The sequence below is a fragment of the Leiobunum rupestre genome, chromosome 2, assembly GCF_980474605.1.
Source record: "Leiobunum rupestre chromosome 2, qqLeiRupe1.1.hap1, whole genome shotgun sequence".
In the NCBI taxonomy this organism is placed as follows: domain Eukaryota; kingdom Metazoa; phylum Arthropoda; class Arachnida; order Opiliones; family Sclerosomatidae; genus Leiobunum; species Leiobunum rupestre.
The window spans coordinates 48,758,653-48,818,964 of record NC_143385.1 but is presented as its reverse complement, the minus strand read 5'-3'; the positions used below and the strand labels follow the sequence as shown (position 1 = coordinate 48,818,964).

General features: G+C 36.4%; 2 protein-coding genes and 2 non-coding genes across 4 annotated transcripts; all 4 read left to right on the top strand.

Annotated features, from left to right (window-relative positions):
- Positions 1-29,349: 29,349 nt before the first annotated feature.
- Positions 29,350-31,881, top strand: LOC149957744 (uncharacterized). Its single transcript, XM_090167131.1, has one exon. The coding sequence runs from the start codon at positions 29,350-29,352 to the stop codon at positions 31,879-31,881; it is 2,532 nt and encodes an 843-aa protein (XP_090023257.1).
- A 311-nt stretch (positions 31,882-32,192) lies between these two features.
- On the top strand, positions 32,193-32,882 carry LOC149957743 (uncharacterized). Its single transcript, XM_090167130.1, has one exon. The coding sequence runs from the start codon at positions 32,193-32,195 to the stop codon at positions 32,880-32,882; it is 690 nt and encodes a 229-aa protein (XP_090023256.1).
- Positions 32,883-42,377: 9,495 nt separating this feature from the next.
- Positions 42,378-42,541, top strand: LOC149957742 (U1 spliceosomal RNA). The gene has a single exon (XR_016479380.1). It is a non-coding gene; the product is annotated as a U1 spliceosomal RNA (small nuclear RNA).
- Positions 42,542-58,160: 15,619 nt separating this feature from the next.
- Positions 58,161-58,324, top strand: LOC149957741 (U1 spliceosomal RNA). Its single transcript, XR_016479538.1, has one exon. It is a non-coding gene; the product is annotated as a U1 spliceosomal RNA (small nuclear RNA).
- The last annotated feature ends 1,988 nt before the right edge of the window (positions 58,325-60,312 follow it).

The window sequence follows — 60,312 nt, the reverse complement described above, 5'->3', positions numbered from 1 at the left end:
CAAAGGTTTTGCTATCATTAGCATAGAGCGAGATGAAGACTTCATAAGCAAAATGTGTGATACTTTAGTGAAATTTTTTGAAGATTATCTAAAGCCAGCTTTAAAAAATAAATATTTTTACCTGAACTAATCGTTTTAAATGTGATATTTACTTTAAACAAAAGAACTGTACAGTTAAAAATGGCATTCCTTTTTATAAATAAAATCTGAAGTTCCTACTAAATATAAATGTAAATTAAATAAAGAATTTCAAAACCAACTAATTTATTATATTTGTTATACAAATTTCATCGATACTGCTGTGTATAAGGAACATTTATTTCTTCGAAATGAAATAAAACAAACAATTTTTAAACTTTACTAAAATTAAATACTAAAAATATGAGATCTTAAACATAAATACGCAGATAAATATTACAGGCATGGTTGTATATGAATATTACCAAAAGTGAAAAGGACTTCAAGTATCGAAGTCTTATCCGCTTTTGATATTGTCATGAATTTATTCATACACAACCATAGTTATGTGAATAACACTTAAAAAAAGAAGCCACTTAAAGAGTGTGAAAGGCTTGTTCTTAATGACATGGCGAATCATATTTGACTTAAGCATGTTTACTAATAATACATTTTCTGAAATTACAAAGCATTGAGCAAACAAAACATATTTCTGAACCAAGCTGTGTTTGATATATTGTTAGTGGCCAGCCTAAAATCTTGTATGTTTTGCTTAAGCCTATTAATCGTTCAATATGAACCCGCTTACTCCCAATTTTACGGTCCTTAACAACATTAACGCCTGGAAGTTGGTTCATATTCTTAACCATTGTTGGCATATTAATTTTAATATTTATGTGAGCAAATAAATCTTGAACATTAAATCCTCGGTCACACATTATTTCATCATGTTCACTAACGATGTCTAATAGTTCACTTCGCTCTAAGATGCTTCGATCTGAAGCAGATCCACCATAGCAAGGAGACACATAACTAATAAGGCCTCCAGGACTAGCTCCTACAAGAATCTTTAGAGTGTTCCTGTTCTTATAAGTAGAAAAAGTAATTTGTTGGGCCAATGGAGCACCGGGTTTTTGTATAGGTATTTCAGTCCCATCAATGATAGTTCTAGTGTTAGGGAACGTTTTTTGGAAATCAGTCGGCATAAAAAATGAAATCATTTCTTTGGATGGCCAGATATTAATCTCCTTCCATTGATGAAACATAAAATTTAAACACGTGACTATTATATTTCCCACTGTTATTTCAGCTGTTCAAAAATTGAGAGCCAGTTCAAAGTCAGCAATATTTCTTCTCAATTTGATAAGTACCATAAAAAACTGGTCTTCAATAGAAAAAACATCACATAGCCCTCTTTTGTAATTCAAATGGTAAACAGCTGGAAGTAGAGTTTTCAAAATGAAACTAAACTTCCTGTAGGATTCCAAGCCAGTATAATAGTGAATTGCTGCATCGTGTTCCCTAAACTTCTTGATTCCAAAACTTGGTAATATATTAGTTTGGATGCCAATATTATTTGTATTTTAAGGATAAACTATATTTTCTGGGTTTGTGGGGTAAGTTTGATCACCACTCATTTCCATCTGTACAGTCTCGGTAGTATTTTGAATTTCAACCTCCATGGCACACCACTTATCCCTTATAATATTATCACTTTCAGCCAAATTGACTACCATCATATCAAAGCCAACTGATTTTGGTACTCCAGAATTTTGGTGGTTATCTCCCTTATCCCAATAATTGATCTGAAATAAATCGAAATTTTAAAATAATTTAAATACACAATAAAGGAGAACATTTAACGGCTGAATGTGAGGTTTTTTCAGCAATAAAACAACTATACCGTTAAACCTAATGACATATCTTGTGTAAGCCAGCCAACCCTGCAATTTGTTTTTGATAAAAATTTCACTGATAATTCCAGGTAGACAGTTGCATAATATAAGAGAAGCAGTTTGGGCTTCAATATAAGATTAGTGCAAACTTTCTCAACCCTGACCAATTTCCCTGATTTTTTGTCAATAATTTAATTTCCTGATTTTTCCCGAATTCCAGGTTTGTATAACCCCTGCCTAAATAACATATCTTTACCATTTTAAAAATCGCTACTACTCTCCAGCAAAATGCCGTAAACAGACAAATAGCGGAAAAGAAAAATTATAATTTTTATTTAAGCAAATAAATGAAGTGATGTCACAACTTCTTCTCTGCTGTCTCCCTGTAATAACTTAACCTAAAATACTGTCAATCTGGGAATTTCATAATTCATTAAAATAGAATTACATAGTTATCAGCAAATGATTAATTTAATAAAAAAAATACTGAAACTTTTACAATCGAAACAAGGCGCACATTTAGTCACTCCCGAAAAAAAGAAATAATTATCTTTTTAATTGCAACAGAAAATATATGTAAATTACCTTGTATGAGATTTCTCCAAGGATATGACAGTTAGTTTTTTTCTTTTTATTTTAGAAATATCTTCGTTAACATAATTTTCTTCGAAAGGAAAATTAGTAGGAACTACGTTCTTTTTCAATATTTGTCGCTCAGGCTTGCGATCTATTGAACACTGAGAGAAAAAACCGTAGTTTTAACAGAACATTTTTACATGAAAATATGATGCAACACGTTGACAGAATAGTCCTGTAAATATTACCGGGTTTTGGTATTTTTTAAAGAGAATATTTACAGGAATAACGTGTATTCTTTAAGAAAGGTATTTACCGTAAAAAGTACCGAAGAGGTACGTAAAAACCTTTAGCACACTTTAAATCTGTATAAATTACAGGGAAAATGTCTGTGAAATTGTCAGTGCACTTGCAAAATTAACATAAATATAATGCTTTCGCTAAGTAAGTTAGCTTACGTTAAAAGTACAGTTTGATGTCGTAAATACGTTTTATGGTATTGAAAACTGTAAGTTTTACATATATGGGAAGCTAAAATATACATGTTTGAAGGGAAAAATTCACAAGTTCATAACGAGAACTTTTAATGAAAAATCAATTTTAAATATTTTAGACCACATTTATTACATAACACCATAAGTTTATTTTCGCAACGCTATTTTTTAATGACAGTATGTTTTTCTAATAAAAATATATTTTAAAGGTAAAAGTATACTCTTACTTTTACCAATTAATAATAAACTATTCAGTTAGGGGGGCTCAGGTGGCACGTGTATATACAATTTATGTATTTTATTTGTTTCCATTGTGTGCCCCCTCCGAAATGAAATCCCGGCTACGCTACTGGTTGGAATGTTCCATTTATTATTCTAAGCGCTCACTTAAATCCCAAAATCGTCTGCTAAAACTCGTTCTTAGGTAACTAGCAAATAACACTCCTAGCTTTGTTAAACCTGGTGGTAGAAATGCGGAACTCGTTTATCCACCATAAACATGGAACTACGTACTCCCTTTATCGTACTAATTTTTATCTCTCCAAAGGTACATTCTTGTTACGCAGTATAAAAAAATCTCTAATATTTTATTCAATGACGTTTTCGTCACTCTTTAATCATCAATATTTGAATTATTGATGTGATACGCTAATGTTTTAAGTTGCTGAATTCCAGGCAAAAGAAGGAACTTATTGTACTTTTGTTGACCTTTTTGTACTGATCGACATAACGATTAATTTTCTTTTATTTTCGGCGTCGGACTCTACCGCATACGATGGTCGACGTTTGTTCTGTCTAGTTAGCGAAGCGTATTAATAGCTTTGCAGGAAAAATGTAGATTCTTAGATCGTAGAACTTCGTTTCTTCAAACTCTCGAACAATGTTGCCACTCCTTGGCATTTATCCAGGATCTTGGCATTTGGAGGTCGATCTTGCCATCAGGGTATATATTTTCAACACTTTGGCATTTCACCTAGGGGTTTTTTTTGGCCCAAAGATCATATATTATCCGTAGGATTTTCCTTTCGAAAACGTTACAAATTGGGATTTTACTATAATTTATCTTATTTAAGTTGGGCTTCTAGGTCACTACGAGGCCGTGCGAACAGGGTTGGCAACCTTGCGTACGAAGTATAAGTCAAACTATAACCATAGAAATCAAAAAGTAACTTCATGTAGAACGATTTTTGCAAAGGCGGAATGCCCACCGATAAGAACCGTAGCTTTGTCTTTAATAAAACAGCACGTCCAACTGTATATTTTACACATTCTTCTATATAAAAAACATGAGTACCCGTAAATTATACAATACTTCCAACTGTATATTTCACACATTCTTCAATATAATAAACATGAGTACCCGTAAATTATACAATACTTCCAACTGTATATTTCACACATTCTGAAATATAATAAACATGACTACCCGTCAAATATGCAGTACTTCCAACTGTATATTTTAAATATTGTTAAGATAAAAATAACATTTAGACCTTTTACCTGAAAATATAAATAACCTTTGTAAATATATTTTTTAATATATTGTGTGCCCTGTTCCGACCCCCCCCCCCCCCCCGCTGCGCTCTCACTCGATATAAATAGCCAGTGTAAATGGCGATAGAGCGCAGAGTACTGACGCCTTCGTGCTCAAACGATTCAATCCCTAGAGACAGGGCCTGATGTCCATGCCTAGGGTTGTTGATTAGTTTCACGGGTACGAGTGCGGTTGGGAACAAGATCACAGGGTTCTTCACAGTTAAACTTAGACACCATCTCATAATTTCTTAACAATATTCTGCAATGTAATAAACGTGACTACCCGTCAAATATGCAGTACTTCAACTGTATAATTTACATATTCTTCTATGTAATAAACGTGACTACCCGTAAATTATACAGCACTTCCAACAGTATATTTTACACATTCTTCAATATTATACACATACGAACCCGTAAATTATACAATACTTAAAACTATATATTTCACATATTCTGCAATGTAATAAACATGACTACCCGTCAAATATGCGGTACTTCAAACTGTATATTTTATATATTCTTCAATGTAATACACATACGTACCCGTAAAATATACAGTACCTTAGACTGTATATTTCACATATTCCTCGATATATTAAATATATCTTACTGTACAATATACGGTAATTTGAGCTGTATATTTTACAAATTCTTCAATATAATAAACATAACTTACGGTAAAATATACAGTACTTCAGACTGTATATTTCGCGTATTTTTCCATAAAATACAAATAACTGTAAAATATACTGAGGGGCGAACTGTAGTTTAAGCATTTTTAGCTAGAAACTGTACGGGTAGTCATGTTTATTACATTGCAGAATGTGTGAAATATACAGTTTTAAGTATTGTATAATTTACGGGTTCGTATGTGTATTATATTGAAAAATGTGTAAAATATACAGTTGGAAGTGCTGTATAATTGACGGGTAGTCACGTTTAATACATAGAAGAATATGTAAAATATACAGTTTGAAGTACTGCATATTTGACGGGTAGTCACGTTTATTACATTGCAGAATATTGTTAAGAAATTATGAGATGGTGTCTAAGTTTAACTGTGAAGAACCCTGTGATCTTGTTAGCAACCGCATTCGTACCCGTGAAACTAATCAACCTTAGGCATGGACATCAGGCCCTGTCTCTCGGGATTGAATCGTTTGAGCAAGAAGGCGTCGGTACTCTCCGCCCTATCGCTATTTACACTGGCAATTTATATCGAGTGAGAGCGCAGCGGGGGGGGGGGGGTCAGAACAGGGCACACAATTTATTAAAAAATATATTTACAAAGGTTATTTATATTTAAAGGTAAAAGGTCTAAATGTTATTTTTATCTTAACAATATATAAAATATACAGTTGGAAGTACTGCATATTTGACGGGTAGTCATGTTTATTATATTGGAGAATGTGTAAAATATACAGTTGGAAGTACTGTTTTAGTAAAGACAAAGCTACGGTTCTAATCGGCGGGCATTCCGCCTTTGCAAAAATCGTTCTACATGTAGTTACTTTCTGATTTCTATGTGTATAATTTGACTTATACTTCGTACGCAAGGTTGCCAACCCTGTTCGCACGGCCTCGTAGCGACATTAAAGCCCAACTTAAATAGGATAAATTATAGTAAAATCCCAATTTGTAACGTTTACGAAAGGAAAATCCTACGGATAATATAAGATCTTTGGGTCAAAAAAAACCCCTTAGGTGAAATGCCAAAGTGTTGAAAATATATACCCTGGTGGCAAAATCGACCTCAAAATGCCAAGATCCTGGATAAATGCCAAGAAGTGGCAACATTGTACGAGAGTTTGAAGAAACGAAGTTCTACGATCTAAGAATCTACATTTTTCCTGCAAAGACTATTAATACGCTTCGCTAACTAGACAGACGTCACCCTACAAAAAAATTGTTACCCCATTAGAAACACGGGAGAAGCTTCTGACCAGCCGTTAGAGGCGCCAGTAGTAGCACTGCTGAAGTGCAGAACAAACGTCGACCATCGTATGCGGTAGAGTCCGACGCCGAAAATAAAATAAAATTAATCGTTATGTCGATCAGTACAAAAAGGTCAACAAAAGTACAATAAGTTCCTTCTTTTGCCTGGAATTCAGCAACTTAAAACATTAGCGTATCACAGCAATAATTCAAATATTGATGATTAAAGAGTGACGAAAACGTCATTGAATAAAATATTAGAGATTTTTTTATACTGCGTAACAAGAATGTACCTTTGGAGAGATAAAAATTAGTACGATAAAGGGAGTACGTAGTTCCATGTTTATGGTGGCTCAACGAGTTTCGCATTTCTACCACCAGGTTTAACAAAGCTAGGAGTGTTTGGTGGTAGTTACCTAAGAACGAGTTTTAGCAGACGATTTTGGGATTTAAGTGAGCGCTTAGAATAATAAATGGAACGTTCCAACCAGTAGCGTAGCCGGGATTTCATTTCGGAGGGGGCACACAATGGAAACAAATAAAATACATAAATTGTATATACACGTGCCACCTGTGCCCCCCTAACTACGCCACTGGTTCCAACTGAATAGTTTATTATTATTTGGTAAAAGTAAGAGTATACTTTTACCTTTAAAATATATTTTTATTAGAAAAACATACTGTCATTAAAAAATAGCGTTGCGAAAATAAACTTGGTGTTATGTAATAAATGTGGTCTAAAATATTTAAAATTGATTTTTCATTAAAAGTTCTAATGAATTTTTCCCTTCAAACATGTATATTTTAGCTTCCCATATATGTAAAACATACAGATTTCAATTACATAAAACGTATTTACGACATCAAACTGTACTTTTAACGTAAGCTAACTTACTTAGCGAAAGCATTATATTTATGTTAATTTTGCAATGTGCACTGACCATTTCACAGACATTTTCCCTGTAATTTATACAGATTTAAAGTGTGCTAAAGGTTTTTACGTACCTCTTCGGTACTTTTTACGGTAAATACCTTTCTTAAAGAATACACGTTATTCCTGCAAATATTCTCTTTAAAAAATACCAAAACCCGGTAATATTTACAGGACTATTCTGTCAACGTGTTGCATCATATTTTCATGTAAAAATGTCCTGTTAAAACTACGGTTTTTTCTCTCAGTGTAGATACAGATATTTTTACCTTTAGATAAAAATCACTTTTTACTGGGTACTATCATGAATCTATTTAACCCATGAATATTCAACTGGAATAGCCTAGGTAACCTCTGGCGACGCGTGGGGCGGAGCCAATTTATAGCGACGGAGTCGAAGTAGAACTCAGCTGTGTCAGCTGTTATTTATAAGCAGTCGAAGCGTTAGTTCCTAAAATGACGCGCTATGGTTATGTTTCCTTTTTGCAGTACTTATCATTAATCTATTTAAATATATAGATCTATTTCATATTATTATTAGAATAGATTTTATTAGAATAAAATGATAACAGAGCATTTATTATTTAATAATAATATGGCAAAAATTGACTCAGGTTTTCTTCCAAAGTTTCACCGAGGCTTAGCTTTTCAGAGATAGTTTGTATGTTTAAATTGTTATAAATCTCACAGACACTCGATAGCGTAAGATTGCTTTCAAAATATCGGAGTAACATTCCTTTTTAATTTATATTTTTATACTAGAAAGAATTATAACTGTAAAGCTTATTTTGAACAAAATAACGTGAACCGTACCTGAGAAGTCATTTCGCGGCTATTCTGCTCTCCGAGCTCTCGTAAACTATCTGGCGCTAAAATGACATCATTTCCGAATTCGTTCTTATTGGCTTAAAGAGTAAATCACTCATATGGCGCGAAAATAGGCTCCGCCCCACGTTCCCTCAGAGTATACCGTGGCTAATGATAGAGTTGGATATTCATGGGTTAAATAGATTCATGGTACTATATTTTAAGTTAAAAGGTGTTCGAGGAAATATCCGATACGCGAATACAACTCTCGAATACGTATCGGAAGATAAACAGTATAGCACCTTTAGATAATTATAGCTGAACTAGATAAAAGTATCTTTCCACTAACAATCAACAGATACGCTAGATACTTTCACCTTAGGTACAAATATCTTTTACCTAGTATCTTTTATCTTTTACCTAGATACCAAATCGCTGAACACTGTTTACGAGTTAATAAATATTTTTTAGCTATGGCCCCGAAAACATGTTATTACGGTGATTGTCGAAGTGATACTAGGTTATTTAAAGGTGCAAACTTAAAATTTTATCGATATCCAAATCCCCAAAAGCAACAAATTAAGTTTGAGCAATGGTTAAGGGCCAGTGGTTGGGACTTGACATCATCTGAAGAATGTACTTATTCAAAATCGCCTCGATATATTTGCTCGAAACATTTTCTTGGTAGCAATGGGTCTTCGAAATTAAATTGAAATCAAATCCAGTTAAACTAAATCGAAAGGTAATCATATATTAAAATTATATTTGCTATACATATATACTTAAGGAATTAAAATATTATTTTCTGGAATGATCATAGAAAAGTTGTCCCGAAGGATTAAATAGGAACAATTCCAGTGATAATTAACCAAACAAGTTCCACTTCTAGTAATGATAACGAATCACCCGAGATGATCAATGTTGATCCTGAATATGATAATTCAAATGTACGTATTTCATCTTCCAAAATGTTACTTTTCAACAAAACTGATTAAGTTTATATTATAAGCAAAGGAGCGCCCAAACATTTCAACATCAGTGTCACTATAAAGAAGTGATACGTGTCAAGAAGAAACCAATATCATCAAGTAGAGTAAGCAAACTCACGACTTCTCAATACCAGTATGTTCCCAAACTTATAAGACTGAAATACCCCTTACGAAAATGACTTGATCCAATTTTGGACATTGGATCCAATTTGTATCAAGCTATATCCTGAAGGGATCAAATAAGGATCAACTATTTCTTGATCAAATAATCTTTATCAAATTTGGTTCCAAAAATATCTTTTAACTAAGAACTGGATCCAAGTTTGATCAAAATTGGTTTGATCCAATTGCATTGGATCTAAATTAATTTGATCAAATAAAATTGTTCAAATAAAATTGTATCAATTTTATATCCAAAAAATCTTAACTAAGAATTGGATCCAAGTAGGATCCAAATAAGATCCAAATTAATTGGATCAAATAAAATTGTATCAAATTTGGATCCAAATTAATTTGATCAAATAAAATTGTATCAAATTTGGATCCAAATTAATTTGATCAAATAAAATTGTATCAAATTTGGATACAAATTAATTTGATCAAATAAAATTGTATCAAATTTGGATCCAAAAAATCTTTTAAGTAAGAATTGGATACAAGTTTTATCCAAATCGGTTTGATCAAATAAAATTGTATCAAATTTAGATCCAAATAGGTTTGATCAAATAAAATTGTATCAAATTTAGATCCAAATAGGTTTGATCAAATAAAATTGTATCAAATTTAGATCCAAAAAACTTTAAACTAAGAAGTGGATCCAAGTTTCATCCAAATATATTTGATCAAATAAAACTATATCAAATTTGGATCAAAAAAATCTTTTCACTAAGAATTGGAACCAAGTTTGATCTATATTGTTTTGATCAAATAGCATTGGATAAAATTTGGATCCAAATTAATTTGATCAAATTAATTTATTCAAATAAAATTGTATCACTTTTAGATCCAAAAAATCTGGACTAAGAATTGGATCCAAGTAGGACCCGAAATAATTTTATCAAATTAATTTGTTCAAATAAAATTGTATCAATTTTAGATCCAAAAAAATCTGAACTAAGAATTGGATCCAAGTAGGATCCAAATTAATTTGATCAAATAAAATTGTATCAAATTTGGATCCAAAATCTTTTAACTAAGAATTGGATCCAAGTAGGACCCGAAATAATTTTATCAAATTAATTTGTTCAAATAAAATTGTATCAATTTTAGATCCAAAAAAATCTGAACTAAGAATTGGATCCAAGTAGGATCCAAATTAATTTGATCAAATAAAATTGTATCAAATTTGGATCCAAAATCTTTTAACTAAGAATTGGATCCAAGTAGGATCCAAATTAATTTGGTCAAGTAAAATTGTATCAAATTTGGATCCAAAATCTTTTAACTAAGAATTGAATCCAAGTAGGATCCAAATTAATTTGATCAAATAAAATTGTATCAAATTTGGATCCAAGATCTTTTAACTAAGAATTGAATCCAAGTTTGATCCAAATTAATTTGATCAAATAAAATTGTATCAAATTTGGATCCAAAAATCTTTTATCTAACAATTGAATCCAAGTTTGATCCAAATTAATTTGATCAAATAAAATTGTATCAAATTTGGATCCAAAATCTTTTAACTAAGAATTGAATCCAAGTTTGATCCAAATTAATTTGATCAAATAAAATTGTATCAAATTTGGATCCAAAATCTTTTAACTAAGAATTGAATCCAAGTTTGATCCAAATTAATTTGATCAAATAAAATTGTATCAAATTTGGATCCAATTGATATTTCGCCGGGACACTTTCTTGGAATCGGTGTACAAGCCTGTAGCTTTGACTGCACTAAAATTATTACGTAAGTGAGTACAGATTTAACACTACCAAAGGCTGTACTCATTTTTATATTTATGTAATCGGTGTACAGATTTTCAGAGAGTGGTTAACCCCTCAGACTTTTCTCAGGCTTTTTTAAATAACAATTATCAGCTATTAAGGTGACAAATAGTAGAGTGCGTAGGTGGCATCCCAGTATAATAAAGTGGTGCTTATTAATTCATAGTTAATCACCAAGTGCCTATGAATACTTGAGGAAAACTAAAGCTCTTACTTTACCATGTCAAAGAACGCTTTACAATTTTGCATTGCCCTTGACCGCAAAGCCAGATTTTCAAGCGGAATCTTTTACAATATTAAAAAACCAAGTGGAAGAATTGAAATGTTTCGACGAAGAGCGTACAAAATATGTCTCTATCTCTATAGATGAGATGAAAATTAAAAAACAACTAGTTTACAAACGTACAACACAACTGGTGATCTTCTAGATTTTGTTGACATGGGTGAAATATCTTTTTGTTTTTCAGATTCAAGATGGTAATTATTAAATAATTACTAAAAAAAGCTGTCCTATGAATCCTGCTGCTACCATACTAGAGTTCTTAAATTACCGTAATTTAGAAATCAGTAAATTACGCGGTAATTTACCGCGTAATTTACCGTGTTGAGGTAAATTACCGTAATTTTCTTTTTTTTTAAAGAGTTTTTTTACGATTAAAACAAGGAATACAAAGAAGAAACGCTTTTGTTTGGTATTATACATTTTATAAATTACCACAATAGGTTATAAATGCCCAAAAATGTTCAATTCTCTTCATTTTGAGATGCATTATCAGTATCATCATATTCCTCGGGGTACTCACTATCGTTTTCATCCTCGTCAGATTCATCGATAGTTAATTGAACCGGTATAAACAGGGGTAGACATAAGTATTCTTCCTATTAAACGTATCAAACTATTCTAACACGGCCTTCGACTCCTTGAAAATTCGCAACCAAAACGAATCTAGGTGGCGCAGCGGTGCCTAGCTCTTCGAGTTAGTGAGTTACGAGGTTTACGCCTATGAGTGAAATTACATTATTAAACGATGCAAAAATACACTAAAACGCGAATAACGTTAGGTTTTGAGTTTTGTAATCTTGTGCGACGTATTTTAGGTACATTTTAGCCCGAAAGATCAAAGAAAATTGAGAAACTGTGAAACACGAATACAATTGTAAATTACCATGTTAATTTACCACAGTAAATTACCCTGGTAATTACCAGGATAATTACCATTTTCGTAATTTACCTGAGAAAATTGTAAATTACTGTTACCAGGGTAATTTACCGATTCGTATCTCTATACCATACTGATTGTGCTCAAATCAAGGGGTGAAGTCTGAATTTTAAGAATGTTCGATGAAATAACTTTATTTATAATAAAAGTAATTGAAGAAACTTTTACCGTGCAATTTAAACAATTTTTTTTATATAACTTCACATTTGAAGATTATGATTTTGAAGAATAATGCCCATTTTCATTGAAAATTTAACTTTACCAGTAATTAATGGAGTTAATATTACGTCTCGAGCTCTACTCTTTACTTGCAAATATTCTATTGAATATTCATTCGACATTATGTAATTTAAGTTATTTAACAGCCTTTTAGAAGATTCATTACGAGGGCTATTTTGTGTATCCTCTAGTTTTTCAACCGTTTAGCAAAGAATAGATTGATATCTATTCTCAAGAATGTCTGATATTTAACAAGTTGGCAAGCCAAAATATACCTCGAGATAACCCTTAAAGATATATCTCCGCAATTTAGAGTTATTTGTTAAACATATTAACCCATTTCTATCCCGCCCGGTATAAAATTTTTATTATAATTAAAATAATTGGGACGAAACGACCAATTTTAATTTATTCAGAATATCATAAGTTAAGTAGTTACAACAGTAAGTTAGACGTACTATAACAATGCACAATTGAATTAAACCCTTTTACAGAACAAGTTTATCAGTTAAATATAATACGAAGCAAATTTTAATGAAATAAATATCTACAGAGGCTTTTTGGAATTACTCGCTTACGAAATACTTGCCGCATCTTTAACGCTCATTTTATTTCAACACTCGCCCTTGATGAAGATACCGTAGATATCTGGTAGTGGACGACTCGTTCACTTCCTGTTGACGTTGTGACGCATACCACATGAAAAAGACCAATGCCGTCCAATTTCCAATATCATATAATGACTCGCACACCCAAGAAATCATTGACTGCGTTAGAAATCGTAGATATCCAAATATCCACACCAAATGTATTTACAAGAAGCAAAAACCTTACCATCAACAAAGCACAGAGAGCCACTTGACTAACCGCCAGCTTTTAAAGCAATTAACGTTAAATTATCTCCTTTGAATTAACAGAACTATATATAGGTCGTTAAGAAAGTGGACCACCCACAGGGTCTACCCTTTAACCCTCTAATCTCGGCTGACTGCGCTAAAACAAGATTTAACCTTTAAAAAATACCAGATTAGGCCTTCATAAATTCATTAATAAAAAAAGACTTTATTACCTATTATGCTTACGATGCCTGTCTTAATTTCAGTGAATCTAAGCAGCTATCGGTGGTTCTGTGGTAGAGCGCTCGACTGCCAAGCCGAATGGTCTGGGTTCGAAACCTGGGTGGCGCATTTGTTTTTAATCAATAGAGAAACGCTAAATTAGAATTTCTTCGATGCAATAATTTCAATTTCAATTCTATTTCAATTAAACCAAAATTTCGTACTCTATTAAATACGCTTCCGCCTGTCAATCAGGAGGTCTCGGGTTCAAATCCCGCCCGATGCGATCGCAAATTGATACTAAGACGAATACCGTGTACAACTGGTGGAAACCCTGCCATTGGACGTTGAGAGGTAGCATTACACTCAGCACTCGGTCCGGCCCAAAGTCATTAAGAAGAAGTTGGAGAGAAAACGCCCATATAAACACAACAGACTCAACATGCACATCCATCAGAACACAAACACAACAAATTCAACACTCACAACCTACGCATAAACATTACAAAAACCGTAATACACCAAACCGTCACGACGGTGAGCGAAAAAACACCATCCAAACCAAACCGCAAATGCATCCGTTAACGCTCACCGTCACACGGTGGTTTTGCCAACCCTTTGAGAAACTGCGTACGCAGTGATTACACTTTGCGCCGAAAATGCGAACGCGTTCGCAGTCCTGACAGACAGACACACCCACAGACCCACCCACAGACCCACAGACAGACACGGTCGTTGTATAACCCCTCCTAGGGGACTTTGTCCCCTCGGAGAGGTAAAAATACGTATCATATTAGTTAATAAAATAGATTAGTATAACTTAACATGAAAAGTCAGCGTTAATTTTACCTTTCAATAATCTAATCTCCCACTCCATGGACGCTGCCATCCTGTCCCAAATTTTTTAATTCAAAGAACTTCACTAGGTGGCGCTGCCCATCACGTACAATTTCAACGCGACACTTGCAAGAAGAAGTTTTATAGGCTTACATTACGAGTCCTGTAGTAGTTTGCCCATGCTTGGTTGATCAATTGAGCCAGATGATTTTATTTTCTTTCTCTACAACTGAGCAAGCTCAAGATGAGCGTCAATTAGTTCACTCAGTCAGTGATTGTTCACGGCGTGGAGAGCGAAATCGGTTGATCAACGCACTATCCTGCTCAATTTTAAGCGCTGCGTCCTCTAGCTTCAGGATAATTCGTTCACTATTATATATATCGCCCATGAATAGCCGATATCTCGGCTGTACCCATATCGGTACATCTCCAATTTTCGGTTCCAATATTTATAAAATTTTAGAAAATTGTCTTATTTCGGAGGTATGTGTGCAATTTTGAACCAGGGTTACACACTTTATTCTTAGAGTATGGAGAAACATTTACAAAAAGGTCGTGTAGAAGTTTAAATTTTGTCTTCGACAATTGTCAATTCTAACAAGTTGGCAAGCTTGCCAAAATATACCTCTCCTCGGAAGAATTTGCCCTTGGGTTTATTAACTACTGGACTCGGTACGCAATGATGTTTCGCCATCAGAAGCGTCCTCCAAAATTTTTTATCCCGGTACTATCCCAACCAGTAGATTATTTTTTATTTTAATTATAAATATTACCAATGTTATTGCATTAAACAAATTTCCAAAAAAACCAACTTTGACCCAGAACGTTATTAAATTACCAAAGCAACAAAATGAGAAATAGAAAATACAAAATTTAAAATTATTAGAACGCTCACGAAACGTAAAATATACGTGCAAGAAACTATTTTATAGAGAAAAACTAACCCATTGTATTATAGGTCTTAAACAATCAAATTTATATGGAAAAACAAAAGTTAAAGCGAAAACCAAATCTATAAGTGAAAGCACTAATAAAAACTGCGTGGGCTCATGATGACAACCCAAAGAAGCCGATAAAAATCAATGCAAATAAAAAATCGTAGACATGGATTATCCCCAACATTATCAACAAACAAGAAAAATAACCAATAGAAAAATATATAATAATAACCCAATTAATCAACAAGGTAATTCAAATACTTAGAAATCCACAAAATGTCAATCCATATACCCACGGTAATGAAAATTGTAATAGAAAAACCAAAAACACCTTACCGTTAACAATTCCCGTCTTATAACGCACACAAAAAAAACCTTAATAGGCTAAACAACAGCGCATATCTCAAAATATAAAACCAACGTAACCACATTAATGAAAATGTATCACACATTTAATAAATGACCCTTAACGGTTCAAAAGTACCGATAGACAAAACACTAACTAACAAGGAGACATCCCGAAGTGTAACCCACCGATTTTGTTCAAACTCGGGGGATTGGTAGACCTTCATGTAACTTGAAAAATCCTAAATTGAATTTATTCAATGGGCAACCGTTTTTGAATGGCAACGAAAAATGTTTTTGACAACAAAAAATTGAAATTTTCCCATTGAAAATAACATGGGATTCTGACCGATTCCTAGGGCCCCCCTGTGAAAAATTTGAACAAATTTCAAAATTTCTAAAATGCCAAAAATAGAAAAAACCGATAAAAATTGCCAAAATAACATCAAAACTAATCAAATTTTTATCAATTTGAGTTCAACATCCCATGTTATTTTCAATGGGAAAATTTAATATTTTGTGTTGTGATACACATTTTTCGTTGCCATGGCAAAACGGTTGCCCATTGAATAAATTCCCTTTAAGATTTTTCTTGATACATGAAGGTCTACCAATCCCCCGAGTTTGAACAAAATCGGTGGGTTACGCTTCGGGATGTCTCCTTGTAAGTGGACCACCCACGGGTTCTACCCTTTAACCCTCAGTCTTATCTCTGCTGACTGCGCTAAAACAAGGTTTGACCTTTAAAATTTCATACGTAAAAAAAGGAGACTTTAATAAAAACTATTAATATACTCTTCCACTTAAGCTGAGCTTGTAATTTTCCATGACCCGAAACATGTATCGGTGGTTCTGTGGTAGAACAATCGCCTGTCATGCAGGAGGGGTCGTGTTCGAAACCCGACCGATGGGATCGCAAAATGATACTATGATGTATACCGTGAACATTTGGTGGAAACACTGTCATTTGGACGTTGAGACGTTTACTGTAACACTCACCACTCGGTTCGTCCCAAACGTCAAAGATTCTTCACGTATAAAATTTTGGGTAATAAAATATTAACCTAAAAAATGGGATATATTCAAAATAGCCCAAATTTTAAGGTTAAATTGTTAATTTAACACAAATATCGTGGTAGTTTAAAATACCAAATTTTATGGGGCGATTGAAAAAGTGGCCCAATTAAAAGAGCGAAATATATATTTGGCCCAAAGAAATGGGTTACTCTATTAGAAATCTTATATATATATTCACTCGTGAAGATAAAAATTCCACCATTCCCACTGTTACTAACCATCACTTCAAGAAAAAACCAAATATGGTTTCAAAATTCGATATATTATGTGATTCAATAAATTATGTTGTAGTTCTTCAAGAAATCTGATAAAAATTCCACTTTCCCCACTGTTACTAACTATTGTACCAGGAATCCATAACGCTACTTGGAATGAATAACGGCTTTGATTCCCCGCCGTTGTGGCGGAACATAGCAGGCGGAGTTTTTAAGCCGGGAGTGTTAGCTCCTCCTCTCATAAAACCACGTGATTAATGTGTCGTTTGCTTGCTAATTAGCAAGGTCATCGGAGATTCGCTAATATGGTCTTTGGTAGAGTTGATTATATAATGATATAAAGTTCTGATGGACATATTTTAGAGAACGGCATTTTTAATATTCCCTCCGCGCCGGTTTAAAGACTGTATAGAGTTCATGCCAGGAAAAGACCGAATGTTTTTAACACTTTGTGCCAAGCACTATGAAATACATGTTTGAAATCCTATCATGATAGGATCGCCTTTAATTTGTTGGATGTTATGATAACTCACAGGATTTTGATAGCAATTTGCTTCACTCCATGCTTCTATATTATTGCTCTTTTCTTTGAAGCTTGGTTACAAAATACTGTTTTTTTTCTTCTAAATCATGAATTGGTATTAACGACTCATCTATCGCGGATTCTAATACCGGAAAACATGTAAATAAACTATGCCATTTTTTCCCGAAGAAAAAACTAGCAGACGACTAACAAAAATCTGTATATTTTTAATAACGAATCAAACGCGAGAGCTTTCACATCTCCGAATTTTACGTCTTTTAAGGCGGTATAAGCGTTCTTGTCCCCACCCATAATGTTCCGCCACAAAAATATGGGCAGATATTCATTCCAAGTAGCGTTATGGATTCCTGATTGTACATCCAGGGTGCCCTGTAAGTGAGCAGTCCATTCAGTGGTGTAGTCGGGCCATGGCGTCGCCCCGGTGCGTTTTTCAAAGGCAGGGCCCCGCCGCGCCTTGGTTTTTCCATTTCTCCAGGGCGCGCCCTGTCTCTTTTTTTTCACATGGCCAGGGCGCGCCTTGTTTCTATTTCGTAAATCATTTTTCTCGAATAAAGGGTGTGTGAATTTATTATAAATTTTGCCCGCAGGAAAATACCATAACAATTTCAAATCGTTACCTAGGTACGGCCAGCTTCGATCACGTTAAAAATCGAAGTTGGCCGTACACAGGTTGAGCCCCGGTTCTTTTTTTTAGGACTACACAATTACAATTTATGGTGAAGTTATTCACCTATTATTGTATTGCGGTTGCTACATGGCAGACAAGTTTTATGCTCTGGCTTCCGTTTGATAATCCAACGTTAAGAATTGACGACTTGCAACGAGACCGGTAGCACTGCCAAATGCGCGCAAGGCATTATTGGTATTCGCTTTATATTAATTGATGGTAGCCCTGTTTGAAGAATTTTGTCGTCTGCTACATAAATAATAACATAAAATTATCCAAACAGGGCTATTAGCCCTCATACCAACGATTAGGATAAAGCGAATAACCATAATGCCTTGGGCCCATTAGTAGTGCTACCGGTGTCAAAATTTCAGCCAGAGATTCCAACAGTAAACCAATTTAGTCCCTTTAGGGCTCCTCAGAACAGTCTGGAAAGCTGCTGGTGGAGAGGTGGAAACTTGACAACAGCCTAGCAAATTAAATCAAATAATAATTAATTTATAAGTCGGATCTAATTCTAAAAGCAATCTTAAGTAGGTTAAATTAATTTACCCTTAAACAAAATCCTTCCAACGTCCGAAACCAATATTCGGAAAAGTGGGAAATCACTGTTATTTTAAGAACCAGAAAGTTGAGAAGACGACAAAATTTCTATTACTACTTTCTGGGCAGAAAATAACCCAAGTTGGGCTGGTGCTATAATCCATAAATAACCCAAAAGCCTTGGTGAAACCCAGCTACCCAAAAAAGGTGTAATAACCCGAATTGGGTCAAAAGTGACTCAAAATGGGTCAAACCATATTTTACCCAAACAAATTTTAGAGTGTATGCTATTCGGCTAAATTTATCAAAATTTTATTGTGTGAAAAATAACATTATAAGCAGTCAACCAAGTATTAAAATGAAAGAAAATATCAACACATTCACAAAAAGTCCAGAACAAATGTGCCTAGGGACTACGATCATCCGGCCCTGGTTTACCGATTTGCGTTTTACATTTCTAAATGTTTTTGCAAAATGAATATTAGTTACGCAGAAAGTAACTTCTGGCAAAATTTATCAACACAAATGCAACTCTTGTTGAAACAAATATCACAGTCTGTAATTTCATCAGAGATAAGGGCCGTGCTTAGAGGTCCCGCGGTCCTGGGTTTTCATGGGTGGAATTGAGCGAACTGGCAATATACGCTCGTATACGTCCCTACGGTAAACCTTTAGCGGGCCTCGGCGGTCCAGCTGGGCGCTTCTCAAGTAGGCACCCCAGGCGTTCGGCTGGCCCTTAAGCCACCTTTGGGTGGATCGCCAATAATTCAAAAGATAAGAACCGAGGTGACGTAAACCTAAAAGAGGGAGAAATATCGCCAAAAGACACAAACCAATGACGAACGTTTTCACTGATAACACCCCAACGTCTTGGGAGTTATTTTGAAAGCGGTGTTGAACTTCCTTGACGTCACGGGGATTGGCATTCAAGATGTCCAACAGCAAACGATTCGACATGGCTTCGGACAAATTCTTAAACTCTTCAGTCCGCACAACGTCGTCCTTGTAAGCGGTTACGTATTTCACGGCTTCCTTTTTCAAGTAACCCGCCGATAATTTTAACGAGAGTTCATAAAAGCAGACGGAATTCTCAACGTTTAATCGAGAAACTAGATGGCGTTCGCAAAGTTCCATTAAAAGGGGTAAATCGTATTTTTCAGAAGCGTACATCAACTTCAAACAAGTGTTGTCCAAATCGGGTGTCTGGCGGAGATATAAGTAGTGAAGCAAGTCGGAGACCGTTTCGGAATCGAACACGCCCCGTAAATCGACAACGTCGTCTAGCATTTCTTTGTCGAACATTTTGGACGTGGATGTCAGCACCGCTTTGTGGCAAGGGAAATCCCGCTCGCGGGTTTTAAGGACGCAGTCGGTGTGGTTCTTGGTTTGGTGCATTCGGCTCAGGACGTCGACATTCTGATCGCCTTTGCAAAAGTCGCGAGTGTTTGTTACAGTGTTGATATCGTCGATGACGGTTATGTCGAAACGAACTCGAAGATTCAGCTGAGAATCCTATTAATATTGGCAAAATATATTTATTTGAGATATAAAACATACAGTGACCAGAAATGAAAAAGACTTTTAAATAGTGTGTATAATTCGGTGCTTGCTCGTAGCGTCATAGGCGTACGTCGTAGCTAAGCCCCGCCTTAAAACAGCCGTCATGCATTGTACTACGTCAAGTAAGAATCTATTTTTCATTGTGAAAGTGTGTTTATTTTCATTAGGCCTTTTTAAGAATGTATTTATTTATGTTAAAGCAACAGTCGGCTATATGATAAGGCCCTAGTTATTAGAGATGGCAATGAATCTATCCGATTCTTCGAGAAAACTACTTTACTGGAAAGCGTGGTGCCATCTATTAATGGCAAAGGAAGCTAAATTTCAAAACAGCGAAACAACGTTGTCGTCAGAAAACCATTGTAGAGTATAACCATTAGACCACTTTCGTGGGCAAATACCCCCCCCCCCTTTATGAGCTACAAATGCACTAATAAAGCTATAGAGTTCCTTCCCCCTTTTGATTAGGTATGAAGATTGCCACCCTTTGAAAACTTTCTGCGGGCACCCCTGATTCCACTTTAACCTTAATTATATACCCAATATAAAAAACTACTATAATTTAAGTTATCGTCAAATTTAAAAACGAGGCAATTAACGCAAGGGGTACTTTTATGTCCCACCTTTTGGGTCCAAATGTAGCGTAAGCATCTTGTTTGGATTTCGACGCTAGCCACATCTGTTGGAAAAATAGCTACTTCGCCGCCTTTGCGTTGATTGACTCTTTTGTAAATTTGACGATAACTTAAAATATAGTAATATTTAACAATATATATTATATGGGCTATATAATTTAGGTTAAAGTCCATTAAGTAGAGTATAAGTTGTCTAATTATAATGGTTCTCTGACGACTTTATTGTTTCGCTATTTGGTGCTTCAATCGCGGTGGAAGACGTCAGTTTTCGGGATACCAGACTGATTTGGTGTTTTTTATTTTTTTATTAAAGGCGAATTAAACGATTTAAGTTTTCAATTATTCGTAAATGGCGAAATAGGTAGGTTCACAATTTTTGTGCCAAAAATATACGGTAAAGCAATTTACTGTTTCACGAGGGGCTAGCCACCAGATTTCTGATTTCCTAATATTTCCGATATTTCTAGATTTCCAGAAATATCGAAAATATTTCCGTTTATTTATCTAGATTTCCAGAAATATCGAAAATATTTCCTTTTATTTCTCTAGATCAGTGGCGTAGGAACGTTCTAGAAGTTGGAGGGGGCAAAGAGAAACGAAAAGGGGTCTAAGGAATGGTTTTGAATTTTTAATGGAGTGTAGGTTCTCCGAGTGCATGTGTAATTTTTACTTCTATGCGAATTGGTGGAAAAACAAACAAAATTAAACACAGTTGTGGTAATATAAGCTTTATATGCGTTTAAAATGAGCATTTGAGCCTTTTGAATATTTCAACAGACCAAAATTTGGAGGGGGCAATAACATAGGTTGCCCCTCCGAGCAAAATTCTAGGGAGGTGCATTGCCCCCCCTGGTTCCTACGCCCCTGGTCTAGATTTCCAATATTTCTTTGGATTTAACGAGATTTTCCATATTTCTCTTGTATTTCTAGATTTCCAAAAATATAAAAAATATTTCCGTGTATTTCTAGAAATATCGAAAATATTTCCGTTTATTTCCCTAGATTTCCAATATTTCTCATGTATTTCTTGATTTCCAGAAAAATAAAGAGTATTACCGTTTATTTCTAGATTTCTAATATTTTTGGGATTTACCGAGATTTCCAATATTTCTTCGAATTTATCGAGGTTTCCAATATTTCTTCGAATTTATCGAGGTTTCCAATATTTCTTTGGATTTCTCGAGATTTCTAATATTTAACCTGTATTTCTTTATTTCCAGAAATATCGACAATATTTCACTTATTTCTTCTAGATTTCCAATATTTATTCTAGATTTCCAATATTTATACTAGATTTCCAATATTTATACTAGATTTCCAATATTTATACTAGATTTCCAATATTTATCCTAGATTTCCAATATTTATCCTAGATTTCCAATATTTATCCTAGATTTCCAATATTTATCCTAGATTTCCAATGTTTCCTATATTTCTTGTGGATTTCTAGATTTTCGGAAATAATTATTTCGAATTATTACTGTTTGTACACCAGATTTCTTAAAGACGGAGAACAGAGCGAATTTCCACCCCTCTTATTCTGTACTTAATTTTTTGACGAGTGACAACTGATTGACATCTCTGACAACTTGATTGTCAGCTCTGGCAGCTTGAGTGACCCGCCTGGACAATTCCATGTATTGTAGCTTACCTCTTTTTTTGATGCTCATTGTATATATTCTATTCAAAAACAGTCAGAGCCGTCGGTCAAGCTGTCCACGCTGTCACTCAATTTTGCGGGGGTCTAAATTCGCGCACGAGAAAATGGAATCTCTGTTCTTGGCCTTTAAAGGGAATATAACCTCTGGTATTTCTGTCGCCCTCCAAAGGTTCCAATATTGTCCGCTGCCTCCCATGGCTTTTCACACCTGCGGCGCTGATAATCGCTGATTGTGAAGGGAATAAAGAAAATTTATGGGGTCTTCCATAAAGAATGCGTTGGAGGTTCTATTCCCTTTACGTGGCTAACCCCTTGGACTTTCAGTCTGACCTAGGTAGATTTTTGTTATGTAAATTCGTCGCCTTATACGTTCTCAGTAAATAGGTTCTTGGTACGCGTAATGATGTTACTTATGATAGGACACAATAACGAATAGAGTGTTAGCAGTTGATGCGTTTTTAAAAGTTAGTGACGTCACAGCCGTAGCTTCCGTAGTGGTTGTCATTTAAACTCGCGTTTTTTCTCAATAGACGTTTAACATTGGTGACGTCGGAGGGTTTCAAGCTGCTAGCACTCTATAATTTCAAGCATGAATAAAATTGGATCAAACCGATTAAATCCAGTTGGTTAAAAAAGGGCTAACGAATAGAGATGGCGCCACGTTTTCGGCTGCCATGCGCTAGTGACCACGACACGGTTATATCGACGTGTAGTTTTCGTCGATTATTATAAATAATTGTCGGAAAAGCAGCCGACAAGCTTAAATAAAACATTATGGTGGCTCAAAAGTTCGCCATTTTCGATATGGGAAAGAAACAGGGCTGCCAGGCAAGCGTTTCTACAATCCGTCTATCAAAACACGGCCAACTTCGATCGCGTGAGCGCGGTAAGCGCATAGATAGAAAAGAAATAGAGGCCCTATTGTATCCGGCGAAGTTGACCGCGAGTGCCGACCCCCTTTTCGCCAATGTAGGACGCCATGAGATGGGCAGATTACGTGGCGCCAACGACGCGCGGTGAAATGAAATACATTATGCCTTTTTGAAAATCAACTGTCGTTTGATGTAAACAAAGGAAGGATAGATGGCGTTGCAAATTCTGCCCATCTCCGCTTTCATGCATGCGCGGGGGGGATGAATTTTTCCGGTCAAAAACAGGGGTGCCTTAACGAGGTAATCTTCCCTCTATTTATTTTCTATCTCTATGGGTAAGCGTGATCGAAGTTGGCCGTGACCAAAAGGTACAAGTGTTGCCAGATTCAGATAATTATGATTGAAATTCAACGAAAATGACGGACTTTCTATGTTCCTGCGAAGTGGCCGAGAATAAAATGAAAATTTCGTGTAGTATCGACAAATAAAATTGTCTAAATTCGTTTTCAAAAAGCGTTTACCTTTTCAACAAGTGAATCAACTCTGAAGAAGTTTCTTCGAATGAAATAAGACGTCTTTGTAATCTTAATATCGGTAAACAGCTGCTTATCCTTTTCCAGAATGGTCAATTTGACGATGAACCGCTTGTCGTCTCCTTCCTCCGGTTCTACACGGTTGACCTCCGCCGACATGTAAGTCCCGAAAAGCGGGAAAGAGCGAAATTTCAGCACCGCGATCCATCCTTTCTCCCGGTCGTCGTTCAGGAAAACCGGACTTCGAACGCCGAACAGCCGCTCGCATTTTAAAAAGCCGTCGAAATTGGCAAGGCCTAGCTCCAACGTGACGAACCGTTGATTCAAAGAATACGTGACAGCCTCGTACAGAATCTTGCCAATTCTCACGTAATAAAACTCGACACGGAAGAAAACATCGTACACAAATATCAATGACAAAAATGTAACTGCGTCGTAAACAGTTCTATAACATAAAAATTCCGAATAGTCGGGTACTACACCTAATTGTGCCTCAGAATTGAAGCGATACATCTCGAAATCACGACGAATCTTCTGGCACCAGTACTGCGCGATTACGCGCCCGGAGTCTGGAGAGACAGCGTTGCCAGGCCCTCAAAACATAATTATCGTACTAAGGCCAGAAAATTATCGACTTCAGAAACAAATTATCGGACGACTGAAAATTACCGGTAAATTTCAGTTTGTGGGAAGATTTTCCCACCTGGGGCACCCTATATCCACCGATTTCGATGAAAACTTCTAATTAGGGTTATTTTGGTCGTGGAACCCAGATCCGCAATTTTCGCGACGATCTGGTGAGTAGTTACGGAGATACGGGATAGGCGATTTTATGAAAATGACCTTGACCCCTAATACGTTCATATAATTTTCTCAGTTTCCACTTATCGTAAAAATGTGTTTGAGGTCTCATTTTAAAGAAAACGGAGAGACAAATACGATAAAAAATACAGATTGAAACAGTAAGTATTGTTACCAAGAGAAAAAACGAGTTTAATTATTTGACCCTTGACCCTGAAAATAGCTATTTTTTATTATTTTTTTTTAAATTTGGTTTTCAACTTCTCCATACAAAATATAGAAGGAAACGAAAAATTGCGGGGGTAAAATGTTTTATTTTTGAGAAAATAATATATTTCTCTACCCCCTCCTCGGTTTTATTCCCATAACAAAATTAAGTTTTTAACTTAAATGTTTATATTTTAGACAGAAACATCAAAAAACACTGTTCTATTATCTTATCTGCATCTTTTATGATGTATTTACTTAGAGAATGGTTTATTAGTGAAGGGCATTGAATTTTGCATAATATATTTTCTATTGGAACCCAGCATGTATCAATTTTTTAGGCCAATTAAAATTATTTAACACGTTTGCAGGGTACATAAATGAAACAAGTACATCATCAAATTCTAACGATGAGTCCAAAACCTTTCCGATATAATATTCTTCATCGTACACAGCAGCCAAGAACTCCCCTTTCTTGAAATTTTCTGTTTCAGATGTTGGATTTTCATCATTTGGCTCTTTGAGACCTCCTTGGTGTACTTTGGCTTGACCAAAAGGAACTCACTCCGTTTGAGTGTGCACATACCACCAAAATATGAAGCTTATGTTAGCATCTTTTCCCAAAAGTGGAACGTTATTCTCCGTCACTGACTTGATGAGTTTGACTGTCTGCGATATTAATAGTCGGAACTGCAAAGACAGTCCTGGAAATGGAGTCACCCGAAACAACGATTTAGTTGCCGCATTTGATGACATTGAAAAGCATGAGCACAAACAGTGGATCTCAACCCATAAAACAAAGCTAGTAACACTATTGGACACGCCTGAAGATTTTTTGGGCTCCCTGGCTTCAAAATCTGAAGAGTTAACAAGCCATTATTTTACCGCGAAATCTCAATCTTCTTATCTTTAAAATCTTAAAGCAAACCTTGACACAGAAACCGCCATTATTTTAGGTTATTTCGCTTAGAACTTCTCGTTTGTCGTACAGGATGAGGTACAAGGATACCATTGGGACACCCCTTTGTGATTTATTATAGAAGCGCAATCGGAGAATGTTTGAAACACCTGTTACTAGCTTTGTTTTATGGGTTGAGATCCACTGTTTGTGCTCATGCCTTTCAATGCCATCAAATGCGGCAACTAAATCGTTGTTTCGGGTGACTCCATTTCCAGGACTGTCTTTGCAGTTCCGACTATTAATATCGCAGACAGTCAAACTCATCAAGTCAGTGACGGAGAATAACGTTCCACTTTTGGGAAAAGATGCTAACATAAGCTTCATATTTTGGTGGTATGTGCACACTCAAACGGAGTGAGTTCCTTTTGGTCAAGCCAAAGTACACCAAGGAGGTCTCAAAGAGCCAAATGATGAAAATCCAGATCGTCGCGAAAATTGCGGATCTGGGTTCCACGACCAAAATAACCCTAAATAGAAGTTTTCATCGAAATCGGTGAATATAGGGTGCCCCAGGTGGGAAAATCTTTCGTGGAATTACCCGAAGTTATGTGAATAATCATAAATTTTGAAAACGCTAGAATCAAATTAAGCGTATTGACAAAAATCTTGTCGAAAACAAAAAAGTAAAAGTTATACTTTTAACCGGTTTTCTGCCATATTCGAAAATTATCGTACGGTCAAGCCGAATTATCGAAAATAGCGTATTGTATAGTACGTCTTTGAAAATATCGTACAGCCCAAAAATTAGCTCAAAATTATCATCATGAACGATAATTATCGTACGTCTGCCAACGCGCCCGTAGACTGCCCGAATAAGTAGAAGTAAAAGTAAAACTAAAAACTAAATCATTCCCTCCGTACAAAAATATCTCAACTTATATGTTTTCACAATATAGAGATATATAGATAAGTATCGCTTCGAAACATATTTATTATTAAAATGCATTTGGCTATTGTATACAACTGTAAGTGCCACACTATTATTACCTAAGACCGCCAAATGTCAGTATACCATGTGGCCTTCCTTCATGATTTCCAACATCGAAATTATTAAGTACTACGCCTAAATTTAAATTTTCAAGCTACTATATTTTTTCATTTAATAACGAGGAACGCAATCTGTAGATATGTATGCTAGATACGATACAAGATTTTATTCCACACTTTCCCAAACGGATCTGTGGCTACTATTTTCAGCTCATACGTAGCCGTATGCGTCGCTTATTGCGCTAATTATGTTAAGGGTGATTGTGGTTTCATAGGTCTTTTAGAGCGCGTTTTAAATTAATATGCAGGTAATTGAAATTTCGTTCCTAATAACAGGGTGATTGAAGTCGCGTTTTACGATTCCGTATGGTAAGTCTCTTGGTTAATTCATGGACCAAGTAAAGGTATTCTAGAATACCCTTACTTGGTCCATGGTTAAATTAAAGAATTCTTCTTTAAACAATGGGCTGGGTGATCAAAAAATGTTCTCAATGGACAGGGTGTTTAAAACTGGTCCCAAATTGCATTGGAAGGGACGTGCAATTTTTGTTAGTGGGGGATTTTTTTTTAATTGAGTCTGAGAAGACCGCGAGCCCGGCGAAGACACCATCTGATTAAACAGGGCGAGATATGTGTAACGGCCACGCCAACGGGGTGTTGAAAATTATCGCGCATTAAACAGTATAATTAGTTTATTTTGTATTATTGATTTCAAAAATGTAACGCTGTCAAAATTTATTATGCAAAAAGAGCAAAAACTGTTGGTATAGAAAAAATATATAATTTTAACACATGTATACTTATATCAAATAGTGTTCGCGTATATATGTATAACAGAATATAGACCTATAACCAATGTAATATATATCCAAGGAAATTAACGGCGTCAGACGCGTGATTTGAAATTCACTCCTTTAAATCGCGCGCTCTTTCGAACGTTAATAAAAAGAAAACCCAACGATCTTTAGATTTGAAATATAATTAGAGTTTGTAAGTTCCCGAAAAGTGGAGCTCCGTTTGCAATAACCAAAAGTGTTATTAAATACCTGTTTGTTCTCAACAGATGCGTTTTTAGTAAATATAGTCATAATAGTACAGGGAACTCAAATGATTTTTCAGTCAGTCATTTGAGTTAAAGTCGGAACAGCTCTCCCGAAATTCACGTAGCGTCTTATACGATTCCGACATCTTATAATAACAGACGAAGACGCTACATTTTGGTGCCGAAACCCGGGATCAGGACCGTGGTGCAAGGACATAGTTGACGACAAGATCAACAGTTAACGGCGACGAGATGGCAGAGCTCGCCGCAGCAAAGACGTTCCGGAAAGTAATTCGAGAAAACGTAAAGAAAATAATAAATAAGTTGAAATCATTACTGGAATTACGACGAATTCGAAGATTAACTAACCCTACTTGATCAGAAAGAAAAAGCCCTTCTTAAGGTCGATGAGAAGGTAGCGGCGTTGATGACAACAGCGAATGAAGGAGATATCGAACTGGAGGTGAACGAGTGCCACGAGTGTTACGACCAAATCTCTCTTATCAAGAATAAGGTTCGGAGGTCGCTAAAGAGACGAGGAACTGTGGTATCCACTAGTTCGGATGACGATTCGGATGCAGAATCAGTCAGCTCAACAGCGTCAGCGTCGAGGAATCAACCAAGACTTCCTACTCTCGTTATCAGCAAGTTTAGCGGAGAGTTAACGGAATGGCCTGGTTTCTGGTCGCAGTTTCAGTCGACGATTGGTGAACGACCAACGCTAACTAAGGTAGAAAAGTTCAATTACCTACTTTCTTATTTGGAGAGAGAACCCAAAAGCGCGTTGGGAGGCATGAAGGCGTCTGCAGACAGCTACGATGTCGCTGTGAGAATTTTGAGAGAAAGATACGAACGTAAAGACATGATCGTCCACAAGCTCATGAAAAGACTTTACTCCATAGAGTCAGTGTATAATTGTAATGATTTGTCGGGTCTTAGAATGTTGTATGATACTTGCGAGTCTAATATTAGAAGTTTAATGGCTTTGGGAGTTGATATCGAAGCGAATGGAGTGTCCCTATGTCCCCTAATTCTCGGTCGATTACCAGACGAGATTCGTTTAAAATATGCCATGAAAAAAGGTAGAAATACCGAATGGGATGTAGGCGAGGTAATGTCATTTTTACGGAAAGAAGTTGAAGGCAGAGAAACATGCGCTATGTTAAAAGAAAGTACCAGACCACCTAAAGCTAACAAAACCCACGAATCGCAAAAGCATTCTTCAGCTAAGAAGCACGATAGAGAAGAACGATCGGAACCATCCATCGCCAGCGCAGAGACATTTCAAACTAACGTAACTTAGCGAGGTACTTATTGTATTTTCTGTAAAAATAACAGTCATTCTTCGATCAACTGTGCCAACATGACCCTGGAGAATAAGAAGACATATTTAAAAGATTCGAACCGATGCTATATTTGTATGAAGGTTGGCCATATAATGCGAAATTGTCGATCTGGATTCCACCCATGCAAAATTTGTAAGCAGAGACATAATGTCGCAATTTGTGAACAGAACGAAGCGAACAAGAAGTCGCGAGCGAACAATAACCAAGATGAAGCCGAAACTTCAGTCAAGCTGGTTTCCTCAGTAGACTGTCAAAAAACGGTGTTCCTGCAGACGGCTAAGGCTGTAGTGAAGAATCCTAATAACACGGAAGCGGAACAAGTAGTGAGATGTTTGTTAGACACGGGAAGTCAAGCGTCCTTTGTAAGAGAAGATGTAGCGAGAAAAATGAAATTGCCAGTGATAGGCCAGCAAGTTATAGAAATCCAGAACTTCGGCAACGAAAATCCTACGAAATCGAAGCGAAGAATTGTAAGAGTAAATTTACAGAACGTGAAAGATCCAAGAAAAGTTATCAGTATTGCGGTCATAGAAGTGCCCTATTTGTGTAACGCTCTTACGCTAGTGAAATCTGAAGAAATAAAGAACTTCGTGGAGTCCAAAGGATATCAACTTGCCGATGAACCAAGCGAAAGAACGCCAACTCTGTCAAGCATAGGGATTCTGATTGGCGCAGACTCGTACTATGAAGTAGTAACTGGAAGGTTTGAAAGATTGGCTAATTCGTTAGTCGCTATTGAAACCAAATTGGGATGGGCCGTACAGGGTCCCATGTCTTCAAGTCTGGTCGGAGTCAACGCAAACCGAATCACTGTCATGAAAATCAGCTTAGATGAATCTAAAGTATCTAAGACGTTGCAATCGTTTTGGGAAATTGAAACACTGGGTATTAAAGGTAATGAAGACCAGGCTCAAAGTGAAAACGAGGTCATGGAAAGGTTCCGAAATGAGACGACTTTCGAAGGAGGAAGATACGTAGTGAAATTCCCGTGGATCTTGCCAAAAGAGATGTTACCAGAAAACAAAATTATAGCCACCCGACGAATGAGGAATTTGGTGGAAAGATTTAAGAGGGATCCGATTTTCTTCCAAGATTACGAAAATGTTATAGAAGAACAAATTCAGCTAGGCATCGTCGAAGAAGCTGAACCGAGTGAATGTACCGCAGTCGGAACTTACTACATGCCTCATCAAGGTGTCAAACGAGAATCTAGTACGACGACGAAACTAAGGGTCGTACTTGACGGATCGTCGCACGTAAAGGGTGCGCCGTCTTTGAATGATTGCGTATCCAGAGGACCAAATCTAAACCCAAATATATTAAAGCTAATAATACGTTTTCGAAGCTATCAGGTTGCGGTGACAGCCGACATTGAAAAGGCTTTTCACCAGGTCAACTTGGCCAAGGAAGATAGGCGCTCAGTCAGATTTTTATGGGTGAAATCTGAAAATGGTAAAATTGAAGAAAACGAGTTTCGTACGTTACAGATGAACAGAGTTCCGTTCGGAGTATCGGCTAGTCCTTTTCTCCTCGCGGCCACAATCAAATTGCATATTGAAAAATACAGAGACGACGAAGCTGAAGTCGTTAGATCTCTAGATGAAGATTTGTACGTCGACGATAACGTTACAGGAGCCAAAAATGTTGAAGAAGCGTACGAATTGTCCCAGTCGGCTTCGAAGATAATGAAGGAGGCCAATATGACCCTTCGAAAATGGAAATCGAATTCTGCCGAGTTGCGTGAGAAATGGGGAAGTGATGCCGCCAAATCAAACGAAGTTGCTAAATTTGACTCAGAAAGCATTGACGAACAAAAGATTTTAGGATTGTTATGGAACCCTGAAAAAGATAGTTTTTCGTTTGACCTCTCTAAATTGTCAGAAATACTCAGAGATATTAAAGGAACCAAACGTCACGTTTTAAGCGCAGTTTCACAAATATTTGACCCACTTGGAATGCTAACGCCATACACCATCAGAGCCAAAGTACTATTCCAAGAACTATGGAATCCTTCTTTCGAGTGGGATCAACCACTAACTGATGATCTAAATGAAAGGTTTCAAGAGTGGTGCCAAGAAATCGCCACCATCCGTAAAGTTCAGCTCGACCGATATTATTTCAATGAAAACCAAGAAGAAATTACCAGTAAAGAGCTGCACGTTTTTTGTGACGCTAGTCAAAGGGCATACGCGAGCGTAGTCTACATTCGTTTTAAAGCAAGATCTGGAGCCGCAGGAGTAACATTTGCAACGTCAAATACCAGAGTGGCGCCACTGAAAAAAAAATTAACTCTACCCAGATTGGAATTGATGGGATGCCTTTTAGGAGCTCGCCTCGCTAAAAATGTAAAAGCCGCGTTGAAAAATGACGATATTCGGGTTGTGTATTGGACCGATTCTATGGTCGCACTGCATTGGTTAAAGAAACCACCTAGAACCTGGAAACCGTTTGTACAAAACCAAGTGGCAGAAATTCAGAATTTAACGAACGCTGAAGATTGGAGACACTGCCCCGGTCTGGATAATCCCGCGGATATTCCGACTCGATGAATCAAAGCGGATGAATTGGTTCAAAGCGAACGATGGTGGAAGGGAGCTCAATGGCTTGAAGAAGAAGAGTCTAAATGGCCCGTAGTTGAAGTCCTAGGAACCAGAATCAATCCAACTGAAGAGGTTGAATTGGAGCAACGCAAACCGTCCTCGCAGTTCAGTGCGAAAAGAAAAACGGAATTAATAATATTATTCAAATTGATAGGTACAGGGATATCAACAAAATATTCAGAATTACAGCGCTCGTAGTACGATTCGTAAATAAAACGAGGAAAATCGAGGTCGAAACGGGACCTATCGCCGCCACTGAAATGAGAAAGGCCGAATGTAGATGGATTTGGAATATTCAGAATTTGGATTACGGCTCTGAGACAGAATCTTTGAAGAGAAATCAAGCGATTCCGAAAGACTCGAAAATTCTCAAGCTCAGACCGATATTAAGAAATGGTCTTTTATGTGTGGGTGGACGTCTCGAGCAAGCTGATTTAAATGAAGATGAAAAACATCCGATAATTCTAAATAACAAGCGGCACTTATCCAAACTATTGATGAGTAGAAGTCACTTGGAAGTGCTTCATTCCGGAGTACAAAATACTCTAACACAAGCTATAGGCCGTTATTGGTTCATTTGTGGTCGACAATTGGCGAAATCTGTGGTCGGAAAATGCATGATTTGCAGAAAATTACGATCTAAACCAGGAGAAGCTCCGACTGCTCCGCTTCCTAGAGAACGAATTGAAGAATCTCCCCCATTTGAGGTTGTCGGTTTGGATTTTGCTGGGCCATTGTATGTAAAAATAAATGGAAAAATGGAAAAATGTTATATTTGCCTCTGCACATGCGCGGTAACGAGGGCTATCCATCTTGAACTTGTTCCACTACAAGATACAAACCAATTTATCCTGGCCTTCAGAAGAATCATCGCGCGAAGAGGAATTCCGCACATGGTATATTCAGACAACGCTAGCACCTTTCGACGTGCTGATAAAGAACTACGATAATTATGGAAAAACATAAATGGAAAAGAAGCTCGAGCATTCTTTGGAAACAAAGGAATTCAGTGGCGTTATATTGCAGAGAGAGCACCCTGGTGGGGTGGCTGGTGGGAGAGATTAGTGCGATCTACCAAAACGACCCTAAGAAAAGCTCTGCGTCGTGAAGCCTTGACTTATCAAGAAATGGAAACGATTCTCGTGGAAACCGAATCTATGATCAATTCGAGACAAATTACTTACGTGTCAAGTAACGTTGAAGATCCCTCGCCACTTACTCCAGCTCATTTCTTGATGGGAAAACGACTAACTTGTTTACCACCTCACGAAGTTAGGGTAACTGGAATACCAAATACGCAAGTACAAATGACTCGACGAGAGCAGCATCGAAATTCACTCATGGATAGACTATGGAAGCGTTGGAGAAAGGAATATTTATTAGAATTACGCTTCGCGCATTACGGTAATGGCCAGACTAAATAATCGTCGATAAAGGAAAATGACGTAGTACTGGTACACGAAGAGAAATATCCCAAACACACGTGGAAATTGGGAGTGATAACTGAAACACAAAGGGGTCGTGACGGGAAAATTAGACCATGTTTAGTCAGAGTCCTAAATGGAAACATTATAAGACGACCGATATCGCTCCTATACGCTTTAGAAATTAATTATTAATGCGCTACGGTGTTAAAAAAAAGGGTGTAAAATAATACTAATGTATAGCATTATTTTGGGGGGAGTGTTGAAAATTATCGCGCATTAAACAGTGCAATTAGTTTATTTTGTATTATTGATTTCAAAAATGTAACGCTGTCAAAATTTATTATGTAAAAAGAGCAAAAACTGTTGGTATAGAAAAATATATAATTTTAACACATGTATATTTATATCAAATAGTGTTCGCGTATATATGTATAACAGAATATAGACCTATAACCAATGTAATATATATCCAAGGAAATTAACGGCGTCAGACGCGTGATTTGAAATTCACTCCTTTAAATCGCGCGCTCTTTCGAACGTTAATAAAAAGAAAACCCAACGATCTTTAGATTTGAAATATAATTAGAGTTTGTAAGTTCCCGAAAAGTGGAGCTCCGTTTGCAATAACCAAAAGTGTTATTAAATACCTGTTTGTTCTTAACAGATGCGTTTTTAGTAAATATAGTCATAATAGTACAGGGAACTCAAATGATTTTTCAGTCAGTCATTTGAGTTAAAGTCGGAACAGCTCTCCCGAAATTCACGTAGCGTCTTATACGATTCCGACATCTTATAATAACAGACGAAGACGCTACACGGGGGGATACGTGGGGACACCCGTGGCGGAAGTATTCTGACCACCCGTTGGGGGATTGGTGGTCGTCCTCACACGGTCATCCACAAACTCTGCCTCCCGGACGCCTGGGATTACAGGAGTGAGCCACTACTCCCGGCTTAGTGGGGGTTCTGCGTACGCGCTCGACACCTATGCAACAAAATCTATCAACATAGTCCGTAGTATGGCGCTGATTAGGCGAGGCCACATAAATTTGTTTTCGATATCTGCTATTAAAACTCGTATATAGTTAGGTTTAATTTCGATATTTAATGAAATCTGATTTGAACCAATAATGTTTTAATATCCCTTAGAGATAGCTGATAGACCCTCTTACCTATTATTTGCGCATTAAAAAGATTTCTGAACTGATCTGTTTTTTATATTTTTTTAAAGGGATTTTTGGCTAATTAAATAAAGTCTTGGAATTTTTGAGCTATGGTCGGTATAGATGAAAGAACACCAGGTTTCTTTCAAAAAATAAGTGGTCGATAAATTGCCAAAAAATGTTGAGGTCAAGGTCGATTGACTGAATCTTATTAAAACCATATTCTAGATACCATTCGATAGTGCCACAGATACACGTGCTAGCGAGCAAATAGCGTAGACAATATTCAGATATAGATGTCAAGTTAAAAGGAACCACCTATGGACTGCATTGTAAAGGATGATAAAATTAGCGAATAAGTAGATTAGTCCATTATGAAAAGGGATAATATAATATTTCAGATATAGATGGCGATAGAATCACTACTTTTTACTTTTGTAACTCTCCCATGAACGGCCATAAGTGGCCCATGTTTTCCCTTTTTTATTATTAAACTTAAATAAAGTAGTAGTCCTTTAATAAGCCATCCTAACACAATGATTGAACGATTAACACGTATTAACACTCGCATAGTCAATCTGATTAATTAAAAATAACTTTTATCACGGATAGATATTGATCCGAAGACGATATCTGAACTGACTTACAAAAATCTGTTATCATCGGATCACAAATCAGATCTCTGATTTCGGCTTAAAGCACTAGGAGGTAGTTAAGGAAAATGCGTCGTTGTAAATATCGCGAACGAGGCCCCTCGGGTAGGGCATTCCAGCTTTGCTCGTCCACTGATAAATGCTTTTATGAAGATAAACTAACAAAATTTTGTTAGTTATAGGCATCACCCCGCCGCCCCCGCGAGAAAGCTATTTGGATCAAACGGCGCCAGTTAAGGTTAATAAAAAACGTGTTTCGGCAACAGTTTTTTTACTTATTCTAAAATAAAAGTAAGCGTCACTATCTTTATCCAACCAAGTTCGCCTATAATGAGTTCAATGTAATAAATTATTTTTGTGAAATACTGTTATAAAGTCCCGTAAAACGCTTTTGTCGAAAAACGATGAGCAGTTTATCAAATAACAAAATACTAGAGCGGCGACTAGACGTGATCTTAAGAGATACTAACTCAGGTGCTTTACTAAAAAAATATTCTTGATAAAATTCAGTTAATTGATGTTGATAATCTATTTGTATAAATTATTATAATTAATAACATACGCTAATTTTAACAGATTTGCTCAACTTAACTAATGATTAACTATTTTTAAATAGTTTATATTATATTATATTAAACTAAACATTTAGTCTACCCGACACAAGCGGTGCTTAATGGGTGGGCCTGAAATATTACTTATCTAACTTTTTCTGTCAAACCAAAAAATAACAAGTTGGCAAGCCAAAATATACCTCTCCTCGGAAGAGTTTTTAATTTTCAGTGAAGCGTAACTGTATCCGATGGTTCTGCGGTAGAACGCTCACCTGTCGTTCAAGAGGGCTCGATCAAAAAATTGTACTACACCCAATGACAAAAAGAGGGCGCTTTTGTAAAAACCTTTTCCCTGATTCTAAGAAACTGGGTACGCAGTGATTACGCTTTGCCCGAAAATGCGAACGCGTTCGCAGGCCTGACAGACAGACAGACACGGTGGTTGTATAACCCCTCCTAGGGTACAAAGTCCCCTCGGAGAGGTAAAAATACAAAAATTAAATAAAGTTTCTGTACATAAATTTAAGGTAAACGTAATTTAATTTTATGTTATAAAACGGATTGGAAGAATATGTAGGATTGTGCAATCACGGTCAGATGAAAAACTTTAGTATTGCACTAGTTTTAAATAGCGTTAGTAAAATACGAAATATCACACGTTGAAATTACAATTGTACCCTTTTCCCGCAACAGTAAAGGATCAGAATTAAAAAAGCTTTTTAAATGTATACATTTCTAACTGATAAATATGAATATCAGTTTGCGAAAAAGAGATACTCAGATGCTTTTATTTTCGAACATGTATAGAATATATTTTTTTCATTTACATTTATATAAACAGTTTAATATTTTACTTTCATTTCATCTAGGAAGGTTTCTTCTAAAACTGCGGTAGTTTTGATTTTTCCCAGAATTTTTTCAAATTTAGTCTTGATTTATGAGACATTCTTTCCCATTTTTGTAATATCATTTGAAGTCCAATACATTTTGGTAGAATTCGAGTATTTCCTGGTCTGATTAATTCTGATCTTCACGTTAATATCAGTTTTCTATTTGACATTAAGGAAAGGTTTTTCCATTTCCATATTCAGTGTAACCCAAAATTATATTTGGAGCCCAATCCCGATTTCCTTGGTCTCGCATTTCGGCAGGCTCTCCTACAAGAAATATTTGTAATCTTAGCATTTTTTACTCTGATATCAAAGCTAGCTTTAATTATTAAACTAACTCGTGGCCAAACGAACACTCTCGAATTTTAATCTTTTCTTTCAATACCTATATCCACCCAGTGGCGTCGCCAGAAATTCGTCAAGGGGAGGGAGCCGAAGTATGTGAATGTTAAGAGGGGGGTTGAAATTTAGTACAGTCAAAGGTACCCGGAAACTCCCCCTTGTCTACGCTACTGTCTACACCTTTACCTCATTATTTTTAAAAATGTAATTATACCTCGGTTTTATTATTTAATGATGGAACGCGATAAAAAGATGCTTTGCTTCCATCTCGATTTCCCGTTAAATTTTGACAATTTTCTGGGAAATAAGTATGATAGTAACTACTTTTATTCCAAGCTGCACGCCGTAAAATCCAATTTCCAAAACTGTTTGTCCTCGGAGGCAAGTTATAAAATTTAGGGAATGACGTCACACACACGTTAATTGCTTAGTCTCAATAGAGGTATTTCAATGCGAAATTATGAAACGTCACACTTGGGGGGGGGGGGGTTAAAAACCTATGCTACTGCCATCTAAGTAAGCCTTCCAATTCCAGTTTATTTTTCTCAGGGGAGCGGCGCTGCTTCGTTGCGAGTTGGTCACAGTTTTTCGCTCTCCGTTTTGTAAGTTTTGTTTTTCGGTTCTTTTGTTTTTTTAGCCCCAGTTTTTTTTTGTTCCTTGTCCCTTTTGTTTTCTGTCTCCCTCCCCTTTCCTTCCCTTTCGCATTGCCGTTTTTGTTTAAGTTGGCTACCGCCAAGTCCTTCGAAGTGGCCGGGCCACGTGTGGACGAGGGGTCGGCCATGTTGATGAGCTCGGGCGAGGAGGATTTCCCAGAATTGGGCTTTACGACGGTAGAGAGAGGCAGAAAAAAGGCGCGCACACACGAACGGCAGGAGGGAGCGACTATCCCCTCAATTCGGACGAAGGACTTCCCGTTCAAATTGCGCCCCGCTGTGGGATCAAAAAAATTCCACGAACTTGGGACTAAGGCCTTGCATCGTTTGGTAGAGTCCACTTTCGGGAGGGGGGTGGAAGCGAAAGCACTGAAAAGCGGTGAATTAATGGTCTCCGCTGCCACGGAGGAGCAACGACAAAATATCCTGCAGACTCCCGCTCTCGGTGACGTCACCTACACGGTGGTGACGGGTAACTCCGCTACGTCAACGGTGTTCAAGAAGATTATCGGAGTACCGCAAGATATTACACGGGATGACATTTTGGAGGTTTTACGTGCCACTGGTGTGGCGATCTCCAGTATTCGTCGCTTGGGGGGCCGTAGCTCGGCGTTTGTTTTGGGATTTCCTGGACAGGCCCCCCACCGAGTTATGTTCTACAGCGCCTCTTACCGGCTGTTCGATTATGAGGCGGGTCCTAGCCAATGTTACAGGTGTCACCGTTTCGGCCATTTTGCCCGGGAGTGTTAAGCCTCGGTGCAATTCGAAATCTGTGCCCAATGTGGCCAGGACCATGTTTATGACAAAACGACCCCGTGTACGAATCCACCAAAATGCGTTAACTGCAAGAGTGCGCACAACTGCAAGGATGGTCGCTGCCCGAAGTTACGTTTGGAGAAAATGGTGGTCACCTTACAGCGCACGGAGCACCTTCCGTTTCCGGAGGCCCGCGAGTTGGCCAAATCACGGAGCTATGCTCAGGTCTCCCGTCAGACCAGGTCTCGAGCTCCCGGACCCCAGCTTGTCCAGCAACGGACCTCTCCTCCCCAAATTACGCCGGCTCGCATTACTTCCTCGGAGAATTCGCAACAGCCGCCCTCCTACCAGCCCCAGGGGGATAACACCACATACTTGGGCGTGGTGGAATTTCGCGACTTGCTGGAGATCCTTATCCGAGGGGTGGCGCAACTTCTCACGGGGGCACCAGCTATTCCTCAACAATTGGATGCTGCTCTCTCCGTCTTGGTGGATCAAGTTGTGGGCCGTTTTGGCAACTCTTCAGGCGTCACCGTTAGTCCCCAGAGCTATGTCGCTGTCTCCGCCCCCACCGATAGGCGTTCCGCTCCCCCTCCCGCACACCAAGATGGGGCTACATAACTTCGCCCTTCTTCAGTGGAACACGAAAAGCGTTAACGCCCGCCTTGGAGAACTGTTTAATCTCATCCGCATCCATCAGCCGTCTGTTATCGCGCTTCAAGAGACATGGCTTCAACCCCATGACCTTCTTCGTTTAGACTTTAGTATTTACGAGGTCTTCCGTGTTGACCGTCCGCACCAACCGCTCGGGAGGGCGCTTCTCAAGTAGGCACCCCAGGCGGTCGGCTGGCCCTTAAGCCACCTTTGGGTGGATCGCCAATAATTCAAAAGATAAGAACCGAGGTGACGTAAACCTAAAAGAGGGAGAAATATCGCCAAAAGACACAAACCAATGACGAACGTTTTCACTGATAACACCCCAACGTCTTGGGAGTTATTTTGAAAGCGGTGTTGAACTTCCTTGACGTCACGGGGATTGGCATTCAAGATGTCCAACAGCAAACGATTCGACATGGCTTCGGACAAATTCTTAAACTCTTCAGTCCGCACAACGTCGTCCTTGTAAGCGGTTACGTATTTCACGGCTTCCTTTTTCAAGTAACCCGCCGATAATTTTAACGAGAGTTCATAAAAGCAGACGGAATTCTCAACGTTTAATCGAGAAACTAGATGGCGTTCGCAAAGTTCCATTAAAAGGGGTAAATCGTATTTTTCAGAAGCGTACATCAACTTCAAACAAGTGTTGTCCAAATCGGGTGTCTGGCGGAGATATAAGTAGTGAAGCAAGTCGGAGACCGTTTCGGAATCGAACACGCCCCGTAAATCGACAACGTCGTCTAGCATTTCTTTGTCGAACATTTTGGACGTGGATGTCAGCACCGCTTTGTGGCAAGGGAAATCCCGCTCGCTGGTTTTAAGGACGCAGTCGGTGTGGTTCTTGGTTTGGTGCATTCGGCTCAGGACGTCGACATTCTGATCGCCTTTGCAAAAGTCGCGAGTGTTTGTTACAGTGTTGATATCGTCGATGACGGTTATGTCGAAACGAACTCGAAGATTCAGCTGAGAATCCTATTAATATTGGCAAAATATATTTATTTGAGATATAAAACATACAGTGACCAGAAATGAAAAAGACTTTTAAATAGTGTGTATAATTCGGTGCTTGCTCGTAGCGTCATAGGCGTACGTCGTAGCTAAGCCCCGCCTTAAAACAGCCGTCATGCATTGTACTACGTCAAGTAAGCATCTATTTTTTTTTGTGAAAGTGTGTTTATTTTCATTAGGCCTGTAAGGTATATTACTCTCCCTGAACATATAACGCTACCTCGGGCGTATGGTGTCGACAAAAACTTTCCTCGCTCCGGGAAGGAGGTTGCCACCGATTTCGCAATACCCATCGTAGGGGTTAAACCTCCGACCCGAGCGAGGAAAAGACAGAATTGAGATCGCGACTAAGAAGACGCGATGTGGTTTTGAGATGTGTGTGCGCGCCGTGACTTTGGCCCTCTCGGACAAACTTCCGCGAGACGGACATGTTTTTGTAAATATACTTTCTTTGTGTTCGTGTAAATATATTTCTTGTTGTACATACTTTTGATTTGCTTCTTATGTTTATTCATTATTTTATTATAGTAACCATTTAACTCCCTATTTTATTCATTTAATGTAACACTTAATCCTAATCCTAATTAATTACCCCTAGACAACTTAACCATAATTTAAAATCCCATTTACTTTACCATAATATTTGTCCCCTCGGAGAGGTAAAACGTTCTGCGGAAAAAACGGAGAAAGATAAAATGCTAATAATAAGGTTAGCTGGTAGTGCTCGAAAAGGCTCGAGGAAGGTGAATTTTCTGTTGGAAATCGTAGAGAGTCCGACGAAGTAACCCCTCGAATGAAAAGATGTGGAGAAAAAGAAAATGGAAAACAGTTACCTAGTAGTGTCGCACTTACAGGTTCAAATCACACAGAGCGGTATCGGCTAACTTGAATTAGACGGCTCGTCCAATGAAATATGTACAAACACTGGGATAGCGTGTTTAAAGGCCTGGTGTGGAACTTTCTTATCGAAGTCGTGTATGGCCAGAAGAAATAAAAAAGTGTGGCACTTACTTATCGAAGCCGTGTTTGGCCAGAAGTAATAAATAAGTGTGGCACTTACTTGTCGAAGCCGTGTTTGGCCAGAAGTAATAAATAAGTGTGGCACTTTCTTATCGAAGTTGTGTATGGCCAGAAGTAATATTTCACTCAAATTTAAAGTTTATTACCAATTCATGACTTTCTGCTACCTACTTAACGGGAATAATGGCAAGAATAATATTATCGCCTTCTTGGCGAACTTGTTTTCGTATCACAAGAACCCAAACCTTAATGTTCGTATTTCCCTGCTGCTTGGTTTTGGGCTGGTTGCAGCCTACTTCCAGGGGCTAGTAGGCCACACTTTTAAGCTCTCTGGCGCTCTTTTAAATCATAATAGGAAAATATGAAAATAACAGTCATACTTCTCAACTCACCCCTACAACTCCTTAAAATTTTTGCATAACCTTTTGAAAATGCTAGATTTAAACGACTAACTAATAGGCCTTAGCAAAAAACGAGCGATTGCATCGAACACCGCCATTCTATTTTTACTGAGCAGGCAAAGACATAACCCAGTGAGAGGCTAGTTCGATAGGGTTAAATTATTTGGCATCGGTATCGCTACTGCCATCTGGTTCCCAATAAGAACCATAATAATTTTTAAAAACAATTTCTAACCGTAAATATAAAATAAACTGTATCAAAAAATATAACGCGATTATATAACAAACTACAGAACCTGCCTGTAAAATTTCAAGTTTATCAAAGCAACCGCTTTAAAGAAATAGGAACGCAGAGAATAGCGTTTACCCCCATGTTAATTTTCAATACATAAGCTGAAAGACACTTGAATTTTCCTCAAAGATTGATGAAGCCGATCTTATGTTAAAAACTTGACTAGCTTTATCGATAATGGACGGTTGATTGCAATCTTCGGATTTACTGTTCTAATCATTACGTCGGAAGGAAAAACAAACGTCCGCGGCAGGACTCGAACCTAAAATCTTCTAATTCGAAGTCAGACTTTTACTATCCGAAGTCAGATGCCTTATCCATTAGGCCACGCAAACGATAACAATTTCATCCTATATTTATATTTGGCTCTTTCCAAATCCTTTGGGACTGATTATTCGCACGTTAAAAAGTTTAATCGGAAACACTAAGTCCATCTGAGCCAACGCGGAGTAACAACGTTTTTGTATATTTTATCAACGGGTCCTTTATTATGTACTACGCTATACAGTAAAGGCTTCGGATATTTCGAAATAAGGCTTAAACATATAAAATATCGCGAAACAGAAAGGTCGCGTAGGGCATCCGAGTTTACTTTTCTACATTACAAATGTCTCAATTAACCAACAGTAATCATACTTACCTGGCGTCGCTGCAGCCTTGATCTATGAGGAGGCGGGCTTGGACGAGAACCCATCATTGCACCGCGATGGGTTTGACTCCAACTTTCTTCTGCAAATTGCATTAGATGGGGCGTATAATTTATGGAAGCGGGGTCCTGCGTACGCGCTCGACCCCAAACAATTCAATTGTAAAAATAAAACCGCGTAATTGATAAACTTCCCGGTGTCGTATTAGTACGATCAGAGATAATTTATAATAGGAAGTGGAAGGTAGGGGATGAATTGTAGTTCCTAAACCCCCGCGATCGAAATATCTAGCCAGGCGGGTTTCCGGTATGACGTTTTCCCTGGGGGCGGGTCTAGAGTGAGCTGTTGAAAAAAAAAATTTAAAAGCCGAAGAAGTAGGCAAGGAACAGACGAATGACCAAGCTGCGGTGTGTGAGCGATGTCCTTCGGAAAAAAGGTTATTTATTTATTATTTTGCATCTTACTTTAAATTATAATTATTATTAAATTCTTATTTATTTAGTTGCTGTAACCATTGTTTGAAATGGACCATCAAAAAGATGAATACCCAGAAATTGGTTTTTCGTTTGGAGAAGGATCTTGTTGGCTCTAATTTCATAAACTTCAATGAGTGTTTTGCATCTGTTACTATACACCGCTCCAAAATGTTCAAAGTAACTGCTCATTGTTTTATGATTATTCGGGCGCCTCTCACAAGGAGACTACCCGAGGTGTAACTCATCGATTTTGTTTAAATTCAGGGATTAAGTAGACCTTCATGTAACTTAAAAAACGCCAAAGGGAAAAAAATGCGATGGGCTTTAGTTTTACCATGGCAACCGAAAACGTTTTAGAGAACTAAAATAATATATTTATCTATGTAAATTAACATGGCAAAATCGAAGATTCTATTATGAAATTATTCAAAAAAATTTAAACAAAGGTGGTTTAATTTGTGTAAATATCCAATTTTGGGTAAATATCTAATTTCGGGTAAATATCTAATTTTAGGTAAATATCTAATTTCCGGTAAATATCTAATTTCCGGTAAATATCTAATTTTAGGTAAATATCTAATTTTAGGTAAATATCTAATTTTAGGTAAATATCTATTTTTGGGTAATATATCCAATTTTGGGTCGCTATCTAATTTTGGGTAACTATATTTTTTGGGTAACTATCTTAATTAGGGTAAATGTCTAAATTTGGGTAAATATCTAAATTTGGGTAAATATCTAAATTTGGGTATTTAAATTTGAGTAATAATTTGGGTAAGTACTTAAATTTGTGTAAATATTTTAATTCAGGTAAATATCTAAATTTGGTAAATATTTAAATTTTGGTAAATATTTTAATTTAAATATTGAAATTTAATTTAGGTTAGTATTTTTATTTGGGTAAGAATTTAAATTTGGGTAAGTATTTAATTTTGAGTAGGTATTTAAATTTGGGTAATTAAATTTAATCTGAATTCGGGTAAATATCTAAATTTTGGTAAACTTCGGAATTTGGGGTCATTTCACGACAAATCGACCAAAGGTTTTGGAATTTACCACCCTACCTTTTTAGATTTGGATAAAAATTAGTCTTAAGGGTTATTCTGGTCGATAAAGCCGAATAAATTTGGGTAAATATCTTAATTCAAATGGGGTAAATTGGGTAAATTTACTATAAATATCTAAATTCAAATGGGGTAAATTGGGTAAATTTACTATAAATATCTAAATTCAAATGGGTAAATTTACTATAAATATCTTAATTCAAATGGGTAAATTGGGTAAATTTACTATAAATATCTAAATTCAGGTAAATTAGTAAACTTCATATCAAATGTCTAAATTTGGGTAGATTGATCAGGTACTGTAAATTGGGTAAATTCATATCTAATGTCTAAATTTGTTTAGAATTATCAGGTACTGTAAATTGGATAAAATTTTATCAGCTACTGTGAATTGGATGAAATTTCATCAAGTTTTTAAATTGAATAAAACTTGAGCAGGTTATGTTAATTTAATTCGAAAAGCTTTTTTAGGTACGTGTAAAATTCAAAGAATTTAGGTAGTGAAACCATTTTTTAAATCAATATTATATATAAAGTTAAACAATATTGTTTAAGATAATTTTTAATTTAAATGAAATATGTGAATGTATTTATTATTATATAGAAAAAAGTTTAGACATTTACCCAAAATTAGATATTTACGAAAAATTAGATATTTACCCCAAATTAGATATTTAAGAATAATTAGATATTTACCCAAAATTAGACATCGCGGGGGTTTAGGAGTTACAATACACCCCCCACCTTCCACTCCATATTATAAATTATCTCTGGTCGTACTAAAACGACACTGGGTAGTTTAAGAAATACGCTGGATTTCATCCCATTAGTTTCAGTTTTCGAGCGCGCACGCAGGACCCCGCTACCATAAATTATACGCCCCATCCAATGCAATTTGAAAAAGAAAGTTGGAGTCAAACCCATCTCGGTGCAATGATGGATTCTCATCCTAGCCCGTTTCCTCATAGATCAAGGCTGCAGCGACGCCAGGTAAGTATGATTACTGTTGGTTAATTGAGACATTTGTAATGGAGAAAAGTAAACTCGGATGCCCTACGCGACCTTTCTGTTTCGCGATATGTTATATGTTTTAACCTTATTTCGAAATATCCGAAGCCTTTACTTTATAGGGTAGTACATAATAAAGGACCCGTTGATAAAATATACAAGAACGTTGTTACTCCGCGTTGGCTCAGATGGAATTTCTGTTTCCGTTTAAGCTTTTTCTGTGCGAATAATCAGTCCCGAAGGATTTGGAAAGAGCCAAATGGATAAGGCGTCTGACTTCAAATCAGAAGATAGTAGGTTCGAGTCCTGTCGCGGACGTTCTTTTTTTCTTGCGACGTAATCTTTATACCACTGATTAGAAAATCAAATCCGAATATTGCAATCAACCATCCCTGGTCTGTATAGCTAGTCCACTTTGTAACACAAGAACGGCTTCATCAAGCTATGGGGAAAATTCAAATGTCTTTCAGCTTATGTACGGAAAATTAATCGCGTTGTTTTGCAAACATATAAATTAAAAGACTAAATCCGCCGCATTGTAACTGAGAAGGTCAAAGTACTATGAACCCGATGTCTAGAAATAAATTATTAAAATTTTATATAATAATGTAATATTTATTAAAGTATAGTCAGTAATAATAATTTTATGTAATTTTTATAGAAGTATTGTTTTTATGTATGTTACACGTTTAAAAATAGACAATTGAAACTGAGATATAATATGCGGTAATAATTTAAAAAATGGGGCTGTATTTGTAGTTGCACGAGTTTAATTTCGCTCTGCGCTGTTGTCTGAAGATTTTAATATAATTAATATAATTAAAAATTGGTACGTAAATAAATATATCTTAAGTAAAATTTATAGTATTGTAATTCCAGCTTATTTTTTTACTACCTTGGAGATAAGAAATATTTTTGTTCGGCAGTTATTCATCTTTTCAAGAACCTTTCGCTATCAGATGACCAAAATAACTTTGTAGAAATTAATGCTTATATACCCTTTTTAAGGGAAGACAATAGAGCGTTTTATAAAATCTTTGTGGTGTGCTTTCCCCCTTTTGAGTTCGAAGGAGGTGAAGGTTTTGGCCGTATTTTCGTGTGAGAGAAAAATATTTATCTGGCAAACCCGTAAGAAATTGAGAGCAGTCGATTTTTAGGAGTAGCGTAGTTGCTAGCCTAGGCTTCACTAATTTCCGGCTTTCCGCGCCGTTTTTCTTTTTTTATATGATTTTTGTAGTAAATCAACGGGTTTAAAATGAAACTTAGATCATGAAAATATTCTTAACCTCAAACATACTTCAACACCAGTCCTAGGGTCCCTCCTACAACTTCTAAAAGGTACGTCTCTAAAATATTCATATAAAGACAGGACATAATCCGAATTCTCTTAAACTAAAGAATAACAAGAGTTGTTAGTCCTGCTGAACTAGCTCTATAGTCTGTATGAAAAGTTTGGCCGGTTTTAGGCTGATTTTATAGAACGCTCTATTACTAGAAGTTGGAAACGCAATGAATTGTTTAAAGGCTGCTCAGATTGAAAATTTGTTCCTGGGTACGGAGAAACAAGAAACGTATTTTAATAAAATATTTGGGAATAGTTCTACGCTCTCATTTTGAAAGAGCTGTTCGTGGCACCTAGGAGCAACAAACACAAGGAGAACGCCGCTAGCCTTAAACACGCTAACGAAGGGTTGTGTACGAATTTTATTGGACGAGCGTCACGAGCCTTTACGCTGAACGTTTTACGGGCGGGGGAAGACAATTTCCGAATTTTCCCCTTCCGACGGCAGCAGGCGCTAAAGCGTCTAGCCAATGAAAAACGTACGCAAGAAAATCCACGACTTATGACGGGTTGCGTTCTCCTTGTGTGGGGTGTTGTGTTTGTTGCTCCTAGCTGGCACTGTCAGCCCGACTGAAATAACGAATAACATTTCTTCGCATTTTAATGAAAAAATCATTTAATATTCGCTTTTATTATTCACAATAAATCTTTTTAAATGAGGTCCCTCTCTCTTATTACTCGTCACTCGTTTGAATCATCCTAGTTTGAACTAAAACGTAACACCCCTCGTATAACGAGGTAAATAAAAGTGAACCATTTCAGCGCACCTCTCTTAGGGCAGCTGAGAGCGAGCCCGGGCCCCGGGAATTTGTCGGGCCCGACCTCTCTAAACTTCTCGAACAAATATTTTTATTTTCCAAGCATTTAAAATGAGCGTAATATTTACTAAAATAGAGTTTTTCATTGTGGAAACTAATATGAAATACGACGAGTTAGTTAAATGTTTCGTCTCCAAAGGTCCTGTGAAAATTACGGAATTCCTTGATAACGTTTAAAATGCATATTATACATGACCTATTTCGGTAAATGGAAATATCAAATTGGCGTCTGGTGCCTTGATTTAATCGGTGACAGAATAACTCCGCCCAAAAAACCGCACGCAGCGCGCGCTAAAGGTTAAAACCGTTTTAGTTCAAGCGCGCGCTGCACGCGGATTTTAGGGCGAAGTTATTTTGAAACCGATTAAATCATGGCCTAAGCGACACCTTTTGTTCAACGTTCTTATACATAGTTCCTCTATGTACATATATACGTTCTTGGTAATCTAGTATAGTTGGTCGCTTCTTCGAAACTTCAGATTTATTTTACAGTAAACCCCGCGGCTAACTAACGTACTCTACAAAATATTTCAAATTCTCCAAACACATATTATAAGAAGATCATTATATTTACGAAAACAGGACTGAGCTTGACTCTAATGTGAGTTCCGATGAGTTATTTTCATAAACTATCCGAAAGTTCGTCTCACCAAACACGCTTTCGACTTACGAAAATAAATCTGTTTTGATGATTAATAAATTGTGATTTCAAAGAAGTGTTTTTGCAAATTATTATTTGGAAATGATTGTGAATATCTCCTTTTTATTTTGTACCGTATGTTTTTGATTATATAACTTTGTTTATAAGGTGGTCTTTTCCATTCTAGGGCTGGATTTAATCAGAAGGACCTCTAAAACGATCAATTACGAAAATTATAAAGAGGGTAGTATCTCACTTCGAATTTTTCTAAGAATCGACAGCGAATGTAAGATCACATTTGGAAAGACTGTTATTTTACATCAGTTTAAATTTTCTGAAGAGGAACTCTGCTGTGATTATATTTCAATTGTTCCTTTTGATTTCGATGCAATAGACACAACAAAAATGTAAGAAAACATTCCAATTACCAATTCGCTAACTCTAGTTTTTTAATTGATTATTAGAATAAGACTAAATATTATTTAATTAAATAATAAATAAATAATAATACAGAAGTATTCAAGCGAGGAGCACAGAATGAGAAACTGTAGAGATCTAGCGTTGAGTCTCAAATTGCCTTTCGTCAGTTAGCAATTTCGCAGTGGTTGAAAAGTCGGAACCACTCCTTCCGGATTCTCTCCCCATTGGGCAAAATGGTTTTCCCCGGGTTCTTCGGTTTCCCCTTGTATAACAACTGTAGAATTTCATGGTAATAGTGCAAAGAGCTGTTGGCTCGGGTGCCAAGAAGGGTTCGCCAACACCCCCCTACGCATTGCAACCCGGCCACCTCATTTAAAGGCATCAACAGTCGCTTTATGACTTGGCCTTAAATGGCTCTTTGGTATTAACCTACCTAATTATAGCTAGGAATATGAATGACCCGTATCCTGGAATGGAAAATTGTATTCCCCCAATACGGGCTCCCCGTCGCACCTACGGTAACGTAGCTCGAGATAAAACTTTAACCTAAGTCTGTAGCGCCATCTAACGACAGGCAGTGTTACTAGATTAACATATATGCGTGTTCATAATTTCGTCTGCTTGACATTTTAAATACCAAGTAGTAAAGGGTTTTTCTTTTGTTTAGTAGTAGAAAATGATTTTAATTAGTGGAGAAAGCTGAATGTTTGGTTTAAGGTAGAAAAATTTAGTCATGGGAAAATATTGTTGCTTTGACAATTGTCGCAGTGATGCTAGGTTCCATAGTAACATTATTTTTTATCCAATTCCTAAACCTGGAAGGAATGGGAAAAATTTCAAAGCATGTCAAAAATGGATAGAAGCAATTAACCGTGAAACTATCACTGTGACAACTGTAAAACAACATCATTACGTTTGTAATTTGCATTTCGTTGATGGTAAAGGACCAACTAAAGAAAACCCTTTCCCTTCACAACTCACAAAAGAAGTGCGTGACCCATTATTTTCCATAAACGTGAACAAGACTGGAAACAATAGCTATTCAAAACAGAAATCAGAAATTGAAAGTGCCTTCTCACCCAAACTAGAAACTCGCACCAATAATAGCAATAATCTAAATATTATGGAATTTGACCAATTAGTGTTGCCAAATAAACATTCTATTACGGGTAGTGTAGAACTGGAATATAACCAAGAAACATCACTACCAAACCAAGAAACATCACTAACAATAAGCATTTCCACCTTTTTTTAATTGAAGTAATGATACTTAAGTATTCCATTTAATTTATTAGGAAGTAAAAGAATCAGAATTACAAATAATGATGGATGTAAACCCTACTAGAATTGAAAGACTACCTGGAGATTCACAACAAGCTTTGTTTTTGGATCAAGCTATAGATAATGAACCAGTGCGTGAAGCGCTTTCCCTTGATGAGCTTCGAAAGGAAATTGTTCTACACCAAGAGGAAAATAAGGAAATTTTTTGTGGACTATTTTATTGGAGCCAAAACTCCTCATTTTGTCTAAACGAAAAGGCAGTAGTTTAACAGTTAGGTTTGAAGTTCACCAATCATTGAATGTTGACATGTTTATCTTAGAAAAGAGTATTGACAAAACTCATAACATATTTTCAAAAGGCTATAAGATTAATTCTTCCCAGGAATTACTTGATATGACATCACATTTTGATAATAATTTGAGCGTCTGCTGGGGTGTATCTGAGACTCTATTTGACACCTTTTTAAAACACTCCCATAAGTCTGCTCAATTTTATCCAGAAACAAACAGCCTTAGGTCTCTTAAATGCCAATACATCAAGAACAAATCTAGTGGTTGGTGTATAAATTGTAGGCTACTACGTAACAATTTATTGAAAAGACTTAAACGGAAGAAAAAATGTGCTATTTTTCCGAAGCAAACTACTCTTGGAAATTTAGATTTACAGCAAATACGAACGCGAATGACTGCTATGAAATTAAAAAACCTGGCTCTCAACAGAAGAAATAAGGCTCTTAAGAAGCGGATTGAAAATCTAATTGCCACTGATGGTGTTCAACTTACTACTGAAGAAAACGCTGAAGTGTATAAAATATTGCAGGACAATCCTTTTGAAACAGCAACCAAATTTCAACGGTTTCTGTTACATCAACAACTACAAATTAGGCATACACCCTATTTTACAAAATAAATCCAATTACCAATATTGTAATACCTAATTAAACAATATATATTTACCATTATTTGTTTCTTTTTTACTTTTGGAAAAAACAGTATAGTTGTGCTCTTGGAAAATTAAATAGATCGCTTTTCCTGGTTTCATTCTGATTCTAAATACTCTAAAAACACATGGCGTGCCAACATCTAGCAGACGAAAATATTTTCTTCAGTTCAAACTATTTCCGTTAGATGTCTATACGGTATTGAGTTCAATGTTTTAACGCTGCCAAGCCTACCTACCCAGTCCTGCCCTTCATTTCCTCTCCATAATTTCCATCCTCCTAGATTATAGTCCCCATTTTTTTTCCCATTTCCACCTCTGCTGCGCGTATATTGGCAATTTATCAGTTTTGTCGTGGAAGACGTCAACTCAGCCTGAGAGACTTTTAGCCCTTTTTTGGGTCGCGCTGTAACCTCAACCACTTGTCGTGTTTTAATTCTGTAAACGAATTTAAAATCAAGATGTTTTACTTCATAGGCCCGTCTTTTCACGATTTATAATTTAATCAATAACGCCGAGAAAATATAAGTTTTTGAAGCCACGAAATTACGGTTTAGAGGCATTCATTTTATCTCAAGTTTATCATTGGTGCGCATGCGCTACAGGAAGTTCATTTTGGGGGTCCTTCATAAAGAACGTAAGTAAGTGATAGTTTGTTGTTGGGTGATCCATAAATTATCTTTTGTATTAAAGCACATGTTAAGATTGACAACTGTTTGAGTGAAGAGAAAATTAATTTTCGAGTTTTAATAAATGGTTATATTATCAAGAATGTATTTATTTATACTCAGGGTGAATGAATATGTCGAGACGATTGACGGTCACGTTGAGGCCCTAACCCCGTCACGCTAAGGGGGGGGGGGGGGAGGAGGCGGTCTTATTTTTTGCGTCCTCGCAGCGGCGTTAATTAACGCGTCGAAAAACGTAATTTTTAAGAACCAATGAGATTGCAGTATTATTTGATTTTATTAAAGCGGAGGAGCATACCGGGGGCCCCAACGGGTGGAATTGGAGAAACGCTAAATAAAATCTCGACATATTAATTCTCCCTGAGTAGAAATAAATGCATTCTTGATATTTTAACAAAAACAGTTCTCCGAACTGAAAAAACTGTTTAGAGCTCTTACCAGATAAAGCCTTAAAGGTGCAAATATTACTTTTAATCCAATTTTATATCTTTAATTATTTAGTAATGTAGTCAACCATACATTCAGTCTTCCAAATGCCAAATACCCTATTTCTGGGACCGATGTTTATAGCCATATATAAAAATAATGATAATTAAACTTTATGAATAATGTTGATACATCCAGACTTTAAACCTATTATTCTAGAAAACAGATCGTGGTAGGGATGTGGAAAGGTTTTAAACTGATCTTGAAGATTCGCTCTAAAATACAGGGTGTCCACTAAAAAATGAACCAGGGCGAATATCTCAAAATCTGTTTTAGGTAAGATTTTGAAATTTTCAACTCGTATACAAGATGTAGGGGGAAACCTACTGCGAAAATGTCGATGCCCTTGAACCGCGTCTTCAAGGTCATATAAAAACTAACTCGAGAACCGTAAGTGTTACAAAGTTGGTTCCAATTAGAAAAGTGTTCCACCTGACTTTCTAAGTACCAATAGCTTTGACCTGATCGGATTTGACCAATAGGAAGCCGAGAAATGCTAGATGAAAACAAGAAGTTCGTTAAGTTCTTAACGTGTCGAAAGCGAGGTTCGGGAGCTGATAACTCTAAAGATAATCGTGTTAGAGTACTGTTAGTCTAGAAAAATTAAATGAGGTACCCATGGTTCCACCAACCCCACCAAATTTAAATTCTAGTTTTATCTCAAAGTAATTATTCTATGAAATCGTACTTTTGCTGATTATAAATAAATTATTTGCATCTTGTGATTTCAGGGCTACATATGGCAGCCCTAACAATCCAAATTTTAAACTTAACGAATCTTTAAATATATTGGAGACTGTTGATGTTGATGAAGAGTCCACAAATTTAAAACCACTCTGCTTTGTCGAAACACAGAAATTAATTACATTAGTAGAGACGTCTATAAATAAAACATGTGATGTTGATAACTGTGGAAGGAAAGTTACGATAAAGAAATATTTTAAAGGCGCAATCTTTCATAGCTCGTGGAAATGTAACAGAAAACCAAATCCGCATAAAGGTTTGTGGACTTCTGTTAGTACTGATTTTAATCTTAAATTTGCATCATGTGCACTGTATTCTGGCAGCTCTTTTTCCAAAGTAATTGAAGAACAATAATTGTTTGGCTTTTTTCAAATTGATTTATTATGATAACAATTCATATTTCAAATAGTTACAAACCTTTTTCTCTCAATTGGAAGTGGAAATTATGAGTCATACTTTACTATACCATCATCACGAAGAATCCTGCTATCCTGCCATTTTGCAATATTGGGATTCACAGCAAATAACATTACTCTCCCAAATTAAGGAGCCACTAATAATCTCCCGCGATGCACGTAAATAAGTTCTTTGAAAAATTATAATTCTTCATATTGTTATTCTTTATACTGATGATATCATAACCATTGCTTTGCCTAGGTAATGATTCGCCGGGATTCTGCTCAAAATTCTGCACGTATACAGCCGTTTGTACCAGAACCAACAAAATTATTGCGATAGAATTTGCTGAAAAAAGGGAAGCAGAAAATAAGAGTGTAAATATGGAACCTCTTTTGTTTTCGAAGGTTGATACAAAAATTGGAGAAGCACTGTCCAGAAGCTATTGCTGAGGTGGTAACAGATGCTCATTCCCAAATCAAGTGCATTTTAAGTAAAACTTACCAAAAGTATATCATTTGTGAAAATTCTAACAATTGGATTTAACAGGGAAGGAGTATCATAACATTAAACACTCTCACGACATTTGGCATGCTGCCAAAAATTTGATACAAAGATTAAGTAAAGTAAATATTTTTCGGTAGTAAATTTGAAATTTCTTTGCATACATTACCTTTTAATTTCTTTATCAGATTAGTAAAGAACGGGGATGCCACACAATTGAGCCATGGATAGACCATATTGTCACCCATTTCTGGTGGTCATCAGAAAACTGCAAGCAGGATGAAGATAAAATTAAAGTGAATTATTTTAAAATAATTATTAATTAGTTAACTGAAAATACCTATTTCAGAAACTTTGGTTAACATCTCTGCACCATGTCACCAATGGTTGTGCCCATGAAGAGTTGGATGCCGAGGAATATCGTGATAAAGAGTGGTTGGAGTATGAGAGTGTAGCTTATCAAAAACTTCGTACTGTGATTTGTGACAAAACGTTTTTAAAAGATTTTCACTTTTATGAAAACTTTAGGTATATTCTTTTTATCTTATTATTATTCGTGAAAAAATTCACTGGTTTTTTTTAAAGACACACTGGTACACTGGAATCTTTTCATTCGGTAATTTTAGCGTACGCATTGAAAAAACTTCCATTTGGGTAAAAGCAACTTTTACGAATTATTTTAATACAAATATCTAATGTATAATTGTTTCAGCTACAAGTCTTATATAGCCCGAAATCTATTGACAGTTTTTGACCACAACACCAATGTCAATCGCCCCCATGCTACTGATAAAAAAGGAGTCCTAGGGTAAAACTATTAGTAATTTTCATGTTTTATTCTAATTTGTTTGCGTTGAAATAAGTATAAAGTCAAATGCTCTAAATCAACCACTAAACGCACTGCTGTGCCAGTGAAAGTAGCAAAAAATACAAAACCAGCTGAAGAACTTTTAAAATTAACTCTCTCTAAAGAAATAGTTAGAAAATCATGCGATATGTTTGATGATTTAGTTTTAATTAAAAAATCATTGCCAGCATCTGTTTCCTCTAAACAAGAGCTGATTGTACTGCGAGAAGAAAAATCTAGGTTTTCTCTTGAAATTCCAAATGGAGAATTGGACCATTTGTTTGAAAAATGTGAGTCTAACAAAGAATATTAAAAATAATAGGAATTACATGATTTAATTAAAATTTTATTCACTTATTTGTCGTCAGTAACTAAAACCAATTTGCTAGTAGTGTTTTAAAATGACTATCTTCGGCCACCTCCCCTTCCACCCCTGGCTCCCCTCATTCTTCTCAAGAGATTTGCAGCAGATTCTTTATATCCAGTATATTCAAAAGTGGATATAAAACAGAAAGTTTGGGAGGACCCGGTAGCCCTGTTCCATCAAAAATGAGGATCCCCCAAGCATGCCCCTAGTTTGTGCCTACCCCCTTTGGCGGAGCATTACAAATGGCGCTTTACTCGCATGTACCTGCGTAAATCGGCTGATATATTATAGTTCTTCTTCAGTTCCTTATCCACCTGATTATATAGTCTTTGGGCGGGATTTGGTGCGTCTGCTCTTTGTGAAAATTCACATGTTTGGCAAGGCTTAGGTAGATAATTGATAAAAACATTTTTGTTTTGTTTGAATGGGGTGTGCGGCTTAAAGTGTTTAACGAATTTAAAAACAATGGAACTTCAAAAGAACTACTAGAAGATATGTGTTCTCAACACGAGTTGTTACATTCGCATTACTCTGAAGAAAGAGGAGGATAGTGGCTTTCTGTACGCATGGAATAATTGGGTATACAATTTAGTACTTAATGAAGAAGGAATTGACCCAGTTATAATTTATGACCCAATATATGCAAATGAACTCTCCAATGTAGTACATTGGATAGCTTGGCAAAAAACATCAATAAAATCCCTGTAGTTTTGAGGGGAATTAACAACGGAGGTTTATTTATTGCACATGATTCCCTAATGCCGTATGTGTCAACAGTTACAAAAATTGTTATCGGATCAGTTTCGCCTCTCATCTGGTATAAATAATCCAGGGAAAACAATTAAAGAAACTACTTCAGTTGTAAATTGATTAAAATTTAAAGAAACATTTTTAACTATAATTCGAAAAGTCCCAGCGGTGATTGAGAAAAGTTTCAATATAAAATATTATACACGACAGGCTACATGGGACATTATCAACTGAAGTTAGTAATTTAATCGGGGTGCAGTTATCCACTTTTTATTTCTTCAACAGTGTAAAATCTTCATCACAATTTGTCTCCTTAGCAGCTTCATTTGGCTCACATTTACGTTTAGCACATTTAAGTTTATTAGTTGTAAAACAATTAATTTCATCCCCCTTTTCTTGAGATACAATTGAACCCAAAATCTCAGTTTGCGATTCTGCATTATTACCTTGGTTATTACTATCATTGATTAAATAACCTTATAAGGTTATTTAATCCATGTTACTATACTAAAATTTGTCTGTACATCCCTATCTACTGGAATTTTAGTTAAGCCTTGGTTTAAATCTTCACTGGTTTGTATAGTACCAATTGAATACAAATCTTTTATAAATAAATTACACTGACTAAATTTACTTTTCGGCTTTAAAGCTAACTCTTCTGGTGTATATTTCTTACGAGCTTGAGCCACGCTGAACTTAACAGAGGCAAAATTTTTGAAACAGGAATAAATTAACCAACGTGACAACGTCTTCGGGAATTTTACCAAGGAATGCTTCTTGGTTTTACCGCTAGGTTAGCTAGCATCGCCCATCTGAACTATTTCCTCTGACCGTGACGTCATGAGACATAGGCCAAACGTAACAGAGTCGTTCCTGATTGGCTCAATCATTGTATAGGGGAAACAGCTCCTCATTTTTGAAGGAAACCACTGAGAAAGCTAACGAACCCTTTTCCTCCCAGACTTTCTGTTTTATATCCACTTTTGGTATATTGCCCATTTGCACTAGGATACCTCTGTCTAATTTTGACAACGGCACAAGAAGGAACTATTTAACGATTGCCTCTGCCCAACAGACCAACATGCCAAGCTGTAAAGGCCCTGTAGGCAGAGTGCCTATAGCACCTGTTATTATCTAAATAACGTATGTTGCCATTATCGTGGCAAATTTCCATAATAATATGCAGAGCTGCACGATTGAGAATTAACATTTCAAAAGGCTCGTCAGTTATACAACCAGTGTTCCTATAGAATAGTGAAGGTGAAATATCATTCATTAAGAAAAATTTAAAATTAGCTTACCTTCGGGCAGTGCAACAAACTCTTTCTATTGGAGTTGGCATATCCCTACATTTACCACAATTACACCACCCTGGAATATCATCTGGATCTCCGGCTGGTTCAGGAGGATTTGGAGAAACTGGACTCCCATTGAACGAAACATCCTGGGTATTTTCAACCATATTCACAAGTGGTGTTTGCTCAACATCTACTGGTTCCATTCCTTCCACATAGTTTTGCAACTTGATTTGTGGGTTACCTTTTATTACCGTTACTAGTTTTGCTCGGGGCATCTTGGATATCTTAGGAAGATAGTTTTCAATAAATAAATTTGAAATTTCAATATGAATGCGTTATAAAAATAAAACTTACATCAAGATTGCCATGAGGTCTTTTCTTCAAGCTTTTAAGTCTACTTTTAGTTTTTGGTTCCTTATTTAATATTGATGGCTCAACATGATCGCAAATTTCAAAATTAAGTAATTTTCCATTATCGCACTGAATACCACCATCTTTACCGCATTGGCACAGAGATGTGCAATTTCTACCTTCAACTCTACAAACACAAGAATTTATTTTCTCAGATAAACAATTGCTTTTGCACTTGCAAAATTCCATAACGCTCGCACGTGTTTTAAAAGGCTTAGGTCGATCCTTCTAGCACCACGTGAATTCCCAAAAATTAAACTATCCGAATGCCGTTTTTCGCATTTTCTTTCTGAACGCTATCGCGTGACGTACACAAGAAATAGTTCCTAAACCTCGCCATTTCTCCCCCTAGAGACGTCACTATGACGTTTTTTAAATTCAAAAATATTCCCCTCTTGCCAGTCCCTTTAATAACCAATAATTTTTATTATCAACTGCTCATTTCTTTATCAATGTGATTTTAAAATTGACAATTTATAATAATTATTAGTTCTTTTTAAAAATGTCATTTAAAGTTTGTCACAATAATTTACCGGGTCCTTTGACAATTCTTCAACCCAGTGCCATTATGCGTTTACGAAATATTGGACTTCCTCAAGACCATTATGCAATCTCGTACAAGCAGCTTCACCTAATTAGATACTGTTACGATGTTTATTTACATTAAGACTTGGTTTTTAGGCTTATTTATATGGGTTAAGCAGGTAGGCAGGATCCCACTAATGTTATTTCCAGCTTATTATATTATATAATGTAATATAATATAATGCGATGCGATGTAAAAAACATATACATATCAAATTATATAACTAACTATAGAATCTTCCTGTAAAATGTCTTTCCCGATATTGTTTACCCCAATGTTAATTTTCCATACATCAGCTGAAAGTCTTTGTAATTTTCCCCATAGCTTGGCGAAGCCGATCTTATGTTACAAACTGAACGGTTGAAACTTGATTGCAATCTTCGGATTCGAAATCAGACGCCTTATCCATAAGTTCACGTGGGTGATAAGAAATTTTCTCCTTTATTTATACTTGGCTTTTACCAAATCCTTTGGGACCGATGATTCGCACATTAAAAAGCTTTAGTGGAAACGCAAATTCCCGTCTGAGCCAAAGTATATTTTATCAAGGGGTCCTTTATTAGGTACTACGCTATACAGTAAGGGCATCTGATATTTCGAAATAAGATTTAACATATGAAATATCGCGAAATAGAAAGGTCACGTAGGACAGCCGAGTTTACTTTTCTCATTATAAATTTCCCAATGAAATCGAAGTAATCATACTTACCTGGCGTCGCTGCAGCCTTGATCTATAAGGAGGCGGGCTTGGACGAGAACCCATCATTGCACCGCGATGGGTTTGACTCCAACTCTCTAGTGCAAATTGCATTGGATGGGGCGTGCTATTTTTGGCTGCGGGGTTCTGCTTACGCGCTCGACCCCAACTATCTAGATATAAATTAACTGATTAGGGGATTAAAATAATTAAATAAAATTAGAAAAATCCATGTGGACAAAGAAACTACCACTTGTGGTTTCTATGATGTGGATTTAGAAGAATATGACGATTCTTCTCTAAATCCCACATTTTCAAATTATTAGTCAATCTGTTTTCTAGCCATTTCTCTGAATTCAATTCCAATTTTGGCGTCTAAATCCGTCGGTTCTAAAAGTGCACTTCCTCCTGGCCGCAGAGCGTCACTGATGATAGGATTTTTTTTCTCTAGAATTTCTAGTATGGAAGATCATACTCCCAGGTGAAAGGACCGCCCTATTGTAGTGGGCTTAGAGTCATTGAAGACCTTACTTAATTTTTTTAATTTAACGTGAGTCACAGATTTTTATTGGTATAAACATTTTAATTTTTGCACATTTCTTTGCATTTGTAAAACAGTTCACCAGAAGTGAATCTGAGACCGACGTATATGTTTGCAGTTATATTATACGGGATGTTAACTAAAAACGATACAGAGCCAATTACTCAAAATGTGTTTTATGTAAGAATTTGAAATTTGCAGGTTAAATATAGAGGTCATCAAGGTCTTCAAGGTCTTCAAATTTTATTTCGAGAACCATTAGGATTAGAAGAATGGTTCCAATTAGAAAAGTGATCTACGTTTAATTTTAAGTCTAAACAGCTTTGACCCGATCTAATTTGACTAATGGAAAACCGAGAAAAGTTAGACCAAAAACCATAAGGTCGTGTGTGGTATTCTAATCAAATCCCGACATTTAAGGGCTTATGAATCGAAAACTACCAGATCTAATGGATCAAAATTGTCGTGACACTCTAAACTGAGTGGGGGAGTTCGTAATTTGTAACTTATAATGACCTTGAAAAATTAGTTCAAGGTCATTCAAAATTTATCTCGAGAACCATTAGGATTAGGAGAATGGTTCCAATTAGAAAAATTACCTTTTACCCGAGGTAAATAAACTAATAAAACTACAAAATAAACGTCAATTAATTGATTTAAGACGTACCAAGTATTTTTATTAACTTTTTTTAGTTAAAATGTTTTAAACACAAAAGAATCTAAATAAGTTATTGAAATAAATAAGCAACTAATACACGAGCGCAAGCGTGCGTAGTAGCCAATAGAGGTATTTTTGAACACTTCATAAAATAAGTCTAGAATTTAAGGGAGCTTGAATCATTACATTATCATTGTTATGTTATTTATTATTGGAAAGTTAACCTTCAGTTTTTTCATTATTTATTTATTTAAATTATTTGTAAATAATTTTTACGTTTATTAGTGGCTTATTTATTTCAATTACTTATTTAGATTCTTTTGTGCAACGACCACGGGTTATACACAGAGAAATTACCTTCGGCGATGTCACGTTAGACCCGATTTCTAAAATATACTCAATGACCTAGTATTAAGGCGAAGCGCTAGGTATACCTTCGGTGTGTACCTCCGTGTACCTTCGGCGATGTCACGTTAGTGCCGCGAATGAAAGTCCCGAAAAAATCCGACGAATGGGTCTTGTGACAAAATTTTTCATCCTTAAAATTCTTCAGATTCCCATGTTATTTTCAATGTTAATAATTCCCAATCATGTTGACAAAAACGTTTTCGGTTGCCATGGCAAAACGAAAGCCCGTCGCAACTTTTCCCTTGCAGGTTTTTCAAGTTACATGGAGGTGTACATTATACCCGACTTTGAACAAAATCGGTGATAATCACCTTGGGTCGTCTCCTTTTGTCAGTTTCGCCCGGGGCCGCGAGACCTCTAAGCACGGCCCTGATTGTTCCTAATTAACAGGATGATTTAATAATTGTTCCTATTTGACAGAGTGATTGAATTTTTTTTCCTAATTAACAGGGTGATTGAAAAATGAATAAAAAGCAATGTTCCGAATATTTAAACATTTTTTCAATTTACAAGCGTATAGCTTCATTAGTTCTATGTATCCAGTCGGGG

Coding starts and splice junctions, on each gene's coding strand:
- LOC149957744 (XM_090167131.1), top strand. CDS start 29,350: ATGACCCTGGAGAATAAGAAGACATATTTAAAAGATTCGAACCGATGC.
- LOC149957743 (XM_090167130.1), top strand. CDS start 32,193: ATGAGAAAGGCCGAATGTAGATGGATTTGGAATATTCAGAATTTGGAT.